General features: G+C 39.9%; 3 protein-coding genes across 4 annotated transcripts; 2 read left to right on the forward strand and 1 right to left on the reverse strand.

The window, feature by feature from the left end:
- Window positions 1-4462: 4462 nt before the first annotated feature.
- LOC117290075 lies at window positions 4463-20571 on the reverse strand. Its single transcript, XM_033771322.1, has 16 exons — window positions 20347-20571; window positions 19548-19721; window positions 18416-18505; window positions 17792-17925; window positions 17259-17400; window positions 15565-15675; window positions 15033-15180; window positions 14335-14466; window positions 13763-13905; window positions 12698-12857; window positions 10469-12228; window positions 9059-10051; window positions 7618-8709; window positions 5529-6977; window positions 5042-5094; window positions 4463-4673 (listed from the first exon to the last, which is right to left on the reverse strand). Exons 1-16 carry the CDS (start codon window positions 20569-20571, stop codon window positions 4463-4465), a joined length of 7017 nt encoding a protein of 2338 aa, XP_033627213.1.
- Window positions 20572-22406: 1835 nt separating this feature from the next.
- Window positions 22407-38331, forward strand: LOC117290164 (transport and Golgi organization protein 2 homolog). 2 transcript variants are annotated; one of them, XM_033771420.1, is made up of 9 exons: window positions 22407-22525; window positions 26483-26595; window positions 29983-30220; window positions 30705-30827; window positions 32964-33078; window positions 34447-34523; window positions 35704-35857; window positions 36602-36703; window positions 38188-38331. In XM_033771420.1, the coding sequence occupies exons 3-9, from the start codon at window positions 30079-30081 to the stop codon at window positions 38312-38314; spliced, it is 840 nt and encodes a 279-aa protein (XP_033627311.1). In that variant the 5' UTR covers window positions 22407-22525; window positions 26483-26595; window positions 29983-30078; the 3' UTR covers window positions 38315-38331. The 2 variants fall into 2 exon arrangements, with proteins under 2 accessions (XP_033627311.1, XP_033627312.1); XM_033771421.1 differs by having other exon boundaries at window positions 26537-26595.
- Window positions 38332-44915: 6584 nt separating this feature from the next.
- Window positions 44916-60062, forward strand: LOC117290076 (solute carrier family 43 member 3-like). The gene is made up of 11 exons (XM_033771323.1): window positions 44916-45423; window positions 46560-46981; window positions 48467-48548; window positions 49372-49500; window positions 49958-50050; window positions 50946-51186; window positions 52806-53834; window positions 54500-54607; window positions 55682-55871; window positions 58177-58300; window positions 59589-60062. The coding sequence occupies exons 2-11, from the start codon at window positions 46578-46580 to the stop codon at window positions 59739-59741; spliced, it is 2553 nt and encodes an 850-aa protein (XP_033627214.1). The 5' UTR covers window positions 44916-45423; window positions 46560-46577; the 3' UTR covers window positions 59742-60062.
- The last annotated feature ends 886 nt before the right edge of the window (window positions 60063-60948 follow it).

Below are 60948 nucleotides of genomic sequence, written 5' to 3' on the forward strand. Positions count from 1 at the left end.
CTGAGCCCGTTTTGAATACACTTGTCCTTTCCGGAATTTTTGTCCTACCTTGTAGGGTATCTTCCACAAACATAAATTAAAATAATTATCGGCATAATGCACAAGCTTGCTCAGGGAACCATAACCTTACAAGCTTTGCTTCTTTATGGGTCCTCCCACAGTTTCATGAATGTCAATGCTTATTATTCATTTAATAAATATAATCAAAAACGTATTTATTTCTAAATATTTCCAACTTACACCGCGCTCTGATTTGATTTTTAAGGTGATTTTGATACTGTGGAAATAAACTGATCTGATACTGACACAAGATACATTCTGACACAAGGTACTGACACATTGCCTTGTGCATCTCAAATTTTCAAATAGAAATTTGAAATCTCCCACTAACGAAGAGATGCTCTTGTACAATACTCTCCAGCCGATGCTGTGTTTTAATAAACTATTCTGAACCGTATCGCAAGGATTCGGAATTACCAACTGACGTTTTGAATCAAGACTAGATTAAGAGCAACTGGTACTCTTCACACCATGCAAAACTTCAAACACCATTCAAGATAGACTGCTGACGTTTTGAATCAAGACTAGACTGTTGCTATCGAACTTGATTCTCAATAATCAAGCGTCCACGGAAATCCACATTCTTACAAAACTATAGTGTCACTGAGCTCAATAAATTCATAAAAAGTACATTCACATCGGGACAAACATGTATAAGGTTACTCTTTTGATCTTGAGGGATGGGAATGATATGCGCAGCTGTGCGGTTAATTGAAGCTTTGTGGAGCAGAACGGCATCCCATCACGCGTTTTTATTACTTCAGTATGTTATGCTTAGGCCGTGTCCGAAACGACGACTTCGGCTACAGCTACGTCTAGATCAGCGCGTCTACCAGTGTTGAAGAATAGGCAGACGCGGGCGATCTAGCCGTAGCTGTAGCCGAAGTCGCCGTTTCGGACACGGCCCTCTTTAAGAAACACTGACGCATCTAGACGTTGGGTGTTTTCGAAGCAATCGGCTTTTAACCTCGGGCTCCGTCATTAATAAGCAGTGTAAATTTTGCACGGTGTTTCAACATCATACGGAGCGATGGAGCCGGCGACAGAGCCCAAGTCGACATTTGGCAAAGGCCTTATCTGTAATGTGCCCGACTTGATACTTTTCCAACTGTAGGTGGCAAGCAGCACGTGTAAAACTTCATGATCTTTATTCGTATAGTTCTGAGCATGCGCGTATTTTCGAGAGCAATGCATTCTGGGGATTTCTGCTTCGACATGTCCCGAAATTATCTTCAATAATATTGAAAAAAAAGTTGTCAATTTTTACAAAGGCTGTGAGCAGATATGTTCTGTTTACTCGGCGGCCTTTCATCACAACAGTTTCTAGGTCACCACTGATATCATAAACGTACGTATACGTTAATGGCTTTAAATTCACATCCAATCTGAACAATATTCTTTACCGGTGTCGCATGCAATTATGTCCCTCTATGCAGTACTATCCGGAGGCATATGCAATAATGTCCGCCGGGCGGTTTTGCATAATGCAATTGTGTCCGCCCGGACCACATTTGCATATGCAGTTGTGTCCGCCCCCGTGGTAAAACCGTCCTTGCAGTAATGTAAACGCCCTTGGTCGATCGACGGAACACATCGTCATTTTCTTACAAGCTAAGTGCATGTCATGACATGGAAAATGTCTCGGCGTTGGGTATTCGCTGCAATCATAAAATACGTGAATATTCATGCTGCATATATAATACTTAGGTTCAGTGCATGCACGCTCGCCATACATGTACAGTCGTGAACATGTCCGCCGGACGGTTTTGCATAGCCCCGGACAGTATTGCATGGCGGGCATTGCATCTGACACCCGGTTATGCGCGTGGAAGGGTTTTTTCACGCGTTTTGTTCGTTTTTGTTTTCTGTTTTCTTCACGTAACAAGTACCCCTGTTAGGAACCAGTTCATGGCTCTGTTTACCTCCGAATTCTGCGCTTCACGATCCCCGTTACGTGCAAGCGCCGAATTTCTGCGCTTGGCTTTTAAGCGTAGAGTACGCACGCAGAAAGCAAAATTCACCGCAAACCCCTTGAAACAAGCCTATTCGGAGGTGCAGCTGAAATTGTATATCTCCCTTGACCTTTTGACAATACAAGTTGGTATTGTTCAAAGGTCACGGGGGAGCAACAAATTGCGTTGTCAGCAGTAGCTGCCAACTCCGAATAGGCTTATACGCTTGCCGAAGCACAGAATTACACTCGCTTCCGTAAAGCAGAGCCATGAAATTGGGTCCCGGTTTCCTCAGACTTGCGAGCAACAGTTCACATATTATTGGGCAACCTTTGTTGCACTACCAGAAATGTGATTTAGGTCTGCGGGCACAACCGAACACCGCACTGCCATGACTCGTTTCCTGCTTGTTACTTGTGTACACTTTGTGCCTGCTGAAAGTACAGACTCAGCTGCTGCTGAACGAATGATGTTAAAAGATAACAACTTCAATACGACACAGCTTTCAAAAACAACGAGGACGTTTGTCAACTGATTTCAACATAACAAGATCAATGATCCATTTATCCCTTCGCTGTAAGGCTTGTTGAGCTAATTGTTAATTGCGAAGTGCCAGATGGTTCATCACGAGAGGCTAGGAGGAGGGGTGTCTTGGATGGCAACACCTTCTTATAAGGCCCTTTCACATGAGAGCAATTTAGCAAGGATGGTGATTTTAGCAAGGGTGGTGATTTGGGGGTGGAGTGGGGTTTAGACATTTTTATGCAAAACATTTTAACGCCATGGACACTTTCGGTAAACAGTGTTGTCCAAAGGCCCACACTTCATGTATCACAACTTATATATAAAATAACAAACCTGTATAAATTAGGCTCAATCGGTCATCGGAGTCGGGCGAAAATAACGGGAAACCCCACCCTGGTTTCCGCACGTTTCGCCGTGTCATGACATGTGTTTAAAATAAACCCGTAATTCTCGACAACGAGAATTAATAACTGTTTTAATGTGTTCTCAAAAAGTAAAGCATTTCATGGAACAATATTTCAAGAGAAGTCTTTCACCATGACCTTCTGTAAACCCTGTAAGTTATTTGTAAATTTGTGAACTTTAATTTTTTTTTTCTGTTCCGAAAGTGTATAATGGCTTTAAACGGTGAGTGATAAACAATATTGAAAAACATAGTGGACACATCATGCGGACAACATTGATACCCTTTTCTCATAACCCCCTTTCACACGAGAGCAATTTAGCAACAGAGGATGGTGATTTTTTTTAGACACTGTGTGGGAAGGGCAATGATGTTATAGGTCGTCCACTGTAGGTGTTCGTTAATGGCACTAATTGAACGTGGAGGTTTCACCAATTTCTATCAGTTTGTAATTATCTGAACAGATACGTGCATGGTGCGTGAACTAATTACACATGGTCTTTTGGGGTGGGGCGTGGGGGTATTAATATGCAAAACAATTTATAAAGCGACTGTCATTGATCTATTCACATTTTAAACTCAAACTTCAAGAACGTATTGCCGTAGTAGACACATTTTGCATATTAATTGAATATTCAAAATAAATAACAAAGTGCACAGACCTTTTTACCACAACTGATGTTAAACTTTTATTTGTAATGCAAGCTCAATCATAATGACCCCAAAAACCTTTCTAACAAGGGTACTGATTTCAGACAAGTTAGTTTCGTTCGTGCTTGTTCAATTCTCCTTATCGTGTTTGTGTATTAGCTAAAAAATACCTGCAAATAAATAAATTAATTCATAACATAAACATCTAGTATCAACCGAAAGAGAAAATTATTCGTAAAAATTATCGATGGATTCTCCCAGAAAAAAATATTCAACCACGTACTTCAATAAATTTCAACGTGAACATTTTAGCATTGAATGTTATTTTTAAGCATGACTAACAACACAATTTTTTGAGATTTCTTTAATTTGTTTTTAGGATCGAAATGTCTACAGGCTCAATTTCACACAATGTTGCTTAAGCACAAAAGGTAGCTAAGCAGTCACCAGTCAAATTACAGTTCATATGTTCCAATCATAACTGGTTTACTGCTTAGTTTTGCTTAGCAAACATTAATAAGCAGCATTTTCTGCAGTAAGCAGTTCTATGCAATTGGGCACCAGATGTTCATAAAAAATAACGTTGCTTGAGAACCCTGTCAGTATTTTACCAATCCAGACCATCAACAGAGGGCGACAATTCATTTATTGGTCAATGTTATATTGTATTTTTTTCCTACCGTACAACAGCTACTCAAAAAAAAACAATTGTAGCTTATATAAAAAGAACGTTATGAATAGATTATAATTTATATGTTTTTATCTGACTAAAAATAATTGAGAACGCACTTACGGTAAGTTGAAACTAACTGTTTTAAATTGACCCCTATTTTGTCTCAAAATATCTTAAAGCATTGTATTTATATTAAACCTATTGTCCCTTAGACGTATCGTCTGGAACATTTTGGGGTGAAATCACCTCGCCTTCAGCGGAGGGCTGGACCGTTGTTTCGACGGCCTCAACCGGGGGTAGGTTCGTTGAATTTACGGTCGAGATTTGGGCCGTGGTTGCAGGTGTAACATTGGCAGTGGACGTTGCGTCAGAGGCCGAAGAGTTAGGCGGCACTGACAAGTGGGATCCACTATAAAAAGGAGGGGAACAAATTTGTAAAAATAATACCATTTTATAGTAGAAATTATAGTAACAAATACACAATACAAACTGATAAAAAAAATTAAGATAATTTATAATAGAAATTATAAAGTAATTAAAGAAATTATAAAATAGAGTCACTAAAAAGTACAGCAATGTTAAAGAGCAGTCATTGATGTAATTTGTGTAAGTTATATACTCAACCCCGGGTAATTTGACCTTTTTCAGGCTATTTTGCAAAGTCTCAATAATGAATCTGGAACAATTTGAGATTTTTCAGCTGACATTTGTTTACGAATGGCCTGTTATCACAATACAAATTTGAAACTTGGCTTTTCTGAAATACGATGTACTTACCCGACATGAGCATTGGTCTTGCTACCGCCCTCTCTTGAGTTAGCTCCTTTCTGCTTGGGAGTGATACAAACAAAACAGTCTTTAATTTAACTGGTGCCGGTAAACTCCTCTTACTGAAACTAATTAGTAAATTCATGACATTATAACGACCATTGAATAACTATTATTCAATTTGCGGTATCACCAACTTTGCTGTGTAGTTCTTTGAGAACTAGCCCTGCTAATTATTTTTCTGCCGCGGAGTAGATTTTGGAATTCAGAAGACTTTAGTTCAGAAGCTCACTGTCTATGGTTTAGGTAAAATCTGTCATGGGGATGTAAACAAATCGGTCGGTACTTTCACTTAGTATCATGGGAACTTCTCGCTATTAACTTCACTTCAGCGGAGTGAGTTCTTAATTTATTGGTCTCAACGTTTCGACTAGCCTGCTCCAGCCATCTTCAATAGACTAAAGAGTAGTTTCGATTATCCAGACGAAAAACTTACCCCTTTATTTTTGTGCTTCCGTTTCTTTTTTCCACTCAGTACGGGCTCAGTTGACAAAGCCTGCGTGCCAGTTGACTGACTCTGGTGCAGCCCACCTTCCTCTTGACGTATAACATGGTCTGATTTCACGGCTGCACTCATCGTTGTTTCGCTGTGGAGGCGATTTCCCTTGTCTGTGGTTCGACTCCCCTGAGATTGTCCGGAGAACATCCTGCTAAGCCGGTCAATAACTGCGGTTATGACGCTCTTTGATCGGTGGGCAGCGACTGCAGCCTCGGGGACCTCGTCGTCTGCTTGGTGTCTGCCTTCTATGGTCTGGCCGGAATGAGGTGGTGCCTGTTCGTCGACAGAAGCCGGCCCGCTGGTGTCTTCGTTTCCTTGTATGACTCCTGGTAAATCCTGGCCCTGATTTTCGACACGAGCTTCTGTCTGAACTTCTGTTGGTTCATTAGTTGGATTATGTTCCTCATCGGGAATTTGTGCTTTATTGAAACCACTTTCATCGTAAGGTCGACTTACTTGGATCGCTTCGACTTGATCCTGCTCGACAGGTTGATCTATCAAGTCAGATGCTACGCCGATAACTGCTGAAACCTCAATGTAACCAGATGGCACGCCAGAAACATCATTTGGAATCTCTGTAGGAGTATTGGTTACAACAAATGACCCAGCAGAAGGCTCTTTCTCAACAGCTTGGTGGTTACCTGGCGACTGACGAGCTTCCTCTAGCTTCTGGTAGGAGGTTAATTCTGAGTTGACAGCCTTCTCTTTCCTGCTAATACTTCCTCCAGATGGTGGTCTCGATGATGCACGAGGTGATGGTGCAGGAGAAGTCTTAGCACTTGACCCAGGGGACTGTCGAGGCGTTCTACGTGGTCCGATTGCCGTCGAGGCAGCAGGTGATACTTTGATAAGTCGAACAGATCCTCCTGAATTGTGGCCTGATATTTTCTTTAAAGACCCCGTCGAGTTGTCTCTTGATCGGCTGGACATCGACGGGGCCGGGATTACTTTGATCAGGCGGACCGACCCTGTCGACGGGGGGTTGCTAACCTGGGAGCCTCGCTTCGTTATGATAGGTGCGGATGACTCTGAATGCTGCTTTATTATTGGCTGAGAGGACTCATGATCCGACGACTGTTTTCTTGCATCAGCTGACGGCTGTTTCGTTTCAGTATCAGATGTGTGAGATGTTGGCTTTGTCGTGGACGGTATTTTAGCGTGGCCAGTCGTTTTGTTACTGCCGCTGCTTTGAGGTTGTCTGTCTGACGGTTTCGTGGAAATCCATTCCTTTGGTCGGGGAGAAATCGGTGATTTTCTCGGGCTTTTCTGACGATGATAACCAAGAGGCGATGACGATTTAGTTGACGATCTCGAAAGATTCCGTGTCATTGACAAAAACGGCCTTGATTTTGCACTTTTACTGGATGTGGTCCGTTTAACGCATGGCTGTAAAACAAAAAGGAACAATATTGATTAGCGGTGGTAAAAACAACGACACCTCAAAGTTATTGACACTCTTATAATTTCTGGTCTATTTCCCCTGATGCATATTCCTATAGAGGATTTATGTTACAATAAAGAAAAACATAAACAATAGATTGATTTTCTCTGTTTGGGCCATATTTCAACCAAATTTGACGTAACAACTTCTGTGGGACACCAGTCACTGGGGTTACACGTGACAAAGTATTTCGACTGGTAACCTTCTTCGGTGTAGGCATATCTATGAAACTGGGCACTGTTTTATAGAAACCCAAGGTTTGGCCTCTTAGTCTCCACTGTCTATTTTTCAATTTTGTTGAACGAGCCAAATGGCAGGAGAGAGTTTACAGAAAGTATATGAAACTGACAGAGTAAGTTGTGTATGTTGTGCTTTTTTCTTCGTGCCGGGACTTTTTTTAAAGTGCTTGTCAACTACCAGACTGTTGATGGTTATTTTACTTTATGCATGGCATATCAGTTTACTTTGGTCGTTCACATCGAAACTTCGCCTCCACAATTTTTGATTTCAAGTTGAAAGCGAAAATGGCGGGAAAGTACACACTATGATATTGAAAGTTATGCTTACGTCACTAGCTATTCTTACGCCAGACTTTGACTTTTTCTTCTTGCCAAGCTGCCTCTTTTCGAAGCTGCTTTTGTGTCGAGTCAAACTCGATTTGACCTTGGCCTTGAATGCTTTCGGTTTCCCCGACTCGTCGTCCATCCTTGGCAGAGTCTTGCTTTTGGTTTTTCCCGGCTCTTTGGTGTCCTGGTTATTTTCGTCTGAAGTGGATTCTATGTTCACTTTCGAATTGACTTGTTTCTTGGTAGTATTATCGTCTGCAGTAAGCAGAGTGACTGGTGCTTCGTCTACTTTGTCTGAAAGAGTGGGTCCACCATCCAAAGGTGGGTTGACCTGTTGTGCGTCTGGTTGTGCGGGATCGGTCACTTCTTGTTCGACTTCCTGTTCAGGCATCTCACTCTTGTCATCGGTGGTTTGTAGGTTTGTCTCATCTGTATTTTCTGCTTGTTGCTTGGATATGTTCGGGTTTTCTCCATCCCCGTTGGTGTCTGGTACACCAGCTGTTGTGTCATCGGTAGCCGTAGTGCTTTCCAAGATAGGAACATTGACTTGATTATTGTTGATGAGGTCTCGGGCAGAGACATCCGTGATGTGGAGGCTGTCACCAGGTTTACTACCTTCTGTCTTCGGAGCACTGCTCATCAAAGGATCTTGGGAATGGGTGCTGCTGCTGCTGCTCGCCCCAGTAGAAAGTGCCTTTGTCTTCGACTCAGTGTGTATTTTAGAAGTCTTCCTGCCAAAAATGCTACTAATGCGGCTTATAACAGCCCCAATCATACTCCTGGAATGGCTCGCCTTCTCGGATGGCTTCCTGCCGTCAGAAGTCTTGGTTTCAGAGTTGGAGACCATCTCTGCTGGACTACCTCTGGATTCAGATTCGCTCCTAAGACACGGACTATCTCTTGATTTACCACTGCGTATTGATCTAGTGCTTATTCGAGACACTGGCACGGTGGGCTCAACTTCGTCTTCATGGGGTGAGGTGCAATCTCCTCCTGCAACCTTGTGGTCTTGGGGTGCACTAGGTTGACTGGCCTCCTCGCCTGCTCTTGCAGTGACCCTCTGTTCATCTTCTTGTTCCTCGGTCACCACGTCGTCTACAACTTCGTGGACCTGTGTAAGAAGGGGAATAGTAAACGGAATTACTGAAGCCTTTGCTTAATCTGACAACCTCCTCTCTTTATGTTGGTGTCCATTGATTAACTCTTTCCCCTTCATATTTTGTTGTTATTACTTTGCTTATCTATATATAATATCATTTATAATTGAGCAGAGTAGGAGAGGCAAAATATCGTGGAGGACAGAATCTCCTGTTACACCAGCCTCCTTTCCCATGCCTCTAGATAAACTTTGATCATTGAAAAAGAGGTTGGTATTCTTTTTTTTCCTGTAGAACAATATGTGATTTTGCACTGCATCTTTTACATTTTTTATCGTTGGAGACAATTATATTCGAATCTACCTTATAGGCTTTCCTTTTAGGTAAATAACACACTCCTCCGGATTCTTCGACCCCCATGAATTCTTCATCTGAGTGATGTTCTGTGATATCCACATTTGGCTGATCGAGGACACCGTAGATATGATCATGGTCCTCGTGGTGTGGATGAGTCAGCTCCTGCACCAGGGTATCCTTGAGACACTTCGCAGAGCCCTGACAGAATGTCATGTCAGGTCGGAACACATTCCGGAAGGAGTTCCGGCTGTTAGCCGAGTAGGCTGAAGGCACCTTCCTGTGGCTGTCAGGTTTCATTGAGATGGCAGAGAGATTATGTGAGATGATCTCCTCGTCCAGATTCAGAGGATGGCTGTGGTAGATCGGGACGATGCTGCTAAAGTGGTGGCTCTTGGCTTCTCGACTACCATCTTCGGAGTACTCCCCACTCTCAGCGACCTTGTGGAGAGACTTATTACTTATGTCGTGAACGAGATGATGTCCCGATTCGTCTGGGTGGAGCTCTTCCATCGACAGTACCTTCTCCGTCACGGATTCGTCGTGGACTCCTTCTCGGGGAATGACGGCCCCTTCGAAGATCATCTTCTCCTGGTTCTTCTTGACCACCGATGTCAACCCCTCGACCGGCAGACCCTCCAGGCATTCGGCCAGGGAATGGACGCTCTCTTCCTCGGCTATGATCTCGTTCTCGACTAGACCGATGATCTGATCCTGTTCGTCGTCGTCCTCGTCCATGTCGCTCTCCTCGCTCTCGCTGCCTTCGACGTGGTCATGCTCAAGGTCCTCTTCACTCTCTCTAAACACATCATTCACGGTGGCCAAAAGAATGCTGCTTCGGTGAACATGCACATCGTGACCGTCGTGAACTTTTCCTTCGCTCTGGCTCAATAGGATCATTGCTTCGTCGCGTGGGTACTCCTTTGCTTGGCTTAGATAAGCGAGAACACTACTGAATACTAGCTTGACCACTGTCTGAGCCTGTACATCACTACCTGATTCCTAAAAGATAGAGAATCAAAGTTGGGAACATGAGTTATAATATATTCATGACTTTGTTTCAACATTTCTGAAGTTAGTGTAAATTGAAGATATCAATATTTTTGCGACTGTTTGAGTCTTAAATATGTTTTGAGGCATTGCATGATAATTAGACATCAAAGTACATTGAGTTTGTGGCAACACCATACTTTGCTTGTGTGTAGATTTTTCTTTAACAAATTGACCTTCTAATTTAATATATTAGAAATCAGACGGGACTACTTCTTTCTCTTAGTGGACCAAGGGGACTTTTCGTTATTGACTTCACTGCAGTTGGCTCTTCCTTGGTCTCAATGTTCGGACAAGCTTCCTATATAGTCACCTTCAGGAGACTATATAGTGTTTAGATTTGAGATGCTTTAACCTTATTTTACAAACCTCTCTTCTGGGTCCACTTCCAGTATTGTCTTCCGTATCAACCGTTGAATCTTTCGACTGCTGACCTGCTGGTGAAGGAGGGGGTGTCTGAAGCCCGCCCTCTGTTGGCGATGGGGAGTCCGTGTCAGTGGCGGTCCTCTTAATTATATCCGAGACAACAGCTCTTGCCTTGAAACTCTGCTGCGCTGGCTGTGGGGACGTTTGGTTCATCGCGCTCCGGGCAGGTTCGGGAGAGAACGGGCTCGAAGAGCGAGAACCACGAGATTTGCTCCTGCTGCTGGCTCTCTGTTCGGTCCGCAGTTGCTCTTTGGCCGTCTTGAGAGCATCATCTGCGATGTCTTCAGGTGACGGACTGCTACTTGCTTTAAGTGGCTGTGTTGCCTCTTCACCAGCAATCTGTGTGACGGCATTCTGTAGGGTATTAATGATAACATCATGCGCAAGTATGCTGCTACACGTCTTGGGTGTGTGTAGTCTTTTCTCAGCCTGGAGTTGAACGATGGCATTCTGCATGGTGTCACGGGTGACGGCCTGTGCGAGTAAGCTGCTGTCAGTCACGGGAGATGGTAGCCTTCTTCCAAGGTGTCTCATGGCATTTGCCAGGGCGTCATTTGCTGCAGACTCTGCCATTAGACTGCTGTCTGTGTGTGGCTGAAGTGCTCGATTCTCCTGTTGGAGTTGCCTGGTAACTTTCTGGACAGTATTGTTTGCGACAGCCTGGGCTAATAGACTACTACTGGTGTGGAGTTTAGGGTAAAGTGCTTGAAGAGTCTGCTCTGCTTCAAGCCGCCTCGTTGCGTTTTTCAAAGCGTCTGATGCAAAAGTCTGCGCTATGATACTACTGCTTGATTTGAGAGGGTCTGCTCCGAGCTCTCTCATTACATTCTTGATAGCATCTGCTGCCACAGCCTCTGCGATGATGCTTGAACTCGACTGTGGAAGGAGCATTCGTAGCTGTTGTGTCGCGTTCTTTATCGCCGTGAATGCCAGGTCCTCGGCGAGCAAGCTGGTACTGGAATGCATTGGTCTCTCCGCTCGAAGCTGTTGGGCAGCTTCTCTCATCGCATCAGATACTACCCTCTCTGCGATGACACTTGTACCTGACTGTGACAGCTCGTGGTGTAGCTGGCTGGTGACGCATCTAATGGCGTCCCAGACTACCTCCTCGGCAAGAATACTCGTATCTGATTGATGAGTCTCCTCTTCAAGCCCTTGTACGGCGTTCCGTAGCGCATCAGAGACCACAGCCCTTGCAAGGAGACTGCTACTGGTATGCGACGAGGATTTCTCCTTTCCCCATGTCGGGAGAGATCCATCAGATATAACTTCACTCTTGGCAATGGGGCTCGCGGGGTGCATCTCTGGTAGGCTGATCAGCCTTCCAACGGGGGATATCTCAGTAGCTGAAGGCAGCATTGAGTCAGACGCAGTCGCTGTTGATCCTGGGAGTGGAGGGAGTCCCCCTTCTGCATCAATCTGTTCCTTAGCTCTATTCAGAATCGTTGAAACTACCAGCCGTGCCACTCTGCTGTTGGCCAGATGCAGGACGCTCTTCTGCCGCATGACCTCTGGAAGTTTGACCTCTGGCGGACGAACTTCCGACTCAGCAGCTCTGGGCTCAGGTTGTATGCTATCACTAGAGAACCGCTCAGCTTCGAGAGCCTGGAAGACGTTTCCGATTAGATCTCTTGAAGAGGCAATGAAGGAGTCGTAGTGGTCTCCAAATAAAACAGCCAGCTCCAGGGACGAAAGTGAAAAGGCTGAAAGGATTGAAGGATAAAACAAAATTCATAAGAAATACCAGAAAATATATTGGCTCAGTTTCACAGACAGGATTTTTTTTTTAAATCAATTTCAGGGCTTATCTGCCAGTTACCAACTGGCTAGTTAAACACAATTTAAAGGTTGAGTGGTCATGGCAAGGTCGTTTACCCGCTGGATATTTTACAACAAAGACTGGTGGGATTTACCCATTGACTCGTGCACAAACTAGGCTGATGTCGTGTAATATTGTTTGACACACCTAACCCTGCCCGTGCAAATGTTAATGGGTCTGCCCCTCGAATTGTGAAATACTATCTCTAGACCATCTGGAAGACTGTGTGATTACTTTCAGTTAGTTTATCCCTCGGACATAAATTGAGATAAGGCCTATAAGCATTGCCAGTTGTCAAATGGTTTCTTGAACACTAACTTGATGGTGTATACGGACTCCGAACTTCTAAGTACCTTGTTCTTCTGTTATTTCGGGATCGAGGTCGTCTTCGTCAACTTCCTCTATGATGTCTTGGCTTCCACTGATGATGATATGAGAAGGTTCCTTTGTTTCAGCGTCCAGAGACGGCTCGATGGAAACAGAAGTAACCGGTGACGTCGTTTGAGCATTCATCTAATGCAAAATACGTGAGTACAGATTACTTGCTGCTTAGTTTGTTTCATTTTAATTCAATCAATATTTCTGTACTCACACACACAAAAACAGAGAGAACCATTTCATACCTAAAGGCAGTGGACACTATTGGTTTTTACTATAAAAAATAAAACATTAACATAAAAACTTACTTGATTAAAAGTAATGGAGAGCTGTTGATAGTATAAAACATTGTTAGAAACGGCTCCCTCTGAAGTAACGTAGTTTTCGAGAAAGAAGAATTTCCACGACTTTGATTTCGAGACTTCAGTTTTATAATTTGAGGTCTCGAAATCCCGAAATCAAGCATCTGAAAGCACACGACTTCGTGTAACATGGGTGTTTTTTCTTTCACTATTATCTCGCAACTTCGGCGACCAATTGAGCTCAAATTTTCACAGGTTTGTTATTTAATGCAAATTTGAGATCCACCAAGTGAGAAGACTGGTCTTTGACAATTACCAACAGTGTACAGTGTCTTTAAGCACCGGAAGGTTAGCATGCCTTTTCGTGAGCTTACGGAATAGCAGCGCTATAAAATGGAAACTCGCGCAGTAAGCACAAAATCTGCCATTTAGCAGCTCTATAAACCTTCACTCAAACTCTTTTATTGCTATTTTGGAGGAAAAACAACAAAGAAACCAAGGAACATTGAAATTTGACCCTACGCAGGGTCAAATTTCAATGTTTCTTGCGCTTGAAGCTTAAAAAAAAGAAGGATTGAGACGAGGGGTGGAGCCGGGAGATAAAGCTAAGTTACGTTGAGAGGAAGTGGGACTCGTTTGAACAAGCTTTTGACTCAAAACAGTGGCTAAACAATCATCAAATTTTATTGTATTTTTTTTATTTTTTTTAACTCATTGGCAGAATCGGTAATTTCTTACAAGAAGCAAACTCTCGTCAAACTTCCAGACTCCATCGGCTGGAGAGAGCTTTATTCGTTCCAGCGCGTAGTCTACTGCCCATGCGCTGTAGTGACGTGGACCTCCTAGGCCGTGACGTGCATGATGTCTTCGTCTACGACCACCTACATTGATAGAAATTACAAATGATGACACTTCTTAAAAAGGTGTGAATGGCTGGTTGTTTTTGTTTGTTTTATTTTTATCGAACACAACTTAAAAAAAAAACTTTTACAAAATCACAAAGCAATGGTTCAATACGTTGTAATTGCCATTTGGCAAACTAAACAGGAATTCAAGTAAATCTAGTTCTGTACACAAGGTTCGCTGTAGATCCGTTTTACTGACGTCACTTGCTGGTGAGTAAGTACTCTAATGGTGTGTCATCGCACCCAGCATTGCGTTTCGCAGCACATTTTCGTAAATTAGTTCAAATAACTGAAGGGAAGGTGGAACATGTTCTGCTTGCGTGAGACGGTTACGTACTTGATTGTCATTTCAAGTCTCAAGTGTTAATCACTTTTACATTCCCTGAATAGTGATCTTTGCGATACCTGTCTGTCTCCTTCGACGCTGTTCAAGAAGGTTGCGCACTATCTTGAGCTTCTTCTCCAGTCGAGCTCGTATCTTGACCTCTTGCTGCTGCAGATGTGACGCTCGTGTGTCCCGGATGTTCTCAAATGTGGCTACAATGGTGTTTGAAAGGGACCGGTTTGAGAGAAGTGCAATATGCAAGGACCAGTTTTCTTTGAAAGTGGTCGCTTGACATCATTTTCTGTCCAAATGTTTTGAAATGCAATGTGCAGTCTAGTCTGGCGCTCTTGGGTAAGCATGCGTTTTTAGGAGCAAAAATGGTTTTTAATCGCAAGTTGTTGCATCATAATGGATACAATTTGATTTTACCTTTACACCGATGTGTAGCAAGCACTGCCTACTAAAGATTTAAAATCCTCAGTAATTTGGACCACGACCTTTGCATTGCTAGAGCAGGTGTCTTGCCACCAGACCACCAAGCTAGCTAGAGGCAGTGTGAATATCACATCTGTGAGACCAACATTTATACCCGGTAACTTTTCAACACGTAACGTTGTTCTGGGCAAGCGATTGCTGCCACCTAGTACCACAGACTGGAATAATCCTCGAAAACTATTATTACTTCGATATTGGATAGCCTCACCCCAACCCCTCACCCATTCACCCAAATTAACACAATCTAACAGAACACAAAAATATACAACAGTTGACCACTCACAAAGCTGTCTTGATCTCTGATCGGCCACTATCTCCTGCCTGGTCCTGATGTTTTCTTCGATTTCGGCTTGTTCTTGTTTCTTCCTCCTCGAGTCATCAACAAGACGCTTGTCCCGGATGCGTTTGTGCCTGTTCCATTGGTCCTCCAACTGCACGTTAACAATGTAATTAAAATTGTATTAATTTCTTTTGTAAATCGTACAGGGTTTTTATAAAATTACACAAAATCACATGCAGGAATCATCCATCAGAAGCCTGGTTGGTAGAGCAGAAAGCACTATCTCCCCAACTTTGAAGCAATCGTGGTTTAGTTTCTTGCCTAAAGGACACAAGTGTCGCGACCGGGAATCGAACCCACACTCTGCAGATCAAACACCAGTTAAGTGCTTGAATCCGGTACTCTTATTCCGCTAGGCCATAACACGCTACAAATTGTGTTTGATATTTAGCAGCCGTGCAACAATATTGTACATAAGTTGAGTTTGAATTAAATTTTATCTTCAATTGGAACCTTCCAAACACTGTGTTACTACCTTTAGTTGTCGGTTGTCTTTTAACCCCATCCTGTAGCATTTAAGAAGTTCGGCATGTTTGCGTTCATCTTCGGTTTGCTTCTTTCGTTTCTTGGCCCGCTTAATAATTTCCTAAAGGTTACAATAAAACAATGGCTTTCAAATTATCATCATTATCACTAACATTATCATCCACCTGTTGAACAAATTCATCTTCAGAAAACTTGTGTTTGCCTCTTTCTCTAGCCACTCTGATGTCATCTCTCCATCTTCTTTTGCTGTTCTCTCTTTCTTTTAACTGTTCTAGGCTGCTAATCTGTCAATCGTCTAGTCCACCTGGACCTAATTTCATGGCTCTGCTTACCGTAAGCAAAGAATTGGCAATTACAGAAGCGGGGAATTCCACGCTTACGTCAAGCGTATTTCACGGGCTGTAGCAGGGAATTATTAGGAAGGTTTAGCTTCACGTTCCGCGAGCAACGTGAACGTGAACGTCAGAGAGTTGTGTGATTAAAATCTCACGTTTTTAGCATACGTGAAGTTACCAGTTTTCACGTCAGGTACGTCATCCAGAAGCAACACAACTTGTTGACGTTCACGTTCACGTATTTGCTCTCGTAATGTGCAGCTAAACCTCGCTATTGCTTGTGTGCGTGCGTACAGCGGTTTTAGGCATTCTTCGCTTAAATTCGGCACTTGCACAAAATAAAATGGAGCATCATGGTGTGGCCCAGAATCGGCGGTAACAAGAGCCATGAAATGTATTCCTTGACATACTTTCTTCTCTCTTTTTGTCGCTCATTCTAAAGCTGGGTTCATTCACGCGAAGGCTAGGCGAAACCGAAGAGAATTTCCTTGTGTCACAATAATTGAATAACCGATTGGACAAACGGGACGTATTGAGTGTTGCGTCACCAAACTTGTCTTCACAATCGCTTAAAGTCACCTGGAATTTTTTTTTTTCTTTCAAACATAAGAGTTTATGCTAACGAACAATAAAACATTTTTTTTAGTAATGGGAGACTTTCTGGGCAGCAGACTTACCGGGTAAATCCATTGTTCTCAGAATTATGCGCATGTTCAGAACTACGTAAACAATGAAAATTTACCCGGTATGTCTGCTGCCGCCTAGCGTTGGAAAGTCTCCTATTGTTTGCACGGTTTATATGTTTAAAAAATATATAAAGTTGTTTGGGGGCTGACTCCGCCTACCCCTTTTGTGACGTCAATCGAGGCAGACTTTGCCTGCAATGCGTATAGTAAACACACGTGCAAAGTACATGTACGTCCAAGTCGTGAGTTGGTACATTTCAAAAAGTGTTTTTCTGCATTCAGCAGCAATACACCTGGTCGGCATTGCCGGGAAAAAAAAACAAAAAAATCTTTTTTTGAAACGTACAAACTCACGAATTGGTCCGTACATGTACTTTGCAATTGTGTTTATTCTACGCATTACAGGCAAAGTCTGCCTCGATTGACGTCACGAACAGCGCCCTTTCGGGTCGGGGTCTACTCTTAAATTTGTAAATAACATAAGAACTGATTTTTTTAAACCTTAGTTAACTGTTTATTCACATTCCACTCATCAAAACACATATATTAGTGGCAAAAGCTTTATTTCGAAAAAATACCACTTCCAGGTGACTTTAAAATTAACCCGGTTTTGGAAGCAAAGAAATAATAACTGCAAATTAAGATACTGTTGAGCTACCTACCTCCATTTCCATTCTGATCTTCTTACTTCGTTTCTTCTCTTTCTCTAGTTTACTCCTTGCCTCTTCAATGCAATGCTTTGCTTGCACCTCCTTCAGTAGGCGTAGATGTTTAACGGCGTCTGCCTCAAGTCGCTGCGTTAAACTGCAAGAACAGATTCACGCATTTCACTCACAAAGAACGCAAACCCCAACCGGGTCATGTGTCTGGTGTGGGGCCGCCTGACCCAGTCATTGGGTCAGTGTCATCTCAGTCAAAGTGCACAAGGACTGGTTCAAACTTACGTATAAGCCCGTAAATCCTTTGTTCTTCCCGGGTCATTTCGGATCATAAATGGGTCACCTGGGACCCGGAATCCGTGTTATCAACTTTAACCCAGTTTTAGAGCGTGTATTGAACTGTGAGCATTTTTCTCCACTCTTTTGGTTTGCTCCTCCATAGGGCGGGGGCTTCCATCCCCCCCCCCCACCCCCTGAGTCCAACTGTGAATGTACCATCCTAGTGATAAATAAGAAATCACATATTATCTCCTTACCTTTGATGCTGCTCCTTGAGCAGTTTTCTCCGTCTCATCTGTACATCAATAAGATGTTTGTCATGTGGGCTGAGTTCTTCTTTGTTGCTCCATTCTTGACGTTGGCGTTCGCGGTCTCGGCGTTGCCTCTCGGTCTGTGATGGTATTACCGGAACGGGCACGGGACAAATTTAAGGGAATTTGCGACCAATCAAAAATATAACACTAAGTCATTTCAACAGTGGTCCAAACTTTGAAAGAAAAATGTATTGTTTTGTTGGTTTTTTTTTAGTATAAATAATACATGGTTCTGACATGACGCACATATCCTCGGAATATAGCTTGGTCAATGTGCTTTACAGATTTATGATCCCTGTTCATCTGGCATAAATACAATCAACAAACTTTCTCAACTCCAGGAGCATAAACCCCCAACCGAATCGGCTGTTTTGTTAAAAGGTTTACATTACAAAGTTTTCTCGAATGGCTTCAGAGGGAAAACCTTCACACACAAAAAATGTCTATAGTATGATCCACATAATCAATAAACTTACCAATCAATAATCGATAAACTTAACAATCCAGTATAATAATTATTGCCTTTCACTTAATTGATGTTACATTCTATTCGTGTCACATACTTACGGTTCTTTTTCGGCCATGTGCAAGTTTCTCGATATGAATACGTTTCAGGTATTGGTGGTACTCGTTGAACTCTTTGAGGGTACAAACAACCTAGATCACAAAATATTCATCCAATCAAAATATTTTTTCAAATCGTTCTTCCAGACCCAAACATTCTAAAAGGACCATTTGATGTTAAAGCCATTGGACCCTTTCGGTTCAGAAAAAATAATAAAAGTTCACAGATTTACAAATAACTTACAGGGTTCACAGAAGGCAATGGTGAAAGACTTCTCTTGAAATATTATTCAATGAAATGCTTTACTTTTTGAGAAAACAGCAAAACAATATAAATTCTCGTTAACGAGAATTACGGATTTACGGCGAAACGCGCGGAAACAAGGGTGGGTTTTTCCGTTGTTTTCTCCCGACACCGATGACCGATTGAGCCTAAATTTTCACAGGTTTGTTATTTGATATAGAAGTTGTGGTACACAAAGTGTGGGCCTTGGACAATACTGTTTACCGAAAGGGTCCAATGGCTTTAAATAATGTTAAACCTAGAACACAAAACATTCATCCAATCAAAAGATTTTTTTTTTTCAAATCGTTCTTCCAGACCCCAACATTCTAAAAGAACCATTTGATATTGAATGTTGGTTTTCCTTTTCGGTAATGTGACATCATCCATGGTGGCCATCGCACCATCTTCACTTTTGCAGAGTTTTTATACGAAAACCAGACTGAAATTATTTAGTTTTTTACTCTCTTTTTCTCTCTCTTTTATTGTATTTCCACACTGATGTTTCATGGGACATTTTCCACCATGACCCTACTAAACCATCGGAATTAAACCATCTGAGTTATGTGTAAATCTGGGGGCATTTATTTGTTCTTCTTATGTTATGTACTTGGATTTAAAAAATAATTATTTCTGCCGATTTTGTTTTTTTGGTTAATGTGTATTTTGTGTAATTTTTTACTCAATGTTTATTTTGTTTTATGCATTCTCAGCTCATGCCGCTTTGTTTAAAATCGCGGACAAGCATAACTTCAGGAAGCATGTTTGAGTTGTTGTTCTTTCTCATCAACTTGTTCTCCTTCACTTCAGAATTTCTGAAAAGTAGTTTAAAACAAATCATTATGCATGTACCTTTCCTTCTGGGGTGATGAACTTTTTCTTCACCAAATCTTTGAAGGATGCTGATTGGTTGTAATGAGTCTTGAGATGAGGATCATGAAGGCATCTATACTGGCTGTTCAAACCCTGACTGTTCAGACCCTCTGCACTCGGGTCAAAGTCAAGATCACTCGGACTTCGGTATAGCTGCGGATATAAGATAATGTTAAGTTTGGTTAAAGTTGAGGGCTGATACTGATTCAAATATGCATGAATTTGTTTTCGGTTTTTGTTTCTTATTTGTAAGACGGTGAAACAGAACGTCAGCCCTTTGTTTGGTGCACAGAGTAATTTTGTTGTTTTAAATGCAAAATCTGAGGAATAAAGCACCTCATTATGCTTGGTGCTTTAGCTAGTTGAGATACAGATGATTTTATTATTGTCCTCGAATATTAACTCATCTTAATGGGACATTTTTGACAGAAAAAAGTGGTTAAGGAATTAACTTTGTTATCAGTTAAAAAATTAAACAATGTTTGTTATCCTTACCAATCCCATCATATACTCCTTTATCTAGTCTCCAAAAAATTGCTTTAAATTATTTTGTGTTCGAAGAACGTCCTTTATATCAACAAGTTAGAAGGTAAAATTGTCAACAATGGTTGCCTCGATCACAGGACAAGGGTCTATATTTGCCCAAATCTATACTATACTCAATACATAGACCTTATTTATTTTCATTTATGTTTGGATATTTTCCTCATCGTGATGACTGTATTTAACTGACACGTCAAATTAATGGTCGTCATTCCAATTGAAGATACCGACTCACCTTTTCTCCAAGTCCAGTTGTGTACAGTGTTATTTTCCCCTTGGGAGCAGGTATCATCGGGAGCTTGCTATACATGGGAGTGTTTAGCATCCATGCCGGGATGGAAGGCATTGGTATCGGGCTCTTACCACCAGCCAATACCGAGAGATATCCATCGGGCTCCTTAACTTTGAGCTTCGCTGGAAGCTCCCGTTTCGGCATTCTAAACGGGGGAGTGGATTCCATGTTGCTCATCTTTGACTTTTGATTCACGTAACAGCTTGCAAAGACCTCAAAACTATAATTTAAAAAAAAAACAGTAATATTCTGTGATGTCACTGGCTGTCCTGAAGCTTCACTCGTAGCATGTGGCTGATCATGTTGTCTGGCTTTCTAACTCAGGTTAAAGTTCCCGCGAAAAATGATAAATTTCTTTCAAACAATCCCCGAGTTTTTATTTCAAAAAAGGCACAGTCTTTTTGAATCGCATACTTTTTGGTTAGAGAGTTTAGCAACGAAATGCACAGCGTCCAAACGCGCGTGAATGGAATGCGTTAAAAGTTACAAGCGCGGACCACGTGCGTTTCAGTTGTTTTTTAAAATGCGCGCATTTCGCTGGCTGATGAACGCGCGGCGCACGTTGGATGATGGAATCCATAGAGTTATATAAGAACTATAACTCTATGGTGGAATCGCTGTGGTTTTTATGTTGAGAAAAGCGCATAAAGAGAGCGAGCGCTGTTCTGGTCAGAACATCATTGCTCCGTTTTGGGCGATTTCTTTTGTTTCAAACAGCAAGCGTAAAACATTTTACCAGGGAATTCGCTGTCTTTCCCAAAATAAGGAAGGCCAGTTTAATTTTATTTACCGGGCTCTCATCCGTAGAGGACAACTTAAGCGAAAGCAAAATCCACATTAATCTCCTAAGCTTAGAAAAAGGAAAAGAAAAAAAGGAGTTGGAGTTGGGCTTCGATCTCAAACCCCTAAATTGAGTTGTAAAAAATAATGTTGCTCTACGTTATACCCCACGGCCCAAGTAAGTATTCGGAGCATGGCCAGAGCAATGCTCCCCCCCCCCCACCCCAAATAGAGATAACTATACCTTTTTAAAGAACGAGTTAAAAATATTATTTACAACTCAATTTGGGGGTTTCTTTTAGATCGAAGCCCAACTCCAATAGTTTCCTGTCAAAACTGTGCCCAAAATCTGTTTGTTTCAACATCGACATCATTAACCAATGTGGGTCATTAGGAACAGATCCAACTGTTGAGAAATACTAGGCCTCGGATCACACTGAAAACGATGCTGTATATTTCCCAATGGAAATAATTCTAAGTAAGCCCTAATAACTGGCTTTTATATATGCTGCTATCCTTGGCCACGATTTTGTTCATTTTTGTTTTAAGTTCTATTCAGTTTATTTGGCCTATTGCCATTGCTAGTCTACCATCATGTAATTGTGTTCAATGTATTTTTGTTGTGTTTTATCAAATTAAACTGTCACTTGTAAGTTTACTTTTGGTTTTTAGTAACCCGTCGGCCCATCAGACAATTTTTTTCCAAACAGCATAGGCCTAATCGTAGGGCTAAAGGGGGACAAAATATTATAATGTCGTGGGGGATAGCACAACAAAATTCCTAAGCTCACATAAATCTTATACCAGCCAAAATTCCACGAACTTTTTACATTGTTGCAACTGGTGCCAACTCATCTTTGATTATTTTTAGCAAAGAAATTAGCAGTATTTCTGCTTCGGAACAGCTTTATGAAACTGGGTCCTGCCAGTAAATGTAGCAGACGACATTTTTGTTGTGTCGAATGGTTTTGTTGATAGAGGGCGCACAACACTGTATGAAACCCCGTACGGCCGTCTCCAATGGTAAGGATATTTTCGAAACTACGGCTTTCAATTCGTCTCCGGCTTGGGTTTCAGGAACGATCAAGCAGTTACACGCAACAAGCTTATGGTTGAGCTGAAGTATAAACTGTTGTTTTGAAAAGGCCCTATGTGGTAGCGTGATAGTGTTTGTGATACTGGCACCAGTCTACTCAAGGTCCATTATGAAACACAGTGGAGACGTGCGTTTGGGGTGTTTTTCTGGAATTCTGATAACCATCATGAGATTTGCGTACAAGTGAACATTCAGTGGTAATAAAACACTAAACAGTAGTAATACTATAGTGTTTTGTCACATGTGGTGAGTACATTTTTACAATTTGGAAAAACTAATTTCCGTATTCTGCTACCAATTTCTGAACGTTTTTTGGGCTACTTTTCAAGCCTATTTTTAAAAAAAAATTAGAATTGTTACTTACACTGTAAGTAACAATTCTGTAAGTTACAGTTACTACACCAACCATTTTGGAATTTTCTTCTTCGATGCACCAACTTATGAACTACACAACACAGTTCAGTCATAATTTTAAGGCAGCTATTAGTATAAAAACTTTAATGATGAGGAGGGTTAACCAAACCAGCTGTCATATAGTTGCGATAACGTAACCATCCTCCCGACGGCGAAGGAGGGTTAGGCATGTTATCGCAACTATAAATAATATAGCTGTCACTCCCATATGGAGGGCATGCCCATGGCCATATGGAGGCCTCCATTCTCCAGCCATCATGTAACTGGACTGTATTACTGTAAACAAATGCACTTGCCTTCATGTCTCGTCATTTCCGAACCAACACATGCACGCCAACGCGGTATGCTTTTGCATATATATGTAATTGAGTCTGTACTTACAATACATGGAAGAAAACAAAGAAGAATTGTATTGACTTATTGAGTTCCACTTTCTTTATTGTAACTTTCGGGATGTACATCACATGCGGTTAGTTTACTCCCTACATGTATGACTATGAGGTTCGTTCCGCTATCTAACAAACTTCATGATAGTTCTAGAGTATGGTTAGTTTAGCCTTAGGCTTAGTTGAATAAAAATCAGTGTAATTTGGGCAGTTAAATTGGTGGCATCCTAAAGAAAGTTTGCCATGTTATTCCTACTTCCAAGCTCGTTGTGAAATAAAATGGCGCAAACACAAATAAGTTAGTTGCAATAATTGTAGTTGCGATAATATAAACCTCCTCCCGACGGTGAAGGAGGGTTAACTTATGTTATCGCAACTACAATAGTTGTAACTCCCTATCCTTCCAATGATCGCAGACCGGTCAAGGCGACGAGGGTTACGAAGCGCATTGATTTGTCTGCGACCATCAAGACAAAGATGGAAAGTTACAAATGTTGCATCTAGGGCTGGGCCTAGCTAGAAGCCTCTAGAGGGAAAGTGAATCCTTCGTCACACTTGCAAACGGGGATTAATAAGGTTTATCGCGATTCAGGAGCGCAATGCGTTGTGGGAAGGCATATGGGGCAGTTTCTATGCAGTTTTTAAGACTCCGGCACACAACGCCTATACCTTTGTGTGGGTTCAACAGCGCCCTCTCTTGATATTTAACAGCTACAGTAACTAACAGCTACATTTAAGCGGGTTTCATATACGGAGGTTGGTACCACAAGTATACAGACTAGACTGGAGTCAATACAATACAATACAATACAATACAATACAATACAATACAATAATCTTTATTAGATCCCAAAAAGGGTAATTCAAATGCTCGCATACAGTAAAAACATTGGCACATTAAAAACATTAAAGGAACACGCTGCCTTGGATCGGTGGAGTTGGTCTCTGAAAAGCGTTTGTAACCGTTTTTTATAAAATGCATATGGGTAGAAAGATGTTGTAAAAGTAGAATACAATGATCCACAAAAACATGCCTCGAAATTGCACGGTTTTCCTTTTATCTCGTCGACTAACACGGTCGGCCATTTATGGATGGCAGACCGTGTTAGTTCGCACAGTAAAAGGAAAACCATGCATTTTCAAGGCAAACTTGTGTGGATCATTGTATTCTACTATTAAAACATCTTTCCAACCATATGCATTTTATAAAAAAGGATACAAACCCTTTTTATAGACCAACTCGTCCGATCCAAGGCAAAGTGTTCCTTTAAAAAACAGACAATGGCTATATACAATTACAAGAAAAACCACTAAAAAGCAATAAGAAAAATACTAGAGACTGGGCGATAAATTTATTATCGTTAGTAAAATTGAGATAAGAAAAATACTGGAGACTGGGTGATAATTAATCATTATCGTTTAACATTGAGATTGTGGTGTGTTATTGCACGAGGGATAAAGGAGGATGGGTAGCGGTTTGTCACAGAATATGGCACTCGCATACGACCAGATCTTGGGATCAGCTGGCTGGCAATCGCGTCATGAAGCGGATGGTTAGCATCATTCAGTGGCATATTTAGCTTGCCAGCCAGCAGATCCCCATATGCTGTGTCAACAAGCGGCCGCGACTCCCCAAGAATCCTTCCTGCTGCGCTAATGAATCTATTTATGCGATCCTTTGCTATCCCACGAGTCTGACAGCATGCAACATCTATCGGCCCTTTTTGAAACCACGGCTTCAGCTTTTGGATTCAGCTTGAGGATCTGCTCTCCCGTCTGAAACCCTGTGCGCGTATTTGCAAAGCATGCGCAATTGTCAAACCAACCATGGAGTCAAGCTTGCCCGAGCCAAAGCCAAATCCAGCCGTTTTGAAAAGGCCTGTACAAACTGTCAACGCTGCTGTCTGTGTGAGTGAGGTACCCAGCTCGAGTAGTACGACCGATTTATGAAAAAAAATTGAAAAAGGAGTACAGCACCCCAGTTACTGTGTCTAGCTCCGTTTGGAGGGTTTAGGGTTCTGAGGAGGGTTGTTATGAGGGACGGTTAAGGCCGGTTCATACTCGCTGCACCAGACAATGTGAGTTTGTATTAAGGGAACAAAAGGGTAGGGACGAGGTCTTAAATGGATGTTTAAAACTGACAGGGTCATGGCCGTGCAATAAAGGCGAGGGCCACTACCCTGCAAGGTTTTAACCGGCCGCTTAAGAACGAGTCACTACTCATTTATTCCCATTCAGGTTTTTTTTTTGCCCTTTTTGCCCTTTTTTGTTTAAAGGCAGTGGACACTAATGGTAATTGTCAAAGACTAGCCTTCACAGTTGGTTTATCTCAACATGTGCATAAAATAACAAACCTGTGAAAATTTGAGCTAAATCGGTCATCGAACTTGCGAGATAATAAAGAAAGAAAAAAACACCCTTGTCACACGAAGTTGTGTGCGTTTAGATGGTTGATTTCGAGACCTCAAGTTCTAAACCTGAGGTCTCGAAATCAAATTCGTGGAAAATTACTTCTTCCTCGAAAACTATGGCACTTCAGAGGGAGCCGTTTCTCACATTGTTTTATACCATCAACCTCTCCCCATTACTCGTCACCAAGAAAGGTTTTATGCTAATAAATATTTTGAGTAATTACCAATAGTGTCCACTGCCTTTAAATCGTTAACAAATAATATTATAGACACTTTGACAATCAAAAGTTTGAGGTTTGAAATATTTTTTTATTAAACTTTGTGAAAAATCTGTTTGATGCGCAATCTGTTTGATGGGTTGTGTGTATGCCTGTTAAGCATAGATTTCGCACTGCTACTAATAGCTATGAATTGTGCTGCGCGTAATAAAGTTTGCCCGCTCGACACGTGGAAGCCAGTCAGTTATAAACAGCTCCAGCTGGTCATTATCAATCGTTTAAACACCCGCACTTGACACGCTCTCCACCAATAGGAGTAGCGAAACTGTCTGGGGTATTTATGAATTAACATTTACATCAAAATAAACAAAATAGAAGTTTACGCATTCACTTTGCATTCGCGTGCTTCGTCAACTTGTCTTAATACATACATTCGTGCAGTGCAAGGATCTCATAAATTAATTGGTAACCTTGCCTTTGGTCCAAATCTTTGTCGCAGATTTTCTCAATGTCCTTCCATGAAGTCACTGCCCTACGTACATCTCGGTGTTCTTTCAAGTTTGTGTTTAAATAGTAATTAAAAACACATAATCATGACAAAGTTATGGTTGTGGGCTACGAGGGAGGCTTGTGGATGAGCATTGCGGTGGAGGGTTTGTAGTGAAATACATGTAAGAAATGAATGTGTGAGACCTAGTGGGACATCAGACTCCATTGCACTGCAGTAATTTAAATAATGCGCTTACAAAATTCCTGGCAAAATTCGTTGAACAGGTGAATGATTTCTTTGGCTTTTCCTTCCCATCCATTCTCGTGGTGATGGTACAGTAACAACAGTCACGCTTCGACCTAATTGCATAACCTACAGGCAACGATACTCTGCACAGGTGAGTTAGATTGCTTTTGTACTCCAGCTACGTGTGTTTTTTCTTGTATGGACTAGATAAGCTTGATCTAAATGTGTTACGTTCTGACCCTTAAAAGTATTATATATACAGGATTGGTAAAGCTGTCAAAGTACGTACATGTAGTCACAGACAGTGTTCATGTTTTGAAATGACAACCATGTGATGAGTTGGGTTAAATCTGTAGTTGGAGTCAGCTCAGCTCAAAAAAAATTGGGGAAAAAAGCAAAATGTTCAGCATACACATTGATTCAATAACTTTGGTAATAACCGCAAAGAGCTGTTGCAAATTTTCTGTGTGTGTGTGTGTGTGTGGGGGGGGGGGGGTTCAGAAGTACAGTTTTCTTGAATATAACTTCATTTCAGAGGAAAATGTTCACACACAATAATCAGTGTATAGAGTATTTAAAGTTGCATCCCTTATGGTGATCCTCTGGCTGCAGCTTCCCAGGTTGTATCATATTTTTGGTGTAATCCCTGGTTACACGGCAGCTAGCGGTTAGGCTTCTGGCTGACACTCCTAAATAAAGATATTGGAAAAATCTGTGACATATGGGGAATATGGGGCTGGACAGCTCAGTTGTTAAAGTGCTGTCATGTCAATCTGGAGATCGTTGATTCAAATCCAACTGTAGTCAATCCCAATTCCCAAGTCACTCAATGTTTTTTGTCTGTACCATTCCTGTGTAAATTTAAAGACACTGGACACTATTGGTAATTGTCAGAGACCAGTCTTCCCACTCTGTGTATCCCAATGTATGCATAAAATAACAAGCCTGTGAAAAATTGAGCTCAAGTGTTCGTCGGAGTTGCGAGATAATAATGAAAGAATAAAACACAATTGTCACACGAAGTTGTGTGCTTTTAGATGCTTGATTTCGATACCTCAAATTCTAAATCTGAAGTCTCAAAATCAAATTCATTCAAAATTTCTTGTTTCTCGATAATTATGTTACTTCAGAGGGAGCCGTCTCTCACAATGTTTTATTCTATCAACCCTCCCCATTAATCGTCACCAAGTAAGGTTTTATGCTAACAATTATTTTGAGTAATTGCCACTTCCTTTAATAACTTTAACGGATCATCGTACCTTAGTGCTTACATTTGTAACTATCTCTTTCAATTTTGCTAGACTGCTTGTGGGGCACATGTGTTCATTATCTGGGAATGGTGAAGTTAATTTTTCATAAACTGATTGCCCGGTATCAAAGTAGAGCTATTCAAAAAAAAAAATTGATCACCAGCTTCGTCTTTTTCCTGTCCTGATACTTCACTGATGCATAGTAATTGCCTCTATGCCCCTGGTCATTGCCTCAGTGCCCCTGAGTATCAAGCCTATTTTTAGTATGACATTACTCACCTCATGAAACCTACATGTAACTGCTTCTCAAGTCTGCATCAAGTCACACCTTATCTCATTTTGCACCCCATAACAGGGGATCTTTAAAGGCAGTGGACACTATTGGTAATTGTCAAAGACTAGCCTTCACAGTTGGTATATATCTCAACATATGCATAAAATAACAAACCTGTGACAATTTGAGCTCAATCAGTCATCGAACTTGCGAGATAATAATGAAAGAAAAAAACACCCTTGTCACACACGAAGTTGTGTGCGTTTAGATGGTTGATTTCGAGACCTCAAGTTCTAAATCTGCAGGTCTCGAAATCAAATTCGTGGAAAATTACTTCTATCTCGAAAACTATGGCACTTCAGAGGGTGCCGTTTCTCACAATGTTTTATACCATCAACCTCTCCCCATTACTCGTTACCGAGTAAGGTTTTGTGCTAATAATTATTTTGAGTAATTACCAATAGTGTCCACTCCCTTTAAATGTAAATTCATGAAGTATAGCAAAAATTTATCTAATGCGCATCATTAAAGGAACACAACACCTTGGATCGGTCGAGTTGGTCTTTGAAAAGCATTTGTAACCGTTTGTTATAACAATGATCCACACACATTTGCCTTGAAATTGCGTGGTTTTCCTTTTACGTTGCGAACTAACATGGTCGGCCATTTATGGGAGTCAAAAATTTACGAGGTAAATGGAAAACCAGTGCAATTTCGAGTGATACTTGTGTGGATCATTATGTTCTTCTGTTAAAATATTTTTCTAATGTATTCTATAACAAACGGTTACATACACTTTTCAAAGACCAACTCGACCGATCCAAGGCAACGTGTTCCTTTAATGAACAGTAGTGGCGCTTTTAAAATGACTTATATGTGTACAATGCATATCAACATGCTCAGTCAATTGCCAAAACTGATAACACATTCTTGCAGTTGAGTTGCTACAACATAAGGCCTACAATTATATCCTTGAGAGGGCACAGCCATTTTCATTTTGCAAAGGGCACTTTAATTGGAAAATCTTATGGGAACTTTTGAAGGAGCACCAGGGCCAGGACAATGGGCAACAGTGGCCATGCCATTCGTGGCCTGCATGTTATTCCAGGCTTGGAGTTCCGTCTTTGATGAGAAGGCAATGCAGTATTTATTTTGAAAAGGGCACTTCCATTGAAAAATCTCAATCTCAATGGAAACTTTTGAAGGGGCACCAAAGCCTAGACCACGTGCAACAGAGGCCATTGGCTCTCTATATTTCCAGGCACGATACACTATTAATGTGCATTGTTCGTGCCTGTGTGTTTGCTGCTTCTGTATTATTTTTTGAAACAATTATTTACCTTTTAATACTTGCATCATGTACAGTAAACGTCTTAGGTTAGAGCGACACTGTTGGCTTTTCTCCATTTGTTTTCTGTTATCACTTTTTTAAATCTGTCTAGTTTAAAAAAACATAGTGTTATAAACCACACTGTGTAAAAAATCAAAAGACAAGTACAGTTCCTACCTTACATGTAAATTCTGCCTACATTGTCTCCCTTGTAAGGTAGTCTGTATTACCATGCAATCATCCATATTAACTTCATCAAAACTGCTCAAAATTGTAACAGTTTTAAAGCTATGCTTTAAAAAACATATGAACCGCTTTAATCTATATATTCTAATTTTCTTTGGTACTTTGGGGCATTTTTGTCCGCTATTTAAGTGCAGTAAATTATTATTATTAATATTATGTTCGCCTGTTAAGTTTTTATTTATTTTTTCTTCATAATGGTGAAGTGCTTGTTTAGCTTATTGACATGTGATAAGAAGGAGTTAACAAGCACATACATAAGGCTGTGCATCATACATTAACACTACGGGATGTCGGGATGAGATATTGTTTAGTGTGCAATCATTTAACAAAGTTACTTGTAAATATGTAACTTCAAGGTTTAACCAAAATTGTTTATTAAGTTGATTTTGATTGATAGTGTGCATCAATGTTCACAAAAAACCTTCTTACCCCCTGCAGGCTTGCCACACTTCGAAACAGTCACATTGTGAATCGGAACGGCGGAACAAATTTGACGAAGGTTGATGGAAGAAACGGAAAGGTTCATGTAACACAATGTGCCTCACAGCTCTGTTTATTAACCCTCACCCTGTGAGTGGGGAATATAAACTCATACTCGTGTTCAACAGAGATGAGTTTTACGCACGACCGACCAAAGAAGCCGAGTTCTGGCAAAGGAACCCTAATATCATAAGTGGTAAGTGAGACTAGAATCCTTTCTCGCAAAAACTAACTCCATGTTGTAGGTCTAACGCAACGCAACAGCCAAGCTGTTGGACTCTGATTATGGTGGTATGCCTGATCCCATGAGTGATTTGCTAGGATCCTAGTCAGAATTTCTTGCTTACCTAAGCCCTGATTCTGTGCTTACGGTAAGCAGAGCCATTAAAACTGGGCCCTGGAAATACACAGAGTCCATGAAAAATGCAATCTTGCCCTTAGTCTTGGCCTTGGTGCCCTTCTAAAGTTTCTCCTAGACTTAAAGATTTTCCTGTGGAAGTGCCCTTTTTACAAACTGAAAAAGACTGTTCCCTCTCAAAGATGAATTCTAGACCTGACACTGAATTCTAAACCTGACGAAACGTTGAGTTGAAACCAACGGTTCTTTTTAGAACCACCCCAACTCATTACATGGTGTTACCGCAAACCTTGCCATATGACACTATTGTTTTCTTCAACAGGTCAAGATATGTTTGTGGGTAAAGAAGGCGGAACTTGGCTTGGGGTTAGTCGAATGGGACGCTTTGCTATGCTGCTTAACATCTTACAGCCTGGCGGACTCAACCCAGATGCCAAAGGCAGAGGTAAGACCAGGGCCCAATTTCATAAAACCGCTTAAGCATAAAAAGTTGCTTAGCTCAACAAAAATATGCTTACCAGAAAAAGGTTACCATCTAAATTACCATTTTACCTACAGGTACAAAATGTATCATGCTTAGTCGTGCTGAGCAGACAAATTGTTAGCAATCTTTTCTGCTTTAAAAAGCAGCACCTTGAAGGCAGTGGACACTATTGGTAATTACTCAAAATAAATTATTAGCATAAAACCTTATTTTGTCACGAGTAATGAGGAGCTGTTGATAGTATAAAACCTTGTTAGAAACGGCTCCCTCTGAAGTAACGTAGCTTTCGAGAAAGAAGTTATTTTCCACGAATTTGATTGCGAGACCTCAGAATTAGATTTTGAGGTCTCGAAATCAAGCATCTCAACGCACACAACTTTGTGTGACAAGGGTGTTTTTTCTTTCATTATTATCTCGCAACTCCGACGACCAATTGAGCTCAAATTTTCACAGGTTTGTTATTTTAGACCGTGTGAGAAGACTGGTCTTTAACAATTAATAAAGGTGTAAAGTGCCTTTAAGAAAGAAATACATGTATTGTTTTTGCCAAGCAAAACTAAGCAGGATACAATTACATTTTGTACATGTAAATTGGTGTTTTAATCGGTAACCTTATTTTGGTCAGCATAATTTTGTTGTGCTTAGCAACTTTGTATGCTTGAACAGCTCTATGAAATTGAAAAAGAATTTGCTTAAGAATTTTCTACTGAGTGGAAATGAGCAGAATACAGTTACAATTTGTAATAAATAATAATAACGTGTGACAGAGCAGTTTGGCTGGTAACCTTATTCTGGTAAACACAATTTTCTTGTGCTTAGCAACTTTTTGTGCTGAAGCAGCTCTATAATATTGGCATATTAGATTGACTTAAATGTAGTAGAGGTGGGTTGGATCTTTCAGATTGCCTTAAAACAGGTTGCCGTTGCCATGTGAGCATACACGGTAGGGGGCACATTGAGCAATTTCAGTTTCTTTAATTTTTGTGTTGAGTTGAATATGGATGAAGATGCAAAAATGGAATAGTGTCAGTCAATTAAGCAATCCATTTCATACCAACTTAAATGTATGCTTATATTTAAAAGTAGTGCTGGTTATAGGCAAAGTTATAACGAAAGATAAAGCATAAGTCAATCGTGAAGGTGTTTAGGGTGATTAAATGTTGGGAGTACATGTACTTACATGTACTAGTCTTCGACCCTACCTGTAATGGCTTTGTTGGCTCGCTAGACTGAGTTGTTTAGTGCATCATACGCAAGTTCTGGTGGCTGAGTCATCAGGGTGTGGGTTCGAATCCTTGTCATGACACTTGTGTCCTTGAGCAAGCCTATTGACTAGAATTGCTTCTCATCACCAAGGGGGTAAGTAGCTACCTGTGAAGGCAGAGATGGCTCTTGTGATTGATTAAGATTGGTGCTCTAGATACTTGGTAGTACAAGCTGTATATTCCCAAGAGAGCTGAGTTGGTTTAAGGAATTTATTTTATTAAAGTCACTTGCACTTGTAAGCCAATTTACTTTTAAATTCATGAAAACAAATTGTATTTCTTACTGGTTTTTTTTTGTGATTTTTAACAAATCTATTTTTTATAAAACTCTGTATTTTAAACGCGAATTTTGAAAGTTCTTAATTAACCAATAACAATAAGGCCCAGTGTCCAGGGGTCGTTTTACACAAAGAGTTAGGACTAGATATCAAAAACGTATAGCTAGTCTTAAGTTAGGACGAGTAACTAGTCCTAAGTCGAGATAAGACTAGTCTTAACTCTTTGTGAAATCAACTCCAGGGATAATAGTGTCCAAAGAGAAATGATCATTCTTTGAAATGAACCGCTCCGGCCTGTCAATCAAACTGTGCGCGTTCACCCATTTGACCAATCACAGCAATGATTGTGGTCGGACAAACTCGGTCATGCGTGCGCATATATCTGGCACGCGCGGCAGAATCGTGCAGAAGGTCATTGGGAGTGCTCGTACACGTGTCTTGCCAACGTGTGCGGTGGGTGGAGCTTAGTGGAAAACAGGATTGGTCCATTGCGCATAAGATTCGCGATTACAATTATTTGTTACTAATGTTATGTGTTTCTGTTCTCTACATAGGCTCTCTGGTTTCAGATTTCATTCAAGGTAGCATGGATGGCCAGACATATCTGAAAGATGTTGCCAAGGAAAGTGCTTTGTACAATGGTTTCAATCTTATAACAATGGAATTCAGGTAAGGCTTCCAGGCTATATTAATCGACTTCACACTGGCACTGATCACTTCATTTCATATTTGTTTTCTGCTCTGCATTTTACACAAAAATATTAACGAGATGGCAGTCAATAGACGTATTATTTATTTGGGCGGCTGATCATCCTTACCATAAGACGAGATGCTGAATCGGGGAAGGAAATGGCTACAAAGTGTTAAAGCCGCAGCCCTGTAAAGCCAGCCACATCGACTCTCATAAGACCACAAAACAAGGCCAGACATAGAAAGTTTTAGATTTTTTAACAAAAGGGCATTTATGATCGGGAATAAAATAGTAGTGACTCGTTCTTAAACGTCCATTTAAAACCTTGCAGGGTCGTTGCCGTGGGCTAAAGGCCCGAGCCGAATCACACGGCAATTCGACCCTGCCGGCTTTAAACGGCCGTGTAAGAACTCGTCGCTACCCTATGTGTACATGTAGGTCAGCCCTTGCACTCGATAAAATGTTTCTTTTATTTTCCCAAGTACCAAATTAATATCATGCCTGAAATTATACAAAGTTGTATACTTATTGCTGTCTACTAATTTAAGCGGAGTGCTTTTGTTAAGTTTCAATCCAAAAGACTGTCAAGGTTTGAAAAAAAATCCATGTATAGTTTAAAGGCAGTGGACACTATTGGTAATTGTCAAAGACTAGCCTTCACAGTTGGTGTATTTCAACATATGCATAAAATAATACACCTGTGAAAACTTGAGCTCAATCGGTCATCGAACTTGCAAGATAATAGTGAAAGAAAAAACCACCCTTGTCACACGAAGTTGTGTGCGTTTAGATGGTTGATTTCGAGACCTCAAGTTCTAAACCTGAGGTCGTGAAATCAAATTCGTGGAAAATTACTTCTATCTCGAAAACTATGGCACTTCAGAGGGAGCCGTTTCTCACAACGTTTTATACCATCAACCTATCCCCATTACTCGTCACCAAGAAAGGTTTTATGCTAATAAACATTTTGAGTAATTACAAATAGTGTCCACTGCCTTTAAAGGAGAAATGTGCTACTGAAAACGATTGTTTTCACTTGGATTTGGTCAGCATGAGTTTCAAAAGAAAACCAAAATACAGATCCATGGATCCAATTTATAAAGATGTTTTAAAAGCCGAAAAATAAAGCTTAGAGAAAATCTAATGAGTGGGGCACCAGTCGCAACAATGTAAGCTTTGTGGAATTTTGGCTGGTAACCTGTTTCTGCTAAGAAAGATTTTTCTGTGCTGAGTAAGTTTGTATGCTTACACGCTTAGTGTGAATTTGCTTATTGTTCTGTATGTATTTTGTCCTTTCTCTGTCTACCAACAGTAACGTTTCTTTTTCTCACCTCAAAAATTTTCAGGAAAGATGGAGAAGTCAACACAAATTACTTCACAAACAGAGCTTCCGAACTACCAGAACCAGTTAAAATTGAACCAGGTATAACATTATTTGTTTTTACCTTTACACCGATTTGTATTAAAGGAACCGGACACCTTTGGTAATTGTCAAAGACCAGTATTAATAACAAATCTGTGAAAATTGGGACTCAATTGGTCATCGACATTAAAGGAAAATAATAAAAGGAAAGAACACCCTTGTTGCACAAATTTGTGTGCTTTCAGATGCCTAAAAAAGTTTCAGACCTGAAGTATTGTAATATTTTTAGTAAAAAACTTTGTTACTTCAGAGGGACCCTTTGCTCACAATGTTTTATACTATCAACAGCTCTCCATTGGTCATTACTAAGTTTGAGTAATTTACCAATAGTGTACAGCAGTGCCTCTAAGCACTGTATTCTTAGTAATTTCTCGAGTTCTGTAAAAAGGCAAATTACTTGAGTGGGATTCAAACCCACACGTTGCATTGCGAGAGCAGATGTCTTACCATTAGACCACTGAGCTAGCCCAATGACTAGAGGCAGTTGGAATTCTATGTTTTACCAGCCGTATGTTGCTGCATGTTATACTTCTTAGTTGCCGAACTCTTTACAACTTTATAGCTACCAGACTTTCCGGTACATTTGCAAGTTATTTGGCCAACCAATTTTTGGAACCCAGACTCTACTACACAAGTTGTGAATCATTATAATAACTACACAAAGCTATTTGCCTAGCAAGAGGATTTGTAACCAAAAGTGCTTAATCCCAAGGCAATGTTTCCCCTTTAAAAGGCAGTGGACACTATTGGTAATTACTCAAAATAATTGTTAGCATAAAACCTCACTTGGTAACGAGTAATGGGGAGAGGTTGATAGTATAAAACATTGTGAGAAACGGCTCCCTCTGAAGTAACGTAGTTTTTTGAGAAAGAAGTAATTTTCCACTTTTGAGACCTCAGAATTAGATTTTGAGGTCCCGAAATCAAGCATCTGAAAGCACACAACTTCGTGTGACAAGGGTGGTTTTTATTCCATTATTATCTCAAAGACCAATTGAGTTGAAATTTTCACAGGTTTGTTATTTTATGCATACTGTTAGGATACACCAAGTGGTCTCCAGTGTCTTTAATGTTCACAGTCACAAAGAGACACTAATAGTTTTAGGGGTTATCTGCTGTGTTGTGATCTTTACTTCAAATTGAGGGTAAAACATTAAAATGTGTCGATTTCGTTTTGCAGGTGTTCAAGTGTTTTCAAACCACCCAGTGACTGAGTCGTGGCCAAAGACGGACTATGTCCGATCAGAGTTTGAGAAAATAGTAAAGAGAGTACCCGGCCTTAACAAAGATAATCTCATCAAAGAACTTATCGCAATGATGTCTCTCGACAAACCGTACGTACAATGAAACTTTCTTTCTTTTGTATATTCAGTGTTTGCTTACGGGTTGCAGTGTATGGAAATTGTGTGTTAAATACAAAATTGGTAGTTTAGCAGAAAATTCTGCTGAGCAAATTTCGTAGCCAAGCAAAGTTATAGTCAAATACCAGTCACAGAAATAGTAACTGTATGGTCTTCTGGCTGGTAAAATATTTTTGCCGAGCAACATTTTTGTGTGCTTAGCAAGAGATTGTGCTTACAGGCTTTATGAAATTGTACCCGGGTAGCTACTTGGTGTCTCACTGAAGTGTCAAGCGAGGACTTATTAGTGAACAAGTCAGAATAATGTCCATTAAAAAACCTTATACAAGTACATGTGTGTAGGTGTGGAATTAGGTGCTTGCTGGTATAGGTAGCGATCAAGTTAGATCGCTAGCTAGACCAGCATGCACCTCATTCAACAGTTACCGCTTGTGCAATGGATATTTGCGAAAAAGGTCTATGGGAGTTCCTGGTGTAACTCTAGCGCCCTCTATAGTCAAGGTAGTGGTTCCCAACTGTGGCATGGCTGTAAAAGAAACCTTGGTAGTTTTCAACACAGAATGAAAATAAGATTCTTGTCTTCTTGTCGGACCATTCATTGTCTTCATGAATGTGTATGAGCTATTAAATTAGTAGAGTGCTTGTTTGTTTATTGGGGTGTTTGTTTGTTTGTTTTTGTTTTTCATTTCTTTTATCTATTTTATGCAATATTTACAGATTGATAACGGATGTGGATATTTCCAATGAAATGCTGGACGTCCAGAAGAGAAAAGTTCTCAAAGAGCTAGTCTTCATCAAGTCCAGCAATTATGGAACAAGGTTTGCCTGCTTTTTTTATTTCATTTTATTTCGACATGTATATTCTTATTGTTTTCGTTTCATTAATTTTGTTTTCAACAAATGGGGCTCAATTTAATATTGCTGGTATAATTTGTTTACATACTTAGTAAAGGTAGCATTATTGCTTTGTATTGAACAGGTTACCTTCCAAAAAATCTTGTCATTCAAAAGTTTAGGCTGGTACCTGCCTGTGGTGGTATTTTTTTTCTCGGTAGATTAATTTGCCAAAAATGCTAAGCAGTGTGAAGTACACTCACACCCAAGCAAAGACTCCTTTCTGGTAGAATTGAACACTTGTGTTAAACCTGTATTTGTCCGCGACTGTAAGTGTAGATTTTTCATTTAAAGACACTGGACACTATTGGTATTTGTCAAAGACCAGTCTTTGTGAAAAGTTGAACTCAATTGGTCGTCTAAGTTAAAAGAAAATGATGAAAGAAAAAACACCCTTGTTGGACGAATTTGTGTGCTTTCAATACAATACAATACAATACAACACAACTTTATTGTCCATGCATGGGAAATTCCTTTGGCCTTATTGCTCACATAAAAATACAGTCACCAGTAAAAAGGTACAACATTAAAAGATAAGAATGAAAGACTTCTGGCTAGAAGTCTTTTATTTTTTTAGTGAGAAATTACCTCTTTCTTAAAGCCAATGGACACTTTCGGTAAACAGTGGTGTCCAAGGCCCACACTTCGTGTATCACAACTTATATATAATAAACCTGTGAAAATTTACGCTCAATCGGTCGTCGGAGTCGGGAAAAAATAACGGGAAAACCCACCCTTGTTTCCCCACGTTGACATTTGTTTAAAATAAGTCTGTAATTCTCGCTATCAAGAATTGATATTGTTTTAATGTTTTCTCAAAAAGTAAAGCATTTCATGGAATTATATTTCAAGATAAGTCTTTCACAATTACCTTCTGTAAACCCTGTAAATTATTTATAAATCTGTGAACTTTTTTTCTTTTTTTTCTGTACCGAAAGTGTGTAATGGCTTTAACGTACATCGATTTAGGGTAAAATTAAAATAAATATTCTTTATCCCTGATGCAAATTTGACATCTATTATACAGAGTGATTTGATTCTGATAACAATGTTAAGGGAGTGGACACTATTGGGGATGGTAGTTGTCAAGGACTAACCTGTGAGCTTAATCGGTCATCGAACTTGCGAGACAATAATGAAAGAAAAAACACCCTTGTCGCACGAAGTTGTGTGCATTTATAGATGGTTAGTTCCAATTCTGAGTTCTCGAAATCAAATTCGTGGAAAATTACTTCTTTCTCGTAAACGTAGTCGCTTCTGAGGAAGCCGTTTCTCACAATATTTTATACTATCAACATCTCCCCATTACTCGTAATCAAGAATGGTTTTATGCTAATAATTATTTTGAGTAATTACCAATAGTGTCCTATGCCTTTAAACATTGGTTTATTCTTTTATCTTTCTCTTAGAACCACCACTGTAATCCTCATTGATGCAGAAGGAACTATCAGTTTTACAGAGAGAACATTGAAGGAGCCCATAGACTCCAAGAATCCTGAGTGGCAACAGAAAACCCACGCTGCTTCCATGCTGTAGGAACCCATCGACACCCAGCACCCTGACTTTGGAGTAGACCACTCACCTAGCATCCGTGCTGTAGGAACCAATTGACACCCAGCACCCTGACTTTGGAGTAGACCACTCACACAGCATCCTTGCTGTAGGAACCCATCGACACCCAGCACCCTGACTTTGGAGCAGACCACTCACCCAGCATCCGTGCTGTAGGAACCCATCGACACCCAGTACCCTGACTTTGGAGCAGACCACTCACACAGCATCCGTGCTGTAGGAACCCATCGACACCCAGCACCCTGACTTTGGAGTAGACCACTCACACAGCATCCTTGCTGTAGGAACCCATCGACACCCAGTACCCTGACTTTGGAGCAGACCACTCACACAGCATCCGTGCTGTAGGAACCCATCGACACCCAGCACACTGACTTTGGAGCAGACCATTCACACAGCATCTATCCTGTAGGAACCCATCAACACCCAGTACCCTGACTTTGGAGCAGACCACTCACACAGCATCCATGCTGCAATAACCCAAAGACACCCAACACCCTGACTTTGGAGTAGACCACTCACACAGCATCCGTGCTGTAGGAACCCATCGACACCCAGCACCCTGACTTTGGAGCAGACCACTCACACAGCATCCATGCTGTAGGAACCCATTGACACCCAGCACCCTGACTTTGGAGCAGACCACTCACACAGCATCCATGCTGTAGGAACCCATCGACACCCAGTACCCTGACTTTGGAGCAGACCACTCACCCAGCATCCGTGCTGTAGGAACCCATCGACACCCAGTACCCTGACTTTGGAGCAGACCACTCACCCAGCATCCGTGCTGTAGGAACCCATCGACACCCAGTACCCTGACTTTAGAGCAGACCACTCACCCAGCATCCGTGCTGTAGGAACCCATCGACACCCAGTACCCTGACTTTGGAGCAGACCACTCACCCAGCATCCATGCTGTAGGAACCCATCAACACCCAGTACCCTGACTTTAGAGCAGACCACTCACCCAGCATCCGTGCTGTAGGAACCCATCGACACCCAGCACCCTGACTTTAGAGCAGACCACTCACCCAGCATCCGTGCTGTAGGAACCCATCGACACCCAGTACCCTGACTTTGGAGCAGACCACTCACACAGCATCCGTGCTGTAGGAACCCATCGACACCCAGTACCCTGACTTTGGAGCAGACAACCCACACAGCATCCATGCTGTAGGAACCCATCGACACCCAGCACCCTGAGTATGAACAGACAACCCACACAGCATCCGTGCTGTAGGAACCCATCGACACCCAGTACCCTGACTTTGGAGCAGACAACCCACATTGCATCCGTGCTGTAGGAACCCATTGACACCCAGCACCATGAGTATGAACAGACAACCCACACAGCATCCATGCTGTAGGAACCCATCGACACCCAGCACCCAAAGGGGCAACAGAAAACCCACGTTGCTTCCATGCTGTAGGAACCCATCGACACCCAGTACCCTGACTTTGGAGCAGACAACCCACACAGCATACATGCTGTAGGAACCCATTGACACCCAGCACCATGACTTTGGAGCAGACAACCCACACAGCATCCATGCTGTAGGAACCCATCGACACCCAGTACCCTGACTGTGGAGCAGACAACCCACATTGCATCCATCCTGTAGGAACCCATTGACACCCAGCACCCTGAGTATGAACAGACAACCCACACAGCATACATGCTGTAGGAACCCTTTGACACCCAGCACCATGAGTCACCTTACCAGCCAGTGAGCCAGGCTTCTAGTGGATGATTCACATAGACTGGGAAATGGGTAACCCTGTTTCAGACCCAAGAGTACATGTAGGTGGTTCCTAACCAAATGGATACTACGCATGCCTATATCCTTCTTGACTGGGAAAGCTAAAGGAGTACATGAATGTGGCAATGTGCCCCTGGTGGCAGTTAATTTGGGTCAAAATATATGTTTTTTACATGAATCAAATTTTTTAAAGTTTTACTCAATTATATGCAATCGGTACATACAATAGTGTTCAACCTGATTTTTAATTGTAATTAACAAAGCTTACTTTACTAAAATACAATTTTCAGACGATGCACCTCATTTTATGGCCAACACTTGTGCAAATTTGCAAAGAATAAGCAGGTAAGATTTTCCGCGACGCCATGTTATACATTTCTCTTTGACTATTGGTCATGTTGGTGGCTCCACTTGACGTTTTGTTTGATCAGTGTTGACCCCCTTGCACGCACGTCAGACGCGGCAACTGTGCCTCACACCCCATTTTGGTGGGCAATAGGTTTACGTGTAAACTCTTCCTCGCCAGAAATGCGCACTTCACTGAATAACGCACAGTGACATTGCCCACCAAAAGGGCGTACAAAGATTAGTCTGATATTGACGTCAGGTGAATTGGGTCAATACTCTGTGGACTTCTATGGAGTATCACTTGAAATGTAAACAAAACGGGGCAAATTAGCAAAAATAGTTGATTGTTTTAGTTGATTTTTTTTAACCAATGGAACCTCAATTTCAGCATAAAAATTCAGGAATGTTCATGTTTTTTTAAAAACAAGTTTTGTTAATAAGGTAATATTTAATCATTTTATTTTAATCATAAGGTATTTTTTACAGACTTTTAAGTCAGACTGTGAAAATTTGTGAAAATACCAAACATAAACAAATACTTTTAATATTTAGATAATAGCGTGAAGCTTTGCAGTAAACTGCACTTATGTTACTTAAAGGTAGGGTCATAGATTTGTAAATACTTTTAAAAGTTGATACCCATAGCATGTTGAGAAGCACTGCAGCTGTTGATAGTATAAACTGTTTGAGAAAGGATTCCCCGAGAAGTACTATGGTGTGGGTAATTTGTCACCCAAGAACATTTGAGTCTAAATAACAACTCATGTAGGAATCATTTCTCAGATTGCTGAGGGTGTGTTTGTCAATTTGCTACACTCTTGGATGGCTTTGACATTCTTTATAATCTACTGTGACTGTTTTTTGTGGTTTTCTCAGCAAGCACACACTCAATCGGCTGAAACTTCACATGTGACTTTTGTTGTTAATTTTGTTATAAGTTTGCCTTTAAAGGCAGTGGACATTATTGTAATTACTCAAAATAATCATCAGCATAAAACCTTACTTGGTAACAAGCAATGGAGAGCTGTTGATAGTATAAAACATTGTGAGAGGCGGCTCACTCTAAAGTAATGTAGTTTTCGAGAAGGAAGTTATTGTCCACTAACAAATTTGATTTCGAGACCTCAGAATTAGATTTTGAGGTCTAAAAATCAAGCATATGAAAGCACACAACTTCAGGTGACAAGGATGTTTTTTTTCACATTATTATCTCGCAACTTAGACAACCAAGTGAGTTCCAATTTCCACAGGTTTGTTATTTTACCAAAAGTGTTGATTGGCTTGAAAGGCAGTGGACACTATTGGTAATTACTCAAAATAATTATTAGCATGAAACCTTTCTTGGTGACGAGTAATGGAGAGAGGTTGATGGTATAAAACATTGTGAGAAACGGCTCCCTCTGAAGTGCCATAGTTTTCGAGAAAGAAGTAATTTTCCGTGAATTTGATTTAGAGACCTCATATTTAGAATTTGAGGTCTCGAAATCAACCATCTAAACGCACACAACTTCGTGTGACAAGGGTGTTTTTTCTTTCATTATTATCTCGCAACTTCGACGACCAATTGAGCTCAAATTTTCACAGGTTTGTTATTTTATGCATATGTTGAGATACACCAAGTGAGAAGACTGGTCTTTGACAATTACCAATAGTGTCCAATGTCTTTAAATATGCATTACGTTTACAACAATATTTTTATCAACGACCCTACCTCTAAAACCAGCATGAATTATTGAATGCTGCAGAGACCTATGACTTAGTATACTGAATAAAAGTTACAGAATTTGTTACCGAAATAAGGGAAATAAATTAATTTCTTTAGTTTGTTGTTGCATAAATTATTCTGTAAATCAGTTTGTCATCAGTGCAGATGGTTCAGGAATTTCATCAGCAGATGCATTAAATCTTTAAATCTTGTTGTTTAGTTGTATCTATGCAATTATTCTGTTCTCAGTACTTGCTCATGTTCAAAGCAACATTGACTTACTATTTTGAGTCAGACAAATTTCAGAATCATGGACAAGGTGCCCTTGCGTTTAGTTGGTTTAATTGAGCCCAAAAATATCACGGATTTGTTAAGTTATGCATATATGTAAGAAATACACCAAGTAAGTAGACAATTACCAACAAACTCAGTGCCTTTAAACTGTTTTTGTTGCATTCTTTTCTTTCAACTTTGATGACCAATCGAGCCCAAATTGTCACATATTTCTTATTTTACGCACATGTTAGGATACACCAAGTGAGTTAGCAATTACCAAACGTTTCTAGTGCCTTTAAACTGTCAAGTATGACCGCCATCTCCACCACCCCCTCACCCAGTGGCCTTGTTACATCAATCACTGTATCCAACTGCAATTCAATTGTTGTCATTCGTATTGACCATTGTCATGAGGTATGTGGTTGTTTCTGCGGTTGAAACACTGTCGTCCTTGGTCATTGTGTTTCTGTTTATGAATCTTATTGATCATTATCGATTCAAGTTCATTTAGATGATTTATTGCGTCTCTGTACGTTCATTCATGTGGACACAGCAATCGGGAATCGCTACTGCTAACTGGTAAATTCAATTACATTATTTTGCTTATTCTATAGAGTCAGAAATGTGTTGTTTTACTGTATAAATTTGCATCGGGATAAAGAATATTAATGCAAACCGGCGCAAGCAATTCCTAGAAGACCACTGGAAATACATTAAGCTAGGTTATTTCTATGAAGTTGTGTGATTTCGGGACCTCAAAATCTAATTTTGAGGTCTTGAGATCAAATTTGTGGAAAATTGCTTCTTTCTCGGGAGCCATTTCTTACAATGTTTTATACTATCAACAGCTCTCCAGTGCTTGTTACCAAGTAAGTTTTTGTGCTAAAAATTATTTTGAGTAATAACCAATGAGTGTCCACTGCCTTTAAACTATTGGTAATTTACTCAAAATAATTATTAGCATAAAACCTAAGCTTACTGTTGATAAAATAATACTCTGTGTGAAATGACTCCCTCTGAAATAACGCAGTTATCAAGAAAGAAGTATATTTCTGAAAGCACACAACTAACTTCGTATGACAAGGGTATTTCATTATCATCACGCCACTCCGATGACCAATTGAGCTCAAATTTTCACACGTTTGTTATTTTATGCACATGTTGAGACAACTGAAGTGAGGAGACTGGTCTTTGACAATTACCAATAGTGTCCAATGTCTTTAAGTGTTTCTTGGAGCCTATACCATGTGTGTACACAGTTTTTGCAATGAGAGTCCCTACGTTTTTTTCATGCCTGATTTCGCTGTAGCAAAATCATAAGTTTATTTCATACAAAAAATGCCTTTGAGTGATGAAATAAGTGTTTAGTGATAGAATAGGACTGGATACAAATTGATAAAAAAATGTTGCATCCAAGTTTAGAATAAAACAGTACATAGGTATGAGTGAGGGTGACATCCATTTAATTTTCTGCTAAGCAGTGCTGCAGCAAGCCTAGTCACCTAATTATAAGCGCAGTTGTGTCATGGTTCAGAAGCTTCATAAAGGTGGGCCAAACAGCATATAGATCTTAGCAAACACTTACAAAACAACAAAATTGGTTAGCATATTTTGTGTGAATGTATGAAATTTCCCCCAGATGTCAACAATGCACAATTTGTTAGTTTGTTTTTTGGTTGAGGGGGTGCTTGGGTTTTTTGGGGGGAGAGGGGATGTTCTTTCTTATGACCACAATTTGTTAGTTTGTTTTTTGGTTGAGGGGGTGCTTGGGTTTTTTGGGGGCAGAGGGGATGTTCGTTCTTATGACTATTTAATAACTATTCCAGCAATTAATGTGCATGGTATTCCTCCATTATTTGGGGTCACATAAAGTGTAGAGACTAGCCTTTGACAATATCCAATGTTTCCCGGCATGTGTAAAGAACATCACATTCCCTTTAAATTCACTCACATTTTGATAACTCAATACCATGACTCTCTTGATCTGTCATGCTGTTTGGCAGAGGTCTCTAACCCTTTCACTTCACTTCAGCCCCCAATTCTGTTGACATAAAACCCCATTGGGTTCCCACATGGTTTGACAATTCAAGCATGACACGCAGATCCTCACACAACTGGTGCTCAAAAGGTTAGTTTTACGATCTCTAGCCATTGGACACTTTCGGTAAACAGTATTGTCCAAGGCCCACACTTTGTGTATCACAACTTATATATAAAATAACAAACCTGTGAAAATTTAGGCTCAATCGGTCTTCGGAGTCTGGAGAAAATAACGAGGAAAACCCACTCTTGGTTCCGCAAGTTTCGCCGTGTCATGACATGTGTTTAAAATAAATCCGTAACTCTCGATATCGAGAATGAATTGGTAATTGTTTTAATGTTTTCTCAAAAACGAAAGCATTTCATGGAATAATATTTCAAGAGAAGTCTTTCACCATTACCTTCTGTAAACCCTGTAAGTTATTTGTAAATCTGTGAACTTTTTTTTTTCTGTGCCGAAAGTGTCCAATGGCTTTAAAGATTTCATTGTAGAGTAGAGTACTAAACAATTGTCTTTTTGAGTTTCCCCTTTTGTGTAAATCAAAAATCATTAAAATCGGCCAATAAATGTCCTCAGTGTGTTCTGTAAACCAAAATACTTTTTTGTAAACCACAAGACTTTGCACATAGGGAACTCCGTAGCATGTTGGGCATTTTAATTCTTTCGCCTCTCCAATTGGAAACTGAAAAGATTGCATAAAAGCAACCCGATTTTATTTACCAATCATTGGAAAGATCTGACCTCACTCTTCTTTCAAATGATGGTGAGCTTTGTTATACATGATGAACATGGACAAAACTACAGCTTCTATAGTAGGAATGGACTTTGTATTCAGGCTTGGTGTGTGTATGTTTGTGTGTGTTAATATTAGCTTGGTCGATTAAAGGCACTTTAAGTTGGTCTGGTCATGTAAATGTTACAGACATTCCACACAGCATTGGTAAGGATAGAAATCGTTGTTTAGTTTCAATTTGAAAGCTTACACTGATTATGTAGTTTAATAGTAGAACCATTTTTTTGTTTCTTCTTTTAAATAATTCCATCTGCATTCACGAAAACTGTAAATGAAAACCTAAAAGAAATTGCAACAGCTGATTTTAGTTGTTGCAAGGACAATAAGTGCTGAAAATTGTGAATGGACTGGTTCTATACTATATATTCTTGTCAAATTGTACATAATCTTTGTAACATTTTTTTTCTGTAAACACTTCCCTTTTTAATGTTTATATAATACAATTTCTTGTATATCTTTAACTCAATTTAGCCCTTGTATTATGTTTCCATTGCAGCAGTAGAGCATGACGGGCTCTATGTGTGTATGTTGGGAAAACTCATTGAATGTCGCCCCCATTTTCCTTTTTTTATAGGGACATTAATTATGTGTTGTTTAGCATCAAAGAGTTCATGGGATTCTGGGGCATTGCAGGATAGGGGTTATCCATTTTGGTTTGCGGTAATATCATGTGTACTTGCTGGGTAGATTATGTTTATGAAAGCTTATAGATTTTGCATCTGAAAGCACACAACTTCGTGTGACAAGGGTGTTTTTTCTTTCATAGTTATCTCGCAACTTCAACGACCAATTGAGCTCAAATTTTGACAGGTTTCCTATTTTATGCATATGTTGAGAAAGACCAAGTAGTGAGAAGACTGGTCTTTGACAATTACCAAAAGTGTCCAGAGTCTTTAAGTGCCTCTATGGTATGGGGCCCAGTTCACTGTTTCTCGTGACTTTTTCAACTCTAGCTGGTTAACATACAACCCCAATTATTTTATTGCTTTGAATGTTTGTTCCCAAAATTTGTTAATGTATATTTTGTTTTTAAGACAGAAGTTTTTCTTTTCCAAATTATTCTGCGTTGAAAACATGTAATGTCTGTATTTATCATAAGATTACTTGTTTTCTAGTTGCAAACATGTAGTCGTTCACTCAAAAACATTTAAACAGCCTTGGCGCTATATGCATCGCAACGTATTGACATTTCGATAAGTGGTTGTTTACACAATTCTGATGTTTGGTTGTTTGCATTTTGTAACATTGTGGATTATTTCTTCATTTGTCGTATTAATCTACAGTAGTGTGACATGTAAGAGATGCTGAGTCTAGGTTTATATCGAGTCCTGACGCTAAGCTTTGGTATCAGTGAAATCCTGCTCTTTAGTGGAATATCATTCGGCTGGGCCTCGCTCGTCTTCATCCTGAAGCAAGATGGATACTTCAGTCACCTCTGTCCAGAAGCAACAATGTCTCCCACCATCAACACAACGGGAGTACCGGGTAATAATACCCCTAGCCAGGTGATAGTCTTTGGGCAGACAACACCGGCTTCCTTTGGAGTCGATGAGGTATCTTTGAGGGGTTTTCCGAGCTGTCCAGAGCAAGACGCCCAACTTCAGCTCATTTTCACCGTGGCTACCTTCTGTTATGAGTTTCTTCTCTTCCCGATGGGATTGATGTTGGATAAATTCGGAACACTGTTCATGAGAATATTGACAAGGTAAGCGTTTCTTTCTGAATCAAACAAAAGTTAAAGACACTGGACACCTCTAATAATTGTCAAAGACTAGCCTCCCCACTTGGTGTATCTCAACATATGCATAAAATAACAAATCTGTGAAAATTTTAGCTCAATTGGTCGTCGAAGTTGCGAGATAATACTGACAGAAAAAACACCCATGTCTTATGAAGTTGTGTGCTTTCAGATGCTTGTTTTTGAAACCTTAAAGTCTATTCTGATGAGGTCTGGAAATCAAATTTGTGGAAAATTACTTCTTTCAAAAAAAAATATGTTACTTCAGAGGGAGCCGTTTCTCACAATTTTTTGACCATCGTACTCGTTACCAAGTTATTAGGTTATACTAGTAACTATTTTGAGTAATTACCATTAGTGTCCACTGCCTTTAACGACCTGACAATTTGACCCTAGCAGAGTCTTTCTCATTCAGCCTTCGAGAAAGACTCTGCAAGGGTCGAAACGTCCGACCATTTTGCATTTATTCCTAGTACTTTTTGGTAGGTAAGCAGGTTACAATCAGCAAATGGTATTTTCTAGTTTTAAATCATTCAGAATAGGAAAGCATGTGAAAGAATATTTATTAATGTATGTTTCAAGTTATGAAACCAAGAATGCTCTATCAGTGAATGTTATATTGAGGAAACCGGTATGTAACTCACTCAGAATTTTCCTGATTTCTAAAACATGGTTGGGAAATTTCATCTCATTAGAAATCAATGATTTCTCCAGAAAAAGATCAGAACATACTGATCAAAACATCAAGTTGAAACCAACGGTTCTTTTCAGAACCACCCCAACTCATTTAGAGATAGTCATTACATGGTGTTACCGCAAACCTTAATTCCATATCATTAGAAATCATTTGCAACCAAAGTTTTAAAGGAACGTTACAGAATTGGTAAGAAACAAAAATCGTAAAGATCACAGATTTACATAAAACTTTTGGTTTTTCACTATTCTCTCGTGACCCAGATGGCCGATCGATCTCAAACTTGTACAGGTTTGTCAGTTTATGTATATGGTGGATTACATAAAATGCTTACACTCCCAGCAACGGTTTTGTTAGCAAAAAAACAATTATATAATGTTCCTTTAAAGGCACTGTACACGTTTTGTAATAATGTCAAAGACCAGTGTTCTCATTTGGTTTATCCCATCATAAGCATAAAATAACAGCCTGTGAAAATTTGAGCTCAATCGGTCATCGAAGTTGCGAGAAAATACATGAAAGAAAGAAAAAACACCCTTGTTGGACGTTACTTCGGAGGGAGTCGTTTCCCACAATGTTTTATACTACCAACAGCTCTCCAATGCTTGTTATTACCAATTCAGTTTTTAAGTTAATATTTGTTTTGAGTAGTTACCAAATGTGTACCTTCCCTTTAAAGGTTTGTTATAATTGGCAACTTTGTTGAGCGCCAACAAAAACATTTTGTGGTTGTTTTGGGTTTTTTTTTTTTGACGCAGCTGTTTTTTGGTGACCAGTTTGCTGTTAGTTGCCTTCAGTTCTAGAGAGACTGCCAGAGAGCAATCCCTCTGGAACTTAAAGGCAACTTTTAAAGGGTGTATGTACTTTTTGTAGTACAAAAAACACAATGTCCACAGATTTACACTAAACTTTGAAGACAGTTAGAAGATAATGATAGTAGAAAGCTTCCCTGAAAATATTACGTCCTGAGGTGCTGTAGTTTTGGGGAAACGAGTAAAACAATGTCATGAAAATAATTTTTGTTTCATGAGACGAAAATTATTTTAAAGGCAGTGGACACTATTGGTAATCACTTAAAATAATTATTAGCATAAAACCTTTCTTGGTGACGAGTAATGGGGAGATGTTGATGGTATAAAGCATTGTGAGAAATGGCTCCCTCTGAAGTGCCATAGTTTTCGAGAGAGAAGTTATTTTCCACGAAGTTGATTTCGAGACCTCAAGTTTAGAACTTGAGGTCTCGAAATCAACTATCTAAACGCACACAACTTCGTGTGTCAAGGGTATTTTTTCTTTCATTATTATCTCGGAAGTTCAATGACCGATTGAGCTCAAATTTCACAGGTTTGTTATTTAATGCATATGTTGAGATACAGCAAGTGAGAAGACTGGTCTTTGACAATTACCAATAGTGTCCACTGCCTTAAAGCATTACAAACGTATTTTCATGACATTGTTTTACTCATTTCTCAAAAACTACAGCACCTCAGTATTTTGAAGGGAAGTTTTCCACTATCATTATCTTCAAACCCTGTAAGGTTAATGTAAATCTATGGACATTTTGAAAATATACCCAAATCATTTAAAGGTTTGTTGTTATGGGCAAACTTGTTGAGCGCCAAAAACATAAACATTTTGTGGTTGTTTTTGTTTGATTTTTTGACGCAGCTGTTTTTTGGTGACCAGTTTGCTGTTAGTTGCCTTCAGTTCTAGAGAGTCGGCTGACGTCATCCTTCCAGCTATGTGTTTGTTGATAGTCGGTGGAATCGAACTGTTATTTGTTAATATGCAGGTAAGTTTATTTTATCATTTTTTTGTCTAAAGACACTGCACACCTTTGGTAATTGTCAAAGACCAGTCTTTTTACTTGGTGTATCTCAGCATATGCACAAAATAACAAACCTGTGAAAATTTGAACTCAATTAGTCGTCGAAGTTGCGAGACAGTAATGGAAGAAAAAACACCCTTGTCACACGAAGTAATGTGCTTTCAGATGCTCGATTTCGTGACCTCAGGTCTCGAAATCAAATTCTAATACTTTAGTGGAAAATTGCTTCTTTCTGGAAAACTATGTTACTTCAGAGGAAACCGTTTCTCACAATGTTTTTACTCTCCACAGCTCTCCATTGCTTGTTACCAAATCACTTTTTATGCTAACAATTATTTTGAGTAATTAAACTATTCTGGTGTGTTTCTTTCTGAAACTTTTATGCACATTATTGACAAGAGTGTGTCTTTCTTTTTTGCAGATTTCAAACTTATTTGGAAGAAAGAAGTCCACCTTCATTTCTCTTCTATCTGGATGCTTTGATTCGTCAGCATTTGTTTTTATCATCTTCAAGGTAATTTGCAAATTTAGATTAAACATCTAGAATATTTCATTCTCTCTTACTATTGGTAATTGTCAAAGACCAGTCTTCTCGCTTGGTGTATCTCAACTTATGCATACAATAACAAACCTGTGAAAATTTGAGCTCATTTCGTCGAAGTTACGAGGTACTTAAATGAAAGGGAAAAAAACCTTGTCACATGGAGTTGTGTGTGCTTTCAGATGCCTGATTTCGAGACCTCAAATTCTAAATCTGAGGTCTCAAAAATCAAATTTGTGGAAATTACTTCTTTCTTAAAAACTATCTCACTCATTACCAAGTGAGGTTTTATGCTAATAATTATTTTGAGTTCTTACCAATAGTGTCGACTGCCTTTAAGCATAATTAATAATCCTGCGAATAGTGATCAAAAATGAACTATTCCTTTTGATTGACTGCAAGTGGTCAAACAACTAATTTTATTAAAAACAGTTTTTAACTAGGTGATTCTTGACATTACATCCGACCCAAATAATTTGGAACTTGGACTCAGACCTCGACAATTAGGACTTGGGCTCAAAGATTGAGGACGTTTTCAGTTTTCAATTGTTTTAGTGGAGCTTTCCTGTTATCGCAAAAGGTCTATTCTTTTCCTGTTCGAGATTGTACCAATTCAAACTGCCAATATTTGCATCTTGCACTGAGGGAGATATTGTACAACAATCAGAGAGATATTTAGAATTTCATTCAACATAAACAGAGAAAAAGTTTCCAAAAACAAAATTAGAGAGCTTTTGAAATGTGTTCATTAGAACATGGAAAGATTGGTTGATTCTCAGGGAAAGATCCTATAGATCGAATCAGGGAGAGTTGGCAGTTCTTGCAACCTGTCCTTTAAAACCAAATATATCTTGTTCTTATTTTTCAGTTTGGCTACGAGCAATATGGCATCACACTTCAGACTTCATTCTTCATCTGGGCGGGGCTGTCCTCCATACTCTGTCTTAATACGATCTTACTTCCAAAGAGAGGGCATATCCCCTACCCACTGCCCCCTGACTACAGGAAGAAAATACCCATTAGCGATCTGGAAGGAGTTGATGGTACCTATACTTTCAAATCGGAGGATAGTCGAACAGAAGATAAGGAACAGTATTCTTCAGTGATGGGTAAAAAATTAGGAATATGAAATCAAAGGCCTAAAATGGTTTTGATACTTTAGTAGATAAAGTTTTTGGTGATGACCTGAATCCCTACTCACTATGAATGAAGATGTATGTAATATATTTAACCGGGCACCATAGACCTTTTCGCAAATTCCCATTGCGCAAACGCTAACTATCGAATGAGTTGCATGCTGGTCTAGCTAGCGGTCAACCTTGATCGCTAGCTAGACCAGCATGCACCTCATTCCATGCCTACTGCGCACTTGCCAAGTATTTGCGAAGGTCCATGACTCAAAAACAAATTTACTGGTTATATAGCGCCCTCTCATGGTGTGAACAGTGAACAACAAGTTACAAACTAAATCTAGGGAAACTAAAAGAGGTTGATGGTTTCATTTCATTCATTCTGCTTGTTGGGAAGCCAAGGACTCATTCACTGTACTAGGCTCAAACATGTCAATCTCCTGCCTATTTATCTGAACTTGTTCATCATTATTCTCCTATGTATATTTTGTTTGCGATAATACCATGTGTGTATCTACTTGCAAGGTATAGAGTTGTTCTTAGAGAACTGTCTTGCTTTATTCTACTGCCGCGGAGTAGATAATCGGAGGTTCGGGAGACTTCTCAGTTCTGAAAAGAACTGTCCTGCTTTTTAGCTATTACCAGGGCAGATGGTATAGAAAATAGACTGGACTACTACTTTAGCTTATAGGATCGTAATTAACTGTACTGCCGCGGAGTCAGTTCTGAATTGGTCTCAACGTTTCGACTAGCTTGCTCTAGTCATCATAAGGAGACTGAGAAGTCTCATGAACCTCCGATTATCTAATCCGTGGCAGTAGAATAAAGCAAGACAGTTCTCTAAGAACAACTCTACCTGGCAAGTAGATACACACATGGTGTTACCACAAACCAAATATACATTGATACCTCCTCACCATGCAATGCCTCAAATCCTATATTATTCCCCTACTCGGACTTTACGATCATCTCAACAGTCATTGCTTTCTGCTTCTAGAGCTTCTTCCATTTTTTATGGCCATAGATCTTTTTCTTACGCCGCACCATTTCTTTGGAATAGTCTTCCTGTGCATATACGCCAAGCTAATTCTTTACAATGTTTTAAGTCCCTGGTGAAAACTCAGTTGTTTAAAGCTCCTTTTTTGTAATTTGCTTATTTGTATCTTGTATCTTTCTCTCATTGTTTATTTTATTGTTCTCTATGTGCGCTTAGAGGCTTTTTGCATTAGGCGCTTACAAATGTCTTATTATTGTTATTATAACCAAATGGAGAGTAGACAACCAAAGGTAGTTTCAGTTTTAGATGTGGGAGGAAAATCCCCAGAGAATGATTCGAGGGAAAAACCCACGCTGTCAGTTATGGACTGTAAACCCAATCATGATTTGAACCTGGGTACTAGAGGCAAAACGCGAGGAAAGAAACCACTTCGTGAGTCAATTGTTGAATAAAGACAGGTCAGCTTAAAAAACAAAAATGATATGTTCCATTTGTGTATAATAGGAATTACTACATTTGGGTCAAGAACAATGTCATTTGTTATGTTCTTTTCTTCCATTCAACTAACAGATAACAATGTCTTTTATTATGTTCGATACAGAGAAGAATAAAGCTCAGCTCAATAAAGATTTGGCCATTGAGGAAAACACATCATCAGACACTAAGCATCCAGAAACAACGGACAATACATCAAAGGTGCCACATACATCAACAGAGGACATCTTATTATCACAGATACCATCCCCACCAATAGAGAACACCACATCAGAGATGCCACACCTAGCAACAGATGACACTGCATCATCACAAGAACCACACCCAGCAACCCGTGACACTGCATCATCACACAAGCCACACCCAGCAACTGAGGATGTCACATCACCACATATGCCACACACAGCAACGGATGACACTGCATCAACACAAGAACCACACCCAACAACCGATGACACTGCATCATCACATCAGCAACACCCAGCTACAGATGATACAGCCACATCACAAGAGCCACACCCGGCCACAGATGACAGTGCATCATCACAAGAGCCACACCCAGCAACAGAGAATGCCACAGCCCAACAACAGCCACACCCAGCAACAGATAATGCCTTAGCCGAACAACAGCCACACCCAGCAACAGATGTCACTGCATCATCACAAGAGCCACACCCAACAACAAATGATACCAAATCATCAGAGAAGCCACACCTAGCAACATCAGAGAAGCCAACCCCATCAATTGAAGACACCGAAGCACCCACGTCCCAGGACTCGTTAAAAAATGGGGCAAATCGTGGACAGGTGGCATCCCAAGCCACGACAGACACCTCAACAGACCACAGGACACAACAAGCCACAGAGAGCAAACTCAATGAGAAAACATCTGAAGAAATTGACTCCAAATCATCACAGGATAGGGATCTCTCTATTACAGAAGTTACTTCTTGTGCACAAAGCGTGACTGAAGCCATGAAGAAGTTACGCTACCCGTCTCTCCGATCCTGTTTTTTCTCGTTACCTACACTCTTCCTACTCATCTGGTTCTCATTGCTTCAACTCAACATGTTTTTCTTTCTTGGGACTCTCAACCCAGACTTGGTGCGACTGACAAACAATGATCAAGCTTTGGGTGAGTATAGGTTGATAATAGTTATCACACAAGCGCGAGTTGCATTCGGACAAAATATAGCGCTTCTGAATTCCATTCCTAAAGGTACTGGACACTATTGGTAATTACTCAAAACAATTTTTAGAGAAGTTTTTGAGAAAGAAGTAATTTCTCACTCAAAAAAATTAAAGACCACGGGCCTGAAACTTTTTTTATGCATCTTAAAGCACACATAATTATGAAGCAAGGATGTTTTTTCTTTCGTTATTCTCTTGCAATTTCGATGACCAATTGGGTAAAAAAAAAAAAAAATTGTAATTTTGTGCATATGTTGAGATACACCAAGTGAGAATAAGCTGGTCTTTGACAATTACCAAGGTTTCCAGTGTCTTTAAGGAGGAAGAAGGCAGAGTTGGGTACAGGATGCATAGATGCACTAAACTTGACTCCATAAAAAGGCGTTCCGTGTTAATTCACGACGTAAAAGGAAAACCATGCAATTAATGCAATTTCGAGGCATGTTTGTGTGGATTGTTAGTTTCTGCTTTTAAAACATCTTTCTTACCATATCGATTTCATAACTAACAATTTCAAACACTTTTCATGGACCAACTTGCCGTATCCAAGGCATTGTGTCACTTTAATAATGACTTTCACCCTCTGTTTTATTTTTATTTGACATACAGTGAGTCAATATACGACAGCTTTGGCCTTCATCCAGGTCTCTGGTGTATTCATAGCGCCCCTCTGCGGACTTCTGCTGGATAGAAACAGAACCAAGAAGAGAATGGCAGGTAAGTCAGTGTTGCTATCAACAAAACTAGTTTCTCTCGTAGGGACTGATACCTCCATCGGTGTTCAATGGATGGCATGGTTGGCTTGTGCGTAAAGCGCTCGCTTCTAACCAAGGTGATCCCGGTTCGATTCCCGGCCAGGGCCATGTTTGAGTTGTGCGTTGGTTCTCTGCTGTGCCACGAAGGTTTTCCAGACCATCCGGTTTTCCTCCCTCGGGAAAAAATCAAACACTTGCAATCTTGGCTGTGCTCCGTGGTCATAACCTTGGTTGGTGGCTGGCGCTGTTAACGGACCTCGCCTCCGGCTCGGTCCGTTAACAGCGCCAGCCACCAACCCAGTCATTACCAAGCAGTGAAGACCGGGTACTCGCACTGTTATTCCCTAATTATTTTGTAAAATGTTTGGATTGGTAGTGCATTCTGCTCTACCAGGCTCTTATTACTACATCATTATAATATGGACTTTAAAGGGGTGACCCTGTTTCAGCCTCTGTAGTAGGTGACAACTTGCCCATGGTGGCAGTTGATTTGGGTGGATATAGCCAAGAGTAGTTTTAGTAGCCTCGCGCTTTGAAATGGCCCGCAAGCCTTGTTATATCTTATAAGTACATTCCAGGTTTGTTTTGCTTTGTCCATGTACAAGGCATCCCAGCCTACAATTCTTTGCTTTAATCATGCCTCCATACAGTTTCAGTCTCTATAAAATCAAATTGTTTATACATTTTTATATGGAAATAAATATTGACTGATTTGATTTGATTTGATTTGATTTGATTTGATTTGATTTGATTTGATTTGATTTGATTTGATTTGATTCGATTCGATTCGATTCGATTCGATTCGATTCGGTTCGGTTCGGTTCGGTTCGGTTCGATTCGATTCGATTCGATTCGATTCGATTCGATTCGATTTGATTTGATTTGACTTGATTTGATTTGATTTGATTTGATTTGATTTGATTTGATTTGAATGATTTGATAGGCAATATCACATTGTAAAAAAAAACATACAGGTGTATACAAATTTTGTTAAAGGTGACGAATTGATTGATTGAGTGTTTGTTTTGATTTTCAGGTGGTAAGAGGGGTCCATACCAGGATCTGCTCGACAGCTGCTTAGTGTATGCTTTGACAACTTTCATGTTCATTGCATTTAATGCAACTATGTTAGTCACAGTAATTGAAGTGCGGTATGCATCTTTCCTGCTCCATGCCTTCTCAAGGGGTTTTATGTACTCACTAGTAGCTGGAGGATGTGCCCTGTTGTGAGTATAACAGGGATGAGATTTCTCCAGTTTTAACCAGAATACATTGGTTTTTAAACCCCAACCCCAAAACAAATAAATAAGGATGTGCCCTGTTGTGAGTATAACAGTGATGAGATTTCTCCAGTTTTAACCAGAAATACATTGGTTTTAAACCCCAACCCCAAAACAAATAAATCAAAATAAAATATAAAATATAAAAAAATTAATTGTTTGATTTGATAAAAATTCATAAAATTAAGATTAAAATCATTTTGAACACCCCAGATTGCAGAGTAGGTCTTATAAACCAAAGATAAATTTATGTACGCAGGCTTTGCACTCTGAAGCTTTCGCACTCTCGCAAGCTTTCACGCTTTGTGTTCTCAAGCTTTTACGTTTTGTGTCCATAATTTAGGGTTTTTTTTTTCAACAGCCTATCGCATTGTTGGTAAGAGGCAAAAACAAAAAAGGAATGAAGAGGTTTTTTCAAAATGACCACCCACACATTTTTTCAGACAAACGGCAAGGCCATTTTTCAAAATTAAGTTATTATGCTAAGATCGTTTAAATAAATCCTCTTTTTTTTTCATTAAAAAAACGGTATCTACGTAAGCTGAAAGTCTGAGGAAACCTGTAAAAAAGGTCAGGCCTTTTGTTGCCTCGGGCCCAATTTCATAGCGCTGCTAAGCACACACATTTGCTAAGCATGAAATTTCTTTCTTGATAAAAACAGGATTACCAACCAAATTTCCACTGGTTGCATATTGCTTGTTACTGGTATTCAGCTGTTGTTGTTTGCTTATCATGAAAATCATGTGGAAATTTGGCGGGTAATCCTGTTTTTATCAAGGAAGAAATTTCATGCTGAGCAAATTTTTGTGCTCAGCAGCTCTATGAAACTGGCCCCTGGTCTTAGCCTTGGTGCGCCTTCAAAAGTTTACCATAGCTTTTAAGATTTTCCAATAGAAGTGTCCTTTTCCACATGAAATTTACCTTGCCCTCTCAAAGATGAAATTCGAGACCTGGGCCCAATTTCATAGCGCTGCTTAGCGGCCAATTTTGTGCTTACTGCGCGATTTCCATTTGGTAGCGCTGCTAACCGTAAGCATACAAAAAGGCATGCAAACCTTCTGGTGCTTACCGCACAAAAATAAATGACGTCACAATGCAAATCCATGGTAAACACGCAATATGGCCGCCCAAGTTTTCTGCTAACCTGTGAAATACGCTAAGGCTTAAGCAAATTTTTCTGCTACAGTAAGCACGAAAATTTGCTTACCGTTAAGCAGCGCTATCAAATTGGGCCCTGAAGGATGCTTGCTAAGTGAATCCAGAACACGGGGTATAACTTCTGGTCTGACACGATGAGTGCTCTCTGGGTTTTTTTACGTGTACTACAAAAAAGTTCTACCTTGGGATTGCCTTGAACTGGTTGCCTGTAAAATGCCTTGTGTTACAGAGACACTTTCGGAACAGAACAAAAATTAAAAGTTCACAGATTTACAAATAACTTACAGGGTTTACAGATGGTAATGGTGAAAGACTTCTCTTGAAATATTATTCCATGAAATGCTTTACTTTTTGAGCAAAACATTAAAACAATTACCAATTCATTCTCGATATCGAGAATTACAGATTTATTTCTAACACATGTCATGACACGGCGAAACGTGCGGAAACAAGGGTGGGTTTTCCCGTTATTTTCTCCTGACTCCGATGACCAATTGAGCCTAAATTTTCACAGGTTTGTTATTTTATATGTAAGTTGTGATATGCGAAGTGTGGGTCTTTGGAGAATACTGTTTACCGAAAGTGTCCAATGGCTTTAATAATGTTTCCCATTACTGCTGCCTTTGAATAGGCCATCTTACACTGTGGCACCTTACATTTATATTATTAGCGCAATTTGTAAAGGCAGTGGACACTATTGGTAATTACTCAAAATAATTATTAGCATAGAATCTTTCTTGGTGATGAGTAATGGGGAGAGGCTGATGGTATAAAACATCATGAGAAACGGCTCCCTCGGAAGTGCCATAGTTTTCGAGAAAGAAGTAATTTTCCACGAATTTGATTTTCGTGACCTCGGATTTAGAACTTGAGGTCTCGAAATCAACCATCTAAACGCACACAGCTTCGTGTGACAAGGGTGTTTTTTCTTTCATTATTATCTCGCAAGTTCGATGACCGATTGAGCTCAAATTTTCACAGGTTTGTTATTTTATGCATATGTTGAGATACACCAAGTGAGAAGACTGGTTTTTGACAATTACCGATAGTGTCCGCTGTCTTTAAGAGATTTTCCCTGTTTTTTTTTTTTCAGTTTCCCAATTCAGTATTTTGGCAGTACAACCGGCCTTGTGGAGTCGCTGGCCTCCTTAGTGGGTCTGATCCAGAGACCTCTATTTACCCTTCTACAGAACCGTCTGAACAATGATCCATTCTGGGTAAGTTTTATTACTTCTTCTGTAAACACTTTACGTCAGTGTTTTTAAAGACTTTCTGTGCTCACCCTTGGTATTATTTTTTGGAACTTTTTTGTAGCTTCTTGAGTGAGTGTTTTACTTCGAAAATATCATTGCCACAATGAAATTTGAAAAAGGAAACACAACAAAAGTCGCCTGACACACAAGGCCTGAAGGCCACTTCAAGGTGTGGGCTACAATTATTTTTCCAGAGGCCATTGCCACCTACTCCTAGGGCTGAAACAGGGTTACCCCTTTCACAATCCATAAGAATAAACAAAAAATAATAATAAACTTGTGGGTACAACCATAATATAATAATTCTCTTATGAAGAAGAATCAGCTCTGGAAAAAAAAAAACGGTTTGGTTAATAAAACGTTTCGAACAGTATACTCCTCAGGAGATCAACACTCGCTCAAAAGAGAATTTGAAAGGGAAGGTACACGTTTGGTCATCGTCAAAGACCAGTGTTCTCACTTGGTGTATCCCATCATAAGCATAAAATAACAAGCCGGTGAACATTTGGGCTCAATCGGTCATCGAAGTTGCGAGAAAATGAAAGAGAAAACACCCTTGTTGGACGAATTTGTGTGCTTTCAGATAGGAATAAAAGACTTCTAGCTAGAAGTCTTTTATTATTTAAGTGAGAATTACCTCTTTCTCAAAAACTACATTACTTCAGAGGGAGTTGTTTCCAACAATGTTTTATACTATCAACAGCTCTGCAGTGCTCGTTACCAAGTCAGTTTTTAAGTTAATATTTGTTTTGAGTAACTATCAAACGTGTACCTTCCCTTTAACATGGTTGTATCTGCAAGTTTACTATTATTTGCAGTTTATTCTTATCCTTCACACTATGCAAAGCTTTATGGTAATTACTCAAAATAGTTATTAGCATAAAATTACTTTGTAACGAGTAATGGGGGAGGTTGGTAGTATAAAAGATTGTGAGAAACGGCTCCCTCTGAATTGGAGTAGTTTTCGAGAAAGAGGTAGTTTTCCTTGAATTTAATTTCGAGACCTCGAAATCAAGCATCTGAAAAGCACACAACTTTGTGTGACAATGGTGTTTTTTCTTTCGTAGTTCTCTCTCAACTTCGATGACCAACTGACCTCAAATTTTCACAGGTTTGTTATGTTATGCATATGTTGAGATACAGCAAGTGAGAATACTGGTCTTTGACAATAACCAATAGTGTCCAGTGTCTTTGAAAATTTACCAAGTTAGTTTCCCTCCTTGTTTCTAATTTGTATTCTCTCATATGACAGATTTACATTGGCCTGATTGTGCTGAACGTCATCACTTTCATCTTTCCAATCTACATCTACATCTACGCTAAGAATAGCTCCAAATGGGCAGTCAAGTTACAAGACAGCGCCAGGAAAGAACTGACACTTACAGACGATTGTGATCATATGTGAACTAAGTCTCAGGTGCCTATTAATATGGACTTCCACCAGTTCTCAGGTATGAACTTCTTGAGATGGACACCGGTAAATAATCATGTTTTATTTAGTATAATGATGCAGTTGACGACAACAAAGAGGGTCTCTATGGCAACTCCTCTGAAAATGTACTGCCTTGAAAGCCCAAGATCATACAACTTATTTTAGGTTTTCCTGGCCAATAGACCCCTTGAGTGTGACGTCACACACTTAAAATGCGCCCTTACTGGGGTCAATCATTTTTGTTTTCCAGAGGCCGTTGCCTCCTACTCCTAGGGCTGAAACAGGGTTACCCCTTTTACAGTCCATACGGATGTAGGCTTTGGTATCATCAGTCCGAAGCCTGGCCGGTAGAGCAGAAAGCACTACCTCCCCAATTTTACAAAGCAAGTGTCACGACCGGGATTCAAACCCACTGCTGATCAAACACCAGAGCTTGAATCTGGTGCTCTTAACCGTTCGGCCATGACACGCTATGACACGCCACATTATTTTGTTCTGTTCTATCTCATTTATAGTTATTCAAGACTATTCTTTCACCATGCGTTAATTGAACTTCTACTATCTATTTACACTTGATGAAATTGAACGGTTGACCAGCTCTTGCCGCTGGCTTTTAAGAAATTGAATGAGTCTTCAGCCTCATGAAATTGAATGATCTGGACTTCGTCTCGGTAAAATTATCAAGAACCAAGCCTCGTTGGGATTAAACCACTAGTTGAAAACCTCTTCACCACACATTGATTCCCTAATTATTATCATTTATAATAAATTATGTAAATGGTGCTCCTTATCCGCTGTATGTTTGACCACGTGAGGGCGCTCTTAAAAATAATGTTATTGCTTCTGGTGGTAAATTCATTCAAGACCAAAATGGCTAGTTATAAAGACTGGAACACATTACCACCACAGGCATCATATTTATCACAGACCTTTAAAGAGCTGTTATTAAAGGAACACATTGACTTGGATCGGACGAGTTGGTCTATAAAAAGCGTTTGAAACCGTTTGTTATGAAATGCAGATGGTTTGAAAGATGTATTAAAAGTAGACTACAATGGATGATCCACACAAGTATCACTCAAAATTGCAAGGTTTTCCTTTTACGTCGCGAACTATCATGGTCGGCAACATAAATAGCCGACCGTGTTAGTCGACGAGGTAAAAAGAAAACCGTGCAATT

Source organism: Asterias rubens, chromosome 5, assembly GCF_902459465.1.
Source record: "Asterias rubens chromosome 5, eAstRub1.3, whole genome shotgun sequence".
NCBI lineage: Eukaryota > Metazoa > Echinodermata > Asteroidea > Forcipulatida > Asteriidae > Asterias > Asterias rubens.

Bases quoted from the DNA above. Each gene is read 5' to 3' on its own strand.
- LOC117290075 (XM_033771322.1), bottom strand. From the start codon at position 20,571: ATGGAATCCACTCCCCCGTTTAGAATGCCGAAACGGGAGCTTCCAGCG. The intron at 8,710-9,058 runs GTAGATTCGAAT...CTTCTTACACAG, and splicing joins CTAAAAGGAAAGCCTATAAG to GTCCACGAAGTTGTAGACGA. The intron at 5,095-5,528 runs GTAAGTTTTTCG...ATCACTCCCAAG, and splicing joins GGAAGCACAAAAATAAAGGG to CAGAAAGGAGCTAACTCAAG.
- LOC117290076 (XM_033771323.1), top strand. From the start codon at position 46,578: ATGCTGAGTCTAGGTTTATATCGAGTCCTGACGCTAAGCTTTGGTATC. The intron at 46,982-48,466 runs GTAAGCGTTTCT...TTTTTGACGCAG, and splicing joins TTCATGAGAATATTGACAAG to CTGTTTTTTGGTGACCAGTT. The intron at 51,187-52,805 runs GTAAAAAATTAG...TGTTCGATACAG, and splicing joins ACAGTATTCTTCAGTGATGG to AGAAGAATAAAGCTCAGCTC.
- LOC117290164 (XM_033771420.1), top strand. From the start codon at position 30,079: ATGTGCCTCACAGCTCTGTTTATTAACCCTCACCCTGTGAGTGGGGAA. The intron at 30,221-30,704 runs GTAAGTGAGACT...TTTCTTCAACAG, and splicing joins GAACCCTAATATCATAAGTG to GTCAAGATATGTTTGTGGGT. The intron at 30,828-32,963 runs GTAAGACCAGGG...TTCTCTACATAG, and splicing joins CCCAGATGCCAAAGGCAGAG to GCTCTCTGGTTTCAGATTTC.